Source organism: Carcharodon carcharias, chromosome 22 (genome assembly GCF_017639515.1).
Source record: "Carcharodon carcharias isolate sCarCar2 chromosome 22, sCarCar2.pri, whole genome shotgun sequence".
In the NCBI taxonomy this organism is placed as follows: Eukaryota; Metazoa; Chordata; class Chondrichthyes; order Lamniformes; family Lamnidae; genus Carcharodon; species Carcharodon carcharias.
Genome location: NC_054488.1, coordinates 8411223 through 8483311, shown reverse-complemented (window position 1 = coordinate 8483311; position 72089 = coordinate 8411223).

Below are 72089 nucleotides of genomic sequence, written 5' to 3'. Positions count from 1 at the left end.
TGTGTGTGAGTGTGTGTGTGTGTGTGTGTGTACCTCATTTTCTCCTCTTTTTGTTGTGCCCTTAGTGTAATTGGTTTTACAATCAAAATAATACAGCACTGAATGTGAAAGGCAGGTTACTTTGCTACTGCCTATTCTGGACAATAATGTTCTTTGTGAATCATGTTAATAGGAGTTTGTGTGTCTGTGAAGATTAAATCAATGACATGAGCCTCCTCAGGTCCTTTTCGGAACACCCTGCATTACTAATGAAAAATCTATCTGCAAAGCTTAGTGCTCTGCACTGCAGAATGCCATCAGAAGTCACCTCAGTGTCTCTGTATATGTCCCCCTTGCAATCCTGTGCCACTCACCATCCAATTTAGCCTAATTAAAGTGCACAAAAATATGCCTCTTGCACAAGCAAAAGTTGAACTTATTGCTATAACCATATTGAATGGTTCATTGGGGGCCATACTCCTCGTTAATTTTTATGTCCTTATATAATCACATATCTGCACTGGATACGAAAATCTGGGACTGTCAGTGTTTTCCATGTTACAAATTTTCCAACATCCTCTATAGGCTCAGGTCAGGAAATTCATTCAAAGCGCTAATGCAGGCTTGCCATGATTCCCTGGGGGTAGCCACACTGTGAGCTGTTACCTGCCCAGCCCATGCAGCACTCCCCATTGGTTTGGGCACCTGCAGTTGCATCCTTTAGGTGTGCTCAAACACATTGAATTGGTGCTAGTGTGATATCACCCAGCCCAGCCAGCTGATGTGGCACCAGGATTCCGAAAATCGGACCGTGCAGCTCCTGATAACACTTGTGTCGTTGACTCCTTAAAAAGACGAGCGAAGCTGCAAGAAGCCCTGCAGTAGCATTTATTTAAAGGGCCAGGCAACCTGATTGCTGGTATGTAAAACTTATGGAACTTTTTCTATTGGAAAGTGTAGGAAAACACTCTGGAGGGTGGAATTTTATACCCTTGTTGCAGTGGGAGTGGGGCCGGAAAATGCGGCGTGCCGTTCAAAAGTCCAATGACTTCACCAGGACTAGAAAGTCCTGCCGTCATGAGAGGCCGTAAAATCCCACTGGCTGTTTTTGGAGGCATTTTCAAGCTGCATGCCCAGAGGGATGGCAGAGGATATGGCGACCAAGAAAGGCTGCAGCAGGTATGGGGTCAGCAGTGGCCGTTCTTCTAGGTCCGCAGCATGACAGAGGAGATGCAGCAGATGCTGTGGAAAGAACACGTTCTGTGCCGAGTTGGAGTTAGACTCCTCGCTGCACCTCGACAACAAAAAGGGGCTGTCTGGCATCTCCGTCCGCTTGCCCGTTAGGCACTCTCCCGGATGGCAATCCTCATCTGAGTTCTCTAGAACTCACCTGTCACCTCGCCCTCCCAGGGAGCTGGCACACAAACCATTCTTTGTCCCCTGGCCTCCTTGCAGTTCACTTGTGCACGTTGACACAGCACATGCTGATACTAACCCTATGTTAGCTTCCAAGGTAAATGCAGTGCCAATAGCTGAGATGGGGGTCTGTGAGTATTGGATCGAGTGATGGGGCCTCTTCAATAGAATGTTCCTTCCTCTCTCTCTTCATCCTTGGGCTGCTGGTTTGGCAGTTGGCAGCTCCTGGGTATCTGTAAGCAGGAAATCGGAAAGGGGGAAAACGTCGTGAGGGAGAGGGTTGGGGTGGGAAGCAAGAGGTCCATGACCACCCCATCAGCAGCTTGCTCATTATGCTGGAAAGCAGGATGAAGGTAAGTTGGAAATTGGGAAGGGGAATAAGAATAGAAGATGTGTCACCCTCAATGTTCTCGGCAATATTGGCTGCTGCAGGCCCCATCAGGCTGGCCCCGTGATGCTGAGGCCCATCTCCCCAGTAGGCTCAGGAGATGTGAACTTCCTTGTCCACCTCTGCTCCTTCCTGTTGTGTGCAGGAGACAGAGTAAAATGTCTGTAGTTGTGTGGCACTGTGTTTGGCTGTCTGCTTAAATAACTTGGTGTTGAGGAGATGATGGGTGAAGATGCAGTCAATGACCTTGACTATTCACATAAGTTCTTTATGTCTCCAATGGCACTGCCGCTAAGCCCTCACCTCCAGATCCCAGAGTTGGCAACCTGCTCCCATACCCTCTGAGGGTGGTCATTGAAGGCTCTTGGTCTCCTTTAGGACCACAGCTGCTCTTCTTATGCCCACCTGCACCACTAATGTCTCCGGAGCATGTGTCAATCTGGATCTCTCAGTGTGCCCTGGCGTTTGGTTTTCAAGTATTTCTATTGCAGCAATCTTTTATCTATTTTGCCTTTAAGAGGCAGCTGGCATCTAAGAAAAAACAGGCTAGGATAGGTAAGCAATACTGCCAGCATCCCTCTGCCGTGTGCAGAGCTCACTGAGAGGAGGGGAACCAGCACTAGAGCTGAGGGAAATCGTGCTGAAATCATGTAGGTGAGATGAATAGGCATTTTGTCTTGCCAACCTCATTCTGATTGGGTACAGGCTCATGAAAAATCACAGCCACCAGATCTAGGAATTGGGGAGAATGAATTTTGCATCCAATCTATTGTGCCCTGCTTAATTCAGTGGATGCTATCTTGTTATTTAATGTAATAGCTAGTTAGAATTAAATAAGCAGGAGATGTCCATCAAGCTCAGCCTTTTAATACTGATCTGAGCTTATTTAATTAATCAGACACTCAAGAAAGTTTCAGTGAATCAAACATTAGCAAATGCTCTGAAATCTATCGAGATCTCCACAACTGGACTCCCAACCGAGTCAGGAAATGGGAAATTCCACTTTGCAATGTTTAGCTGCTTTGTCCTGCTTCCTTCACAAGGTTAGCTGAGATTTACAGAATCACAGAACTGTTGCAGCACAGAAAGAGGCCATTTGGCCCATCGTGTTTGTGCTGGCTCTCCAAATGGGCAATACACTTCATGCCATTCCCCACCTTCTCCCCATAACCCTGCACATTCTTCCTTTTCAGATAATAATCCAATTCCTTCTTGACCTCAATTGAATCTGCTTCCACCAGACTCTAAGGCAGCATATATTCCAGAACGTAACAACTCGCTGCATAAAAACGTTTCTCCTCATGTCTCCGTTGCCTCTTTTGGCCAATTATCTTAAGTCTGTGCCCTCTTGTTATTGATCCTTCCACCAATGGGAACAGTTTTTCTCCTTTCATTCTGCCCCATCCTCTTATGATTTTGAATATCTCTATCAAATATCATCTCAACCGTCTCTTCTCCAAGGAAAACAGTCCCAAGTTCTTTAATCTATCTACGTAACTGAAGTTCCTCATCTGTGGAACCATTCACGTTAGTCTTTTTCTACACTCTCTTCAATTCCTAATGTGTGGCGCCCAGAATTGGATGCAATACTCCAGTCAAGGCCGAACTAGTGTTTTACACAGGTTTAACATGACTTCCTTGCTCTTGTATTCTAATCCCTTATTTATAAAGCCTAGAATACTGTGCGAGGAAATAGAGACAGTTTAAGTAAGTTATATTTGTATTTGTGTGTGTTAGGAAGTAAAGTTTAAGTTTGATTTGCTTTCTGTATTTGTGTGTTAAGTAAAGGTCAAGTTGAGTTTTAGTTTCACTTTAAAAGGTGTCTGCATTTCTAATGAGTTTTATAACTCCTAAAAAGAAGTTAAGCAAACAAGAGTAGAAAAAACAGGGGCAAGAGGCAGACCACACACACAAAAATTAAAGTAATGCCATTTTGAGTTCAGTTGTGTTGAAGATAGCTGCTAGGAGAGACTGGATACTGAGAGAGGGAACTATAGAGAGAGTAGATTTCCCATAAGAACCAAAAGGTCCAAAGGCCAAAGGGATGAGAAACAGAAACAGGAGAAAGTTCCAAGTAGGCATTCTTGTCAAAGGAAGGATAGGAGCCTGGAAAAGATCCTGTTAAGTGTAGTTAAGAGTGAGGAGCAGGGGAAGGCTAGACCTTTCAAGTTAGAGAGATGAAAGCTACAGGAAGCAGATTTAAAGTGAGAGGCCGGAAGGTCCAAAGAGACAGCTGAAGGTATGGGCTATGGGCTTGTGAAGCAGTGGTATTGTTGACATGGCTGAGATAGAGTGCATGGAAAAATGCTTGAAGGCACTTGGTGACCCTGGGGAGAGGAACATCGCAAGAAGAGTTCGAAACATTGGAGGTGAACCCTTGCAGAAAGCATCTGAGAGAAAGCAACGGTTTGGGAGACAATTCCAAAGCGAGTTCTTGAGAGTAGAGATTGGAAACCCTCATGTGAAACACAGAGTTCAGTGAGACTGATTGGTTCACGGTGTGACAAGCGTCTGGAGGGAGTTGATGAAGGATCCATAGCATCTGTTTGGGGTGGCATCTGTCACTTGGTTTTAGAGTGCAGTGTGTCTGACCACAGGGTGCCAATTGGTTTACATGGACTGTGTACTTACTGTGAACATTAGAGTATATAAAAGTTTTTATACAGAACTGTATATAACTGTAAAGGTATAGTTGTAGGTGAAGGAGTATTTTAATATAGTTCATCTTTTCTTGTTTAATAAATGTTTTATTCTTTTGTTAAAGGTTCATCAGCTGACTCCTGTGACTCTGTTCAGTAGCCACTCTCCACGTATCTAAACAGGAAAATAAAGTTTAGGATCTATCAAGCCCGGTTCCACCCAGGCTTGTCTAGTTGTAACATCAACTGGGATCATAATAACTGTTTGATTTATTAACCATGCCCTCAACCTTTCCTGCCACCATCAATGACTTATCCACATATACACCCAGGTCCCTCTGCTCCTGGACCTCTTTTAGAATCGTACCCTTTATTTTCTATTGCCTTTCTGTGTCCTCCTTGCCAAAATCACTTCATTTCACACTTCTCTATATTGAATTTCATCTGCCACTTGTCCACGCATTCCATCAGCTTGACGTGTCCTTTTGAAGCTCTACACTGTCTTCCTCACAGGTCATTTTGCTTTCATTTTCTGAAAGAGAGTGCTGGCTTCATGGGATAACAGAAAAATTCTCAAATGTGTTCACTTGTTTTCCCTAAAACACAGCATGGCCGTTCATGCTAACTGGGACAACAGCCATTTCACAGAGACTTCTTACATAATTTGTCAGGTGCACATATTAGCCCTCATAAAATGGTTAAAAGTAAAGTGGAAGATCATCTTCTTGTGTCGCTACACCTTCCCTCGCCATTGTCCCATGCAGGCTCTGGCTTGAGATTTGAAGACCTTCAGATCTTCAGGGCTGCTTGACCCGGGCACTCCAGAAGATGTTTCATCACTTGGATGACTCTCCACATTCATCGTCGACAGAATTTATTTGGCTGTATCCCTCCCCCTGCATAAGGGCTTTGCAATGGATGAAACAAACCCCTGGATAAAATGATTGAGACATGGCCAGGTAGGCTTTGTTCCACTGGTTCCTGGTGGGAATGTTTCCTCTGGACCACGAGACAACTCATGTGCCTTTGTCGGTGGGCGTAGGTGTACTGACCAACCAGTAAGGTGGCAGCTAGGGGCTGGACAGTATGTAAGAAGCTGGATCTCAACTTGAGCCTCTTTGAGGCTGAATCTTTCTCGAAGAGAGGATGACGATGATGAGTGGAGGTTAACTCAAAATAATTATATAAAGAAAACCTTGTCTGATAAAACCAGACTGTCTGTGAGAAGTCAAGGTTTAAAACTGCTCCTACTATGGTTACACTGCAAACGGCAATACCGTGTAAATTATATAGTTATCGCTTCATCTAATTTCCATAAAGCACTGGTGACAGATGTACATAATTTATGCCACATAGATACAGTTTTATATTCAGTCGTTACAGACACAATTAGCCATATTTCTAAGTGTACTTTGATTCTCCATCTCATACCTGGCTTGCTTGAGTGGCTTCTCTCTTTGTCAGCAGTTCTCTCTCTGACTGTATTTTACCCCGGTGCTCCACATGCCTACCTTTTCCATATCATATCTTTTAAATTTCCACCGTTGTCTATAATTCTGGCTCTCTTTGGTGGTAGGGTTCTCTGATACGAAAACTCAGACACAGCTCTCAATGACACGGAAACAGAAAATGCTGGACAAACTCAGCGGGCAGAGTTTTCTGCCTGTTCGGTGGGCCCAGACCCCATCGCCGCCCTCGCCCCCCATTTTACGTGGGCTAATTAAGGCCCGTCCAGTGTGAATCGCGGCTCCCGAGGACAGCGGGAGTGGGCGGGCAGTGGTGGGTCTGCAATGACCACCGGGTCCAATGGTGACCCTGGGGCCTGTTTTAAGAAGCTGCTGCAGCCTTTCCAAGGCTGTGAATCACCCAGTGAAAGAACTCCCCAGAGCGCTGCTGGTGAGCAGGCCAGGCTAGAGGGCAGGACGGTGGGGGGGGGGGGAACTATGCCCCTCGTTTTCTGATGGTTGCCTTGCTGCCCTCCTCAGGTGGCAGCACAGTGGGAGGTGTTGGTCCCCCAGGATGGGATGAGGAGACCCCCCCCACATGACCAAACGTGCCTGGGAGGAGGTGCTGAGCTCCCGCGATGTGGTGCGATGCACCTGGATCCAGTGTCGCAAGTGCTTCAGTGACCTGTTGCACTCAGGGAGGGTGAGCACCATGTTGGCATTGGGCACTTAACCCAGCAGGTAGGCTTTCTCCCCTGGCGCCTCCCCCCACAAGTCTGAGTGCAGCAACTTCATTGAATCATTGACAGTATGTGTCCTTCGCTAGGTGGGCCAGCAGATATTGCCCATGCCAAGGTCACCCTGAGAAGGTGGTGAAGAGTTGGATTCTGCCCCTGCAGCATGTGGTACACTGAGACCCACATGACTGTTTTGGGGGCAACCTGGAGGAGCTGCACCTGGGCACAGAGCTGGAACTCCAGGACATGTCAACGTCAGGGTGATGAGATGCTGGGAGGGGAGCTTCAAGGTGGCACTGGCACCGATCGATCTGCTGCCCTCTGCGCTCCATATGCTTGTGCCTCCTTGCTATGGAAGGTTAGACCGTGTGGTGCCTAATGTGATGTAGACAGCGTGTGGCCAAGGGGGTGGCGGGGGGGAGGACAGGCCTAGTATCTTTATGTGAGTGTTTGGCAGCAGCGGGGTGAGGAGGCACTGGAGCCCTGCAATGTCCCACTCTGGTTGGGGTGGGCCGTCCGCGAGGTGAATCCAGGTACAAGTTGCACTAATCAATGCTCTTCTCTCCTTTTCAGGAGAAGAATGTACATAATGCCACCGAGCGGGTGAGGACTGGCGGAGGGCCCGGCACAGTTGGCGATTCTCAGCCACTTCGAGCAGGAGGCCCTAGATCTGGAAAGGCGCCATGCGCCCAGGTCAACCGGTGTCGGTGAGGCTGGGGTACCACGGGCAGGTATGTTTGCCCAGCAGTGAGGTCACCATTGTTCTCCCAACAGCCATGGCAGTGTTGAATGGTCAGTGATTGAAGTTTGCAACATGGCTTGACCATTGTTTATGGAAGGATGAGCACATAATGATCCGGGGGACAGGGATGCACATTGACATTGTCTCCATGTTAACTGATCCAATGTCCTTGTTCTTCCTTTCAGCATCAGCAGAGCAGGGCTGGGAGGAGGGGCAGCAGAGGCCCCCTCTCACACCTGAGGGCCCTGAAGTCTCACCAACATCACGCCATCTCTGCCAGGCAGGCACCAGCGCAGATACTGGCACCTCTGTGGGAATTGGAACATTGCCTAGTGTCCCAGGGCACAGCGGTGAGGGCACTTCACAGTCACTGGAGGAGCTGGCAGAGACAGAGTGTGCCCATGGTGCCAGCAGTCGGAGGACTGCAGAGGACCAGGCACATGCTCAGTCGGTGCCTGATGATGTCCCTCTGGAGTCGTCCGCGATGCAGCAGGTGCAGAATATGCGGCCGGGTGTGCAGGAGCATCTGGAGGAGATACATGAGGCTATGCTTGGCTTGGTGTCCGTGCTGGACCATTACCAATGCAATGAGCCTCGTGGCCAAGTGCCATGCGTCCTCCATGGAGAGTGGTGACTCTCATGGAGAGGCTCCTCCAGGAGACCAATCATGGCTTCCTGGAGATGTGCTCGGACCAGCTGGTCAGTGCCATTGTGGGAGATGGTCTGGACACCTGGTTTCCCAGCTTGGCGCCCATCCATCCAAGGTGAGCAGGGATGTCCGAAGTGACCTCACATTGGCGCAGCAGCTGCCTGGCATCTCTGCGGGCACCTCTCAGGGCGCACCAGATGAGGGCAGCAGCTCTTCTGCCCCTCTCCCAGTGACCATTGCATCCGGTGAGGCTGCAACGACTGGGGAGATGCCAGCTGTGGAACTGGCAGCTCCCTCCCAGGCGGGGCCAGCACAGGCTCCACCGGCCGGAGGACGTCCGCCAAGATCATTGAGGCCAACAGGACAGCAGAGTGAGCAGGCTGGCTCAGATACCACTCCCAGCGAGGGGGCAGCACCAAGACATAGCACCCGGAAACGGAAACTTAAGGCACCTTAGGCACCCCACGGGTTTCTCACTGGTGACCCCACAATGGGGTCTTTATGAGTTGGTGTGATTTTTAACACCTTTGTCATTTTGTTCCATCAAGTTCCTTTGGTTATAATATTAAATTCAGACATGTGACCATGAACGTGCCTCTTTTCTTCGGCAGGTGGATGGTTACCAATAATGTTATGAGTCATTTGTGGGACATTCAGCTTTATTAACAAGGCCCTTAGTTAATGTTCCTAACCAGGCAGATTTTGTGCTTAGGTGTTGAGTATGGAGCCTGCAGCTCAGACTTATCCTGGAGGTCTATTTGTGGTGCGCTATCTGAAGTTTGGTTAGATTAAAGCCTCTCAGGTGTCCCTCCCTCCCTGCAGTATGCCCAGGTCAGCGTCTATCCCCTCAGCATTTCCCTGTGTGTGCTCATCCTCGGACTCACTGCTGGACTCATCGTGTGCAGCCGCAGACACTGTGTCTACATCTTCATCATCCACTATGTCCCCCCTTTTCAGTGCAAGATTGTGGAGAGCGCAGCATGCAACCACTATCACCGAGACACCATCTGGGGGGTACTGGAGTGCGCCCCCTGAGTGGTCCAGGCATTGGAAGCGCATCTTGAGAAGACCGATGGTTCTCTCCACCACAGCCCTTGTGGAGCCCTGGGTCCTATTGTACCGCTGCTCAGCTTCTGTTCTTGGATGGGGAGAGGCGTCATGAGCCACCTTCTGAGGGGATAGCCCTTGTCACCCAGCAGCCATCCATCCAGCCGGGCTGGAGCACTGAAGAGCCCCGGCACCTGGGAGTGTCTGAGGATGTAGGCATCATGGGAGCTGCCTGGGTACCTTGCACAGACTTGTAGAATCAGCATCCTGTGGTCACACACTATCTGCACGTTCATGGAGTGGAAGCCCTTCCTGTTGACGAAGGCACCGGGCTCACCTGCTGGAGACTTGATGGCCACATGTGTAGAGTCTATAGCACCCTGGACACAGGGGAAGCCAGCAATGGCCACGAAGCCTCTGGCTCACTGTGTCTGGCTGGCCTGGTCCCAGCGGAAGTGGATGAAGGTCAATGCACACCTGAACAGAGCGTCTGTGACCTGCTTGACACAAGTGTGGACAGCTGATTGGGAGACACCGCAAAGATCACCCACCAATCCCTGGAATGAGCCAGAGGCGTAGAAGTTGAGGGCAGCTGTGACCTTCAGAGTCGCTGGCATGGGGTGTCCACTCACACAGTTAGTGGAGATCTCAGGGCCTATCATCTGACAGATATAGTTGACTGTCTCCCTTGACAGACGGAGCCTCCTTCGGCACTGCACCTCAGACATATTGAGGTAGCTGCTTTGCCACCTGTAAACCCTGGCAGCAGGATAGTGGCATCTTCTGCGGCCCCTTCCACCTTGGACTACCTCTTGGCCCTGCGCCCCTTGTGCATGCGCCTGTCCTCCCAAAGGTGGCTCCCCTGGAGGCTGAATGTGTAGTCCTGGCCTCATCCCCCTTCTACCCCTCCCTTCCTCCTCAGAGGAGCCTCCAGTGGAGAGTTCAGCTCCCATTCCCAGGCTAAGGGAAGGCTTCCTGAAACCTGCAGGCCTGGAAAAGATTCCTCACTGCAGAATGCTGAGCTGAAGGTTGTGAGTCCAGACCAAGCAGCTGGGATGTGTTTTGAAGTATTGCGGATCACACAGGCAAGTATCAGTAACTTTCTAAATTAAATAGTTGACAGAGCGCACACGCAACCTCACTGAGCCCTGTTATCTTGCCCGTGGCTGAGGTTTATACGAATGTGTCCTACTTGCCTTCCTGTTGTGCCCGTGCGCCAACCTGAAGATTGCACGGGCACCGAAAAATTGCCGTTGATTGGCGCCTCAAGAGCCTTAAATGGCCGGTTAATTAATGGCGGGCGCACATCAGATATCATCGTGCACCCGCCCAACGAAATATCGCGATGGTGTGGGCATACAGTGCCTGCTCCCGCACCCCCCCCTGCCAACGGGAAAATTCTGGCCAGCAAGTCCAACAGCATCTGTGGAGAGAAAGACAGAGTTAACGTTTCAAGTCCATATGACTCTTCTTCCAGAGCTCTCAATGATGCAGACTTCCCTCAGAGCAGAGAATCATCTTCCTAAACCTTCTCCAATCTGAATATTAATTTGATTTCTGTCTTCAGTCCCAGGTCTATATTTATCCCTACATACCATTCTTTAAATTATAACCCCGGCAACAATAATTGGATTAAAATTACTGTTCTAGGAATTCCAATTGGCTTGAGCAGCTGAAACATTGTTGCTTTCGTTCATGTCCAATAGGTTAAAATGAGATGAATTTCCTGAACAATCTATGTTTTAAATAAAAAAATATTTAATGGTCTGCTTCAAATATCACAGTTAATTTTGCCAAAAGGAAAGTTATCTGAATTTGTAATAGTTTTTCCTCACGGATTTTGACATTTTATAACATGCTTATTATAGGCCTAATGATGTAAAACGTGTTTGGTCTCCCTGTCCCATAAAAACATGGATTTATTAAAATAATAAATTTAGTTAAGACCGCCATTCACACACATTTATTAAGTTTACTGATAAAACTGCAGAATTCCACCCTGAGCAAGAATAGACTGCTCCCTTGTTAGGGTCATGAATAGAGGAAGGAAACATTATTTTGGCCCCATTCCAAGGCTTCCCTACAGTATCCTCACTGAGCGCTTCTTTGCCCACAATAGTTCTTGTCCTGTGAGGATTTTAATACATTCAGGTTAATGGTGAATAGCAGAGAAGTACAAGCAGTAACTCAACCAAGTTGTTTCGATGACTTAAGCCACAAGTTGTAACTTGAGGGGTTTATGAGCAGGATAGCAGAGATCTGAGGCTAAATTACAGTCACAGCCTGCTGCCTATGATTCTTTATACTTCACCCTCCCCCCCATACCACACTCCCATCCCACCCCCACCCCAGAAGAAAGGAAAGAGGTTTATTAGTTATTAGTTAGTGCTGGTGCACTGGTAACTATAAAGGTAACAGTGCAAGGATAAGCTTTGAATGATGTAGGGGCAGAAATTTATATAGAATCGCTCGACATAATTCAAGCATTGCAACATTCTTCAGATAATTAAGAAAATAATTGTGTTGGATGTATTACAAAACAATAAATAGTGTTTTAAATACTCCCATCTCACAGACTTGTTAAACCTACTGATTTTATTCAGGACAGAGATGTGATTTAACACGCTGGGTCTACATGCTGTAGGGCAGTTCCAATTATATGTTGCTTGGGGTAATTTTCTAACTTTGCGCTCCTGCTGATGGACCTAGCCATCTAGAGGCAGCAGGTCCAAAATTTAGTTGCTTCAGGTGTGTAATTTTTCTGACTGTTGGTTAGAAAATTAGGCTGTGGTCTAATAATGCAAAAAAGCGTTTGAAAGGGTGACTAACAATGTGTAACATATAATAAAGAGATACAAAAGAGGAGACAGCATTTACTCTTCTATGTGCACATTTAAATTCAACTTTCCAAATCTAATATTTAATTTGTGACTTTTTTTTGCCACTACCCATTCCTGATAAAAATTAAAGGTGCTGCGTTATGATTTATTCTATTAGGCTCAAATTTTTGATCACCTTGCAACAACTAAACTAGGGAAAGCATTAATATCTAACCAAGCATCACAATCCTGTAATAAAAGGTGAAGTGATACAAATCTCCCACGCACACAAATACACACAGTGCATAAAGCCTTTTTCATTCATGCCATTTTTGGGATTGAATCCAAATCTGCTCTTAAAGCAAATTTATCATGAGTTCAGCTAATTCTAATTGCTTCCATCTGACATTCAGATGTGCCATGAAAGAATGTTTTCTCTCAAGAAAAGTGGTTTCCAGAGACAAGCGGCCTTTTTATCAGTAAGACAAACCCAGTGATCTAAAATACGTAATAATGGCCCTGAATTCACTGAGTAAGATTGCTAGTTGGCCACACCTTGATCGTTCAAACATCACACTAGGGCACCTTACAGGAAAATTCCAATGTTGTTCCAGTATCTATACAAAAATAAACACTTGGCAGGTCAGCTTTTACTCCCGGCCAGTTTCAAAGTTGAAAAACACCAAAGGGACAGAAATAGCCAATTAATGAGAATGGGGCAAGCCGGGATTAAAATAGAGGCTCTGTGCTACTTGCTAGGTTCATGTAAAACTTGCAGCCATTGGGGCAGTATGGGAGCTTTTTTTGCTTTTATCTGTGCAAACCTCACTTTATCTCTCAATCAATAGGCTCCTGTTACAAAGATGTGTTTTATGGAATTAATTTGATACCTCATTGGCTGGTTTCACATATTAAATTTTTTTAAAAGGGTCATTTCACTGGAACGACGCTGGCTTAAAATGGCTGCCAATTTGCATCTGCGGTAGCTGTAGTTTATTTCATGGAGAAACAGGGTCTATGGAGCCTCCAACCAGACAATGATTTCCCTGGAGGTGTGAAAAGCTTCCTTCCTATCTCATCAAAATGGAAGAATGAAACGCATAGGAGTTAATTGCTGGAACATTAAAAATTTATCACAGTGGCTAAGAGGAGCTGTGCCAGACATGAGCTGATCAACTTGTTTTTAGAATATACAACTGACATGGAGCGAGGTCATGTGGGTGCTTGAATTTTCAGTTTGACAAGAGTTATTTTAACTGCAAGAGAGAGTGGCTATCTTTCACCCTCTAGGTGTCTCTCTCTCTCTACAATAGTCTAGCTAAGCTTTGAACCTTGTTTTGCTGCATTAAAATTGTGTATTCCTACAGCTGACAGAGTCTCTCTAATAAAATTAAATTTCTACAACAGTGTTTCAGGAGGAATGGGACATAACAGCCACAAATTTAAACCAACGGCTTCAACTGAAGAACCAGCTCTATCAGACACAATCAGTGTCTTTCCTTTGTTTTAACCTGTACTTTAACTTGGCCACATTTAACCTCTGATACTCTGTGAAGTTGTATTTTTTGCTGCATGCTTGGGGATTGAGTATGTGTTTGTGTGTATTATTGGGAGGTAATACTTATTTGTTCATTTTTAACATTTTTACTATTTTTACCTGGGTAGATTTTAGTATAACTGAAGAATACCTGTTCGGCTTAATCTTTACAAACTGCACACAGTCAAGAACATACTGAATAGGCAACACAGCATTCTTTTAAAAATTCAAACCTCTGCTATAACCAAATGGGGAGTGGGGAAAGAGGATAACCAGTCTATCCCTCTTTGCCTCCTTAAAACCTACCTCTTAGTCTAAGTTTTTGGTCACTTCTCCTAATATCTCCTTTTGCAGCTTGGTGTCAATTTTGCTTTTTTGATAAAGATCCTGTGAAATGTCTTGGGATGTTTGACTGCATCAAAGGCACCATGTAAATGAAATTGTCTTTGTCTCACTCCTCCAATGGCTGTGTGAGCTTATAGTGAGTAACTGACCCACTCAGACCAGGATAGTTCCATTCTTGACCTCTGCTTAGCACTAAAAATCTTTTTCTAGAAAGCAGTGCCAACAATGAACAGGAGATCTCAATCTACCAATTCTAATGGTGTTATCGTTAATGTTGAGGAACCAATGTTTTTATTGTAAAAACCAATGGAAGTGTTGGGCTGTGTAAGCCTCCATTCTTCTGACAGTATGAAAATGGGGTCCGATGCATGGGCACACTTTAGATTGGAGGTGTGCAGGGCACCATCTTTGTAAAGAGATTGGCATGTGTGCACACCTAAAGACCACTAGCAGTATGTAGAGCAGGCAGATTGTAAAGCAAATCTGTGTGTTTTGCTGATTTGACACCAGCTCTGCCATTTTCCAACCACACACTCCATCCTAATGTCATGTCTTAACCTCACAACACTGAAGTCCTGCGGCTGGCATGATTGATGAGGGTCTCTGCTAGTTTAGCAGATGATGTTCACACATGGTGATGTGATCCTTAAGCCACAATGTCTTAAAGTAACAAATTTAATGACTGTTTTGAATTATGTGTAAGGAAATGATTTGCTTGAGTGACTGAATAAGGAAATTAAATCTGTGGCTAGAAGATGAGGTGCTTATCCTGACAGGCAATGGGCACTCGGCCATGCAGAAACAGGGAGAACGTGCAAAATCCACACAGACAGACACCTGAGATCAGGATCAAACCCGGGTCCCTGGAGCAGTGAGGCAGCAGCATTGACCACTGCACCACTTATTTATTTTTAATGCTGATTCTATTGGTTCATTAGCTCCTGTGATAAGCATTATGTTGGAGTGTCATTCAAAGTTCAGTTTAATTGATGTCTTGTCCAGGTGCCTTGACTCTGTGAGTTTTGACAATTCTTTATCATCATCAATGTTGGTGGCTGTTCCTTAATTTGAGGATGACATCTACTCAGGGTTGTAAGTTTTTGCCAGGGGTCTTCATGCGCCTGAACAGGCCAATTCTCAACCCAGAGATCTTTGGGCACTTGGGGCAGGGCTGCCCTGGAGGTTGTGGGATCCGAGAACAGGATTTGCTTCCTTTTCTTTCCTTCTCTGCCGCTGCTCTGCCTCATCTTTAAGACATTGTGACTCAAAGCATGATGCTGCTTGATGGACAAGTTGTCACCACTTTGAACAATTGGTAGCAAGCTCCTCCCAGTCACTAATGCCAATGCTGCCGCACTTTAAGGACAGCTCTCCTTGCCAGTTTGTTAGTTCTTAGCGCAATGCTAAACAGTGTGTATTCTAGACTGAAGAAGGATTTGTCATCATCTACCGAGTGTAAGCTCAACTAGAGGGTGAGAAGGACATAGCAACAAAAAGTGATGAAATATGCATAAAACATGGGAAAATATATTAAGGTTACAAATTTGGTCACAAAGTCTTGTGAATCATACTAAAATGGAATTTTAAAAAAATGCATTGCTATAAATGAACGCCTTCATGAAACTGCTTCACATCAATAAGTATGGTGACATCATGCCACAACATGGATGTTATACAACCCCGATATACGATAATCCAGTAGAATGCATAATTGCACATGTGATGTTTCAGCTAAATTCCTGATCTCAATTGTACTGTCAACAGCAAAAGTGAAATGATTGTTTGCAGGGAAGAAAATCATAAAGACTAGTGAATATACACTGCCCACTTGCATCCCTAATCCCTAGCAAGCATCTGATTCCAGTGTAACATCAGCATAGGCTAATGAGCATTCCTTTGTGTGGCTTCCGCATTTGGAAATGTGGGGAAAAAAGACAAAAATAAACAATTAGGTATAACAGCAAGCAGTAACTTGTACCACTGGTGCATCAGAATGTCCAGGCTCACCTGCCCAGTCCCAATGGTTAGAGAGTATTAATACCTCATGATATCATGTCCCCTTCACCAGTTTCTTTGCAAAGCATTTATTCAATGCTCTAGGGCTTGCTGACTCTCAGCTCCATTGATTCCCTAGTCCAGTCCATATGTTCCCCACTCTTGGCGTACTGCAGTTAAACGTAAAATATCTTCTGAGTTTGATGCTATGCCCTCATATTGAACCTGTTACTGTTAAATTAATTGAGTGCTATGGACTAAAGTACCAGCTGAAAACAATAACAGGCACATTTGACCGAAAAGCATAAAATGAAGCATTTCTTTTGAGCAGTTAACGAAACTTTCACTTCAGTACGTCTGTAAGAAAACCCACAACACAGCTTGATTGTTAACCATTTAAAAGATACTGGTAATACTGGATGCAATTCACATTGCAATGGGTCATTAAAATGTTGGCACAAATGCATAACCCTCTCTTTACACATGACTGGGTTATGATGAGATTGACTTGCAGCTAATGCATTTCTTGTTGCTCATCTTCACATTGTCCTTTAAGCATGGTACCACATTAACTAGCATTTATGTATTATTAAAATAAAGATTGCAAATGCCTGGCATGGTAATAAGTTAAATAATCCAGAAGGAAAAATGAAAGCCCAAAATGTCATTAATGGATCGTCATTATAAAATATAGTGAATTGGGTGTAAATGAGTCTGCACAGGTAAATGTCACCACATTTAATACTTACCGCCAGAAAGATAAAAGAGTTGGTGGATAGTTCATTTGTTACTGTTACTCAGACTGACTGGTAGGCTTAATATGTGGGCACCAGTGTTGAACACTGGGGTTGTTTTTTTTTTAGAAAAAAAACAAGAATGTTGAGTTAGGGCATGGAAGGCATACTAGCATCTCCTGTTGCCAAGATACATGCAGGGGAGATCCAAAGACTGCCTCTAATGTGAGAGCAGGTATTCATTAACACTGTGCAGTATTGTACAAGGCTGATGCTTGTGGCCAGAAGGGTTAGTTTCCAAAACAGTATTACACCAGTCTGGAGGGTGTGTGTCACCAATTTATTCTCCCCCTGGATTGGAATTCATGTTGGATCTACTCCAGCACAAATTTAAACCTGTAGTGCAAAGATAGTTTCAACAACTCTTTAAGATAGTTGATCCCAACATTATCAACTCATCTAAGGGTTATTTCTTCATTTGTTCCTTTTCATCTTGAAAGTAAAAATACTTCAGAAAAGCATGAGTTATAAATAGTTTCAAATTTAATGTATTCATCAGGTGGTATCGGTCAGTAGAGAAGAAGAAATCAGCACAGTTCATGGTTGAAGTTGCATCATCACCAAGGGATTACTGGCTTGTAAAATAGGAATCCATTAAATAGCATCATGTGATAGTAAATATGCTACTCAGTCATTTTTTCATTGACAACAATGAAATATCTCCATGCTTTAAATTTTGTTGTGTAATGGTTCTTGTGCAGCGTCTGGTGAAGTTGTGTGGCCCAGGTCCCATGTTTGCTCAGTTTGAAAACTGGCTCTTAGCTCGTCCAGCATAGTGCCACCTGATGTAATCATGATCGAAATGAACAAACTGCTTTTCTAGCTTTGTTCTTCTCTCTCAGTAACTGGGCTTTTTTTGCGTTTCATACAAATCATTATATTAGTGATTTATAAAATTGGAGAATCCAATTCAAGAAGTAAAATAAGCTAAAGGATGCTGTTAATGGCTTGTTTTTTTTTAAAAGCCTGCAGATGTTGAGGCTCCCTCGCTGAGGTGATTTTATTAAGTGGGGAATTTGGCACCAACCTTATACAAAACAGACTCTGGCTTAGAACTGAATCCAGGAGAGTGTGAATCCTGGCACTAGTACAACAGGAAATGATGGTAGCAGGACTTTTTCTCTCTCCTGAAGGTGGTGATTCATGCTGTGCTTCCACAGGGATCCACCACGCTCCAGCGTCTTGCCCAACTAACCAGTAAGATTAGACGGTAAAAATGGCCAGGCTGTTTAAGTTAGAGAGGCTCTGCAGCCAAGTCCGACTTTGTCCCTAACTGTCCTTTGTGCCTTTCAATCAGGTGAGGAGCAATGATTTTGTCTTTCAATCCGTCCCCTAAGGACACTGAAACCAGCTGTCATGTCCCTCCTGTTGCCCTGACCAAGGTCAGTTAACTTGGTTCTGACCTTTTCTCTGCTAAGTTGACTGATTTCTGCCAGAGCGGCAATGGGACACACAGCCATTGGACTTCTCTCTCCATGGGATGAGTTGCAGGAAGGGTGGAAATAAATCAGTGTTCATCAAACTGAACCATATTGAATGATCCTTGCTGGAAGATGTGCAAGTGGAGGTCAGGTGAAGATGGTGATGGGGTTTAGTTATGGTACCACCCCTCCTACCATTGAAATAGAATCATAAAGTATGGAAGAAGGCCATTCTGCCCATCATATCAGTGCCACCTCTTTAGAGCTTTCCAATTACATCCACTAACTTGCACTTTCCCTATGGCCTTGCAATTTGTTTCCTGTTAAAGTATATATTCAATTCTATTTTGAAAGCTGATGTTGAAGCTGTTACCACCTTCCTTTCAGGCCATGTATTCCAGATCACAACAACTTGTTGTGTTAAAAGAAATTATACCCATCTCCCCTCTTTCTATTGCCAATTATTTTAAATCTTTGTCCTATAGTTACTGACAGGTCTCCTGTCAGTAGAAACAGATTCTCCTTTATACTGTATTAAAATCATTCACAATTTTGAACTCTTTGATTATATCTGCCCATAACCTTCTCACGGAAAACAAACTTAGCTTCCCTGGTCTCTCTATTGTTACGACCCACCCCCAGGTGAGGTTCCCCAAAGTTGTTGATCCAGACGAAGCCTCTCAATTTGTCATTGTCTGGCTGGGACACCCCCAAATGGGGAGGAATGAACTGGCTCCCTGAATTTATTTAGCACCCCCCCACCCTTGCAAGAAGGGATAAAATACATGCATATGCAGACATACAGTTTAAATGTAAGAATTTAGCTTGAAGTATGTGGATATATATAATATGTATATATATAAAAGGTATGTGGGACAGTCCTTGACTCATGGGGAGTAGGTGATTGAGTATTGCAGCCGTTGCAATTCGAGATTCCAATAGCATTGACTCCGGTAGATGAATAGTTTGATTTGAGGTTCCAGTGGAATTGACCCTCCAGTAGATGAATAGTTTGATTTGAGGTTCCAGTAGTGTTGAATTTGGCAGAGAGGGAGAGAGATTGGGATAATTGCAAAATGGCAATATGCAGGGGTACTGGGTGTGGCTATTACTTCTGAGTTAAACTTCCAGCACTTGCTTCCTCTCAGAGCACCCGCCAAGCGACAGACACAGGGACAGCTTTTCAGCTCACTTTTAACTCCTTCTTTGCATATTCCAAGTGGGAAGCAAATTCACAAATCTGTCTGGGTGTTGCTCACAGGATTTCTTGATGAGATAATATTCATCTCCCATTATGTCCCATTGTCTATACCAGACAGAGCAATTAGTTTCTGGATGTCTTTAGAAGTATCTTGTCTGGCAACAAGGTGGGGCTCCATTACCTCTTAGGGAATCACCCTGCAGCATTCCAGCCAGTGGCTTGTGTGCATTTAAAAAAAACCTCATAAAAACCTTATTTTTAAAGTGCAATATTTCCAGACGTAATTTGATGCTTTTTCCTTCATTATCATGACACAATATAACTGTGGTCCCTCATCCTGGTACCATTCCTTGGCACCATTTTCCTAGCTGACATCCTTCCTAATGTGTGGTGCACAGAATTGGCTCTCCAATAGATGAATAGTTTGATTTGAGGTTCCAGTAGAATTGACTCTCCAGTAGATGAATAGTTTGATTTGAGGTTCCAGTAGTGTTGAATTTGGCAGAGAGGGAGAGAGATTGGGATAATTGCAAAATGGCAATATGCAGGGGTACTGTGTGTGGCTATTACTTCTGAGTTAAACTTCCAGCACTTGCTGCACCCAGCATGAATTGATGTTTTCTGGAAGAAACAAGTATCACTAATGAGAATATTGGCAGTTGAAAAGGAGGAATAATAGATGCATCATGATATCTTTTTGTTTGACAATTCCAGAGAGCTAATGATGATATTTTCATTAGTGTAAATAGATGCATATGATTATTATAAGGTTGGTCCATAGCACATTACCATGGTGCAACACTCATCCAGCTTTTGGCTCTCCAGATCAAACATCTGTTTCTCCGTGTTATAAAGTGCAAAGGCCTCAATCGAACAGGAATCCTGAGCGCAAAATCATCCAGCTTTGCAGTAGCCTTATACAAGTACCATTATCTTCTAAAATAGAGCCTTCTGTTTTTCCTATGGGACTAAATGATCTCTGGAATGTTAACGCACTGTTTTATATTCACTCTAGGATGTTGCACTTTTATTTGCCAACTGCTAAGTGATAATTCACAAGTGTGTGGTATTATCTCCTAACCCATGTGACTAAATGATAAACACTCAGTAAAAACAACCTTTATGTCACTGGACAGTCGAGAAAATTTCTTAGAGTTCCCAGTTACCAACTAAAAGCAATCCTGAAAAATTATTCTCAACTGAAACTTGCAGTACCAAAGACCTTACAATGCATTGTTATAAGTGCGTAAAATCTTTAGTGCCGCACTGGCTGATTGATCGAGGAATGAAATGCTTTAAATCACAGTAAATAGATTAGGCCTTATTATGCTGCTGATACTTAGTTGAGGTAAAATGCTAGCTTTAGTGAATGCTAGTTGCAGTGAATCAGGATGATCATTTGTGGCTATGGTGGCAGACTCCTTCGCCCAGAGTTTCTTATTTAAACAGAGATTATTGAGAAGCTGTGTAATGCAGTGTAAGAAGCTGGGGAAAGTAAGGACCCAGAAACCTGAATATTTTCATTTGTGTCTCAATCAAATGGTCTTTTCTTTAAGAAATTGACAGTGTCTGTAAATTCAATCGATTCAAAGTGACTTTCTTTTAATAATTGAATCTGAACTGCTGTAAACTTTAAATAATTTACTGACGCTCAGTTTTGTTTAGTGTTAGCTGCAATAGGTTTTTTTGTGTGGCCGTGATAGTGCAGCTGGTTTTAGTTTTTCTCCCACGCTGACAGAGATCAGGCTGACAACCCATTTATGGGCTGAAGGGAAATCCGGCCCCCTGACAGCTGCATCCTATCACCATGAGAACACGGCCTCAGTAGCCTCCTCTGTTAACCCTACTTAGCCTCTTCTGTAGGAGCGCAGTGCAGTCAGAGGGAGGGTGATGGTATGAAGTGATAATGATAGAACATCTGCCATCACTATGCTACATGTCACTGGATGTCTTCTGTCTCTTTTATATCGAAACCCGTGCAATGCTGGTGTTACTGCAGCATACTGTACCACCCCTACCTGTCAACTCACGAGATTCAGAGGAACAGCTTGATGCTGAGAGCAAGCTTTTGAAGACTTTTGGATAAAGTGGGACTAAATTCCATTATATTCAGAGCTGTAATTTATCTGAACAAGGCAGTGGATTAAAATACTTTCATATATACCACCCACAGAAACTTCTCAAAACACAAGATTATCTTGTGAGTTCATATCCATTCACCAACTGATTAAGTAACAGGTAACATGATTCCAAAAATTTGTCCAGAGTTAGGTCAACAAGCACAAGGTGGCACAATTTTCATGAAGGTGTTCGATGGTGTTCAGCAATACATCACTTTTATTCAGGTGTGATAGGAACATTACACAAGAAACACCAAAAAACACACAACTTGTATTTATATAGCGCCTTTATCATAATAAAGCATCCCAAGATGCTTTGCAGGAGCATTATAAAGCAAAATATGACACTGAGCCACATAAGGAGCTCAAATGACCAAATGCTTGGTAAAAGAGGTAGGTTTTAAGGAGTATCTTAAAGGAGGAGAGTGAGATAGAGAGACGGAGAGGCTTAGGGAGGGTATTCCAAAGCTTAGGGTCCAGACACTTGAAAGCACGGCCACCAATGATGGAGCAATTAAAATTGGGACGTTCAAGAGGTTAGAATGAAAGGATTGCAGATATCTCAGACTGCAGGACTGGAGGAGGTTACACAGATAGGGAAGCGTGAGGCCATGAAGAGATTTGAAAACAAGGATAAGAATTTTAAAATCAAGATGTTGCGTGACCAGGAGTCAATGTAGGTCAATGCCAACCAAAGGGCACCACATGGAACATTTGGCTAATCCTAAAGTTCAGAAAAAAATGCCCCTTACCTCCCTCTCAAATTTGCAATCATAATCAGCCTCCCCAGGAAACTGGTTTACACTCTCTGTGTAAAATAAATAAATCTAAACTGCCTGTTCACCTTTTCTGATCCAGAGCCCATATGCTGTTTTGACCCACTCACATTGTGGTGTTCATTTACACATCAGGGAAGGTATTCCAAATCTCTTGTCATAAATACGGCCGCAGTTTAATGGAGAATTAATTCTGCATTTAATGCAGGGGAAGTTATTAGTTAAGGTCACGGTGCGCTTACCGATTTAGGTCACTTTTTCTGGGGATGCTATTTGTTCTTTTTGCTGAGGATTCTGAGTAAACGACATTGCTTTTAAATGGTGAATCCATGATGTATAACAAACGAACTGCCTCAGTAAAGCATTTTTTTGCAGCTGAATTATGGCATTGGTTGCCATAAGATTTCAAATGTTAATTTATAAAGGAATTCCACGTTTCTATGGGCAGGGTTTTCCCCCCGTTGGGGGCAAAGTTGAAGGGCGGGCGCGCACAGGCCCGCTTCCGATCGGCGTCCCCGATTGGGGGGGCGCGGTTCCATTTTACGTGGGCGGGCCAATTAAGGCCTCAATTGGCGGGCACACAGCTGATTTTGCTGGGGCGCGGTGATGTCGGGAGTTCCGCCCGATGTCGTCCTGCGTCATTTTACGCATCGGCGAGCAGGCCCCACCTACTCCTCGCTCGCCGACCGGAAAATCCTGCCCTCTATTTTTTTTTACTTTGTTCCTACTCTTATTTACATGAAATGACCGCCGGGATGTTTTTACTGGACATGATGGGACTGTCTGGCCGTGAACTCAATTTTTGCACGTTTACTTCATTCATGATGAGGTGAGATGGAAGATTCTAGGGTGGATATTTGCCCTCTGTGGGTCAGGGATGTTTTAAACAGGATGCTCTTCCATTTTTATCATCAGGGATTCTCAAATCCGGTCATCACAGAGTTCCGAGGCAGCATGAGTTGTTGCCCATCACTTCATTGCAGACACATTTAAATCCCAGCTTCAATCAACCTTTATGCTTCATCTATTTATTCAGCTTTCCATACCGGTTATCCTTTCTAAATAATAATGAATAAGGACAGAGTATTTTGGGCGGGTGACTTTACCTTATCACGGGACCAAAATATCTCTCAGATACAAGTGAGATTGTCTATTTCATACCTAAGAACAGTAAGAGGCCATTCAGCCCGTTAACCCTCTTCCGCTCTTCAGTTAGATTATGCCTGACCTGCATGTATCTTAACTCCATCCACCTGCCTTGGTTCATTCTACAACCCTCAATCCATTTGCCTAACAAGAATTTATCATTCTCAGTTTTGAAATTGCCAGTTGACCTAACCTCACCAGCTCTTTGGGGGAGAAAGTTCCGGATTTCCACTACCCAGTGTGCCAAGAAATACTTTCTGACAACAGCTGAGCTCTAATTTTAAGGTTTTGCTTTCTTGTTTGAGATTTCCTTCCAAGAGGAAATAATTTTTCTCCACTTATCCTATTAACTCCTTTAATTTCCTTAAACACCTCAACTAGATCACCCCTTAATCTTTTATATTCAAAGGAATACAATCATAGTCTATGGAACCTGTCTTCATGATGTAACCTTTTTAGTCCTGCTGCCACCCTACTGAACCTGATCTCCACCCCTCCAAAGCCGATACATCCTTCCTGGGCAGTGGTGCCGCAGCTGAATACAATTTTCCTGGTGAGGTCTAAATACACCTCTGTATAGCTGTGACATAGGGCAGAATTCTCCCATCCGGGACTAAGCCCCATGGTGGGGGTGGGGACAGGGAGTAATTAACGCTGACAGGAAACCCCATGGAATCTTCTGCCCCCAGCCTCATTAATTTTCCAGCCGGGGGGTTTTGCAATGCTTTTTTGATGGGGCATCCACCCAGCTGTCATATCTGGGTGCCGTTTTTAAAAAGTGCTCCAACGCCCACAATGCTAACACCAGGATGCTGGGAAGGGCTGCGGAGGGGCCAGCGCCCAAGTTTAGTGACAACTCCTCGGCCAGGTCCGGAGAAATATACTTTACTCGGACGATCGGAGGAGGAGGCCCAACAGGGAACCCAACCCTGCATAGGCGCAGGTGGCCAATACCGTATAAGTGCCCAGGGGGCACACACAAGGTCGGCCATACAGTGCTGGAATAGGATGAATGGCCTTATAGACCCTGCCAGAGTAAGTCTCATCAGATGGTCGCATAAACCACAAAGAGACCAATATGCCAGTGTTCATGGGCTTGAGTGACAACAGCATTGTCATTCCTCACAGCCTCACTGTAGTGCACCTACTCTGCGGTGTAGTGACCATTGTGCTTCCTTCATCCTTCGCCAGACATAGACCACTGCATGGGGGGTGTGGGTGGGGGGTGGTTGCAGGGAAACAGGCTTAGGTGCAACCTCCACAGATCAGATGCCTGCCTGAGCCTTCTCCTTTCATGTGGATAAGGTCAGTTCTCTGGAGGGAGTTCGTTCACAACCCTTGGACAGTTCGCACTAGTGATGAGCTGCCGCACAAAAGTGAGCTATCTTACATAGGGGGAGGTATGATAAATGAAGAAAATTGCAATGTTCAAATGCATGCGACATGAAACTCCTCTCAAACCCATGTTCTGTTCTTCATGAGCAGATCAAGATCAATCCCAACCACAGAGAGAGGCAGAAGACAGGAAGGGGTGCCCATATTAGAGATCTCTCACTGAGTTTAATGAGAGGACTTCTGAGCTCGCAGGAGTGGAGTAGGCCATTCCATTGGTGATGGGGAGCTCAGACTTGGGCGTCCGCCTAGTAAGGGTTCATCCTTACTAGAAACCTGAGGGTCAATTATGCTTCAATGTTGACAGCAGCTGATGCCGTCTCTTGCGCTCTCCCCATTCATTTACTGGTGCCTCCAGGATGAGCACTGAGCTGGAGGACTCCCTCTCAGGCTTTAGCACTGGCCTCAGCCCAGAGAGGAGCCAAGAGAAAGAAGGCAAGAGCTGCACACCTGTAGAGGTGTCATAGAAGACACTTGCACCCTCCACCAGCTCAGGAACACACACCTCGGTGGGTATTAGTGTTAGGTTAGAAAGGGCGTCACAATATGGAGGTCACCACACGGACACATGACCGCAGCAGGAGGGGGACTGGGGAAGAGGTCTGAGTCTGATAACAAGCCTCTGGAATCAGCCTTCCAACTCATGAAGGAGAGTCAGCAAGAGGCCGAGTGATATCAGACAGAGGTGTCTGAGGCCCTCAACAGAGTGGCACACAAGTTGGAGGAGTTCATTCGTCTGCTCACTGATGAAATGCTACCCACATGTGTGTGCATTCGGGTCTCTATGGGGAGGATGGCGGATGCCATGGCGATCCTGGTCCAGCAGAATGCCCAGTCGTGACATTTGCACACCACGCTGGACTGGCTTGATTTCCCGCTGGCATCACAGAGACTCAGGTGTGGGGGGCAGATTCTGGTGGGGCCTTCATTTGCATTCCATTAGCGGGATGCAAATCGCTTTCATGTTGGCTTCCAGCGGGATTCCCGACCTGCCTTGATGGGCAGCACGGGAAGATCCCGCTGTCATTTGATGCCGACGTGACCCCCGTTTTTGGACCTCCTGCCGAATTCTCCCCATCCCCAACGCTCAGTTTTTGCTGAAGATGCGTGCAGACCTGCACTCCATCGTGGCAGCCATGGGTGAGTTCCTGAATTGACAAGGTGAGAGAGTGATGGGGCACCTCAACCTCCCTCCATGTCCCCCTTCCCCTCAAATAGTCAGTCCAGGGTCCTTGGGCACCCAAAGAGAGGAGGAGCGGCAGCTGGACACCCCTTGGTCCTCCATTCAGGATGCTCAGAGGTTGCCTGCACCCTCTGACCCCATTTGCCTATGACCCCTTCAATATCATCCTCTGTCACTGCAGAGGGAGCAGCTGGCCTACAGGAGGACTGCCAAAGGAAGCTGGGGCCCTCTAGGCCTTGGCTGTCCAGAGGATAACTGCCGAAGTCATTAAAGGCAACAGGGCAAATGAATCAGCAGGCTGTCTCCACCCCCAATGCGGATGTCAAGGCAACACCAAGAAAAAGTGGTAGGCCAAGAAAAATCAGGAAATCTTGATCACAACTGCTGGCACAGGTGAACACATAATTGTCACAATCTAGGAGTGTATCTCCATGATCCTACACTAACAGCCCTTGCAGCCCCTTCACCTGACACTGTTGAACCCTTACCCTCCCACCTTACCGGCTCCCTCTTCCTCCTGTAACCTTAACCATACCCTGCTAAAACATCCATCTTGAGTTTGCTCCCCAGGAGTCAAGTACTGACTCCATCCACCCTTCCCTGTGAACATGTTCATCTGGACACACCACCTCCCCCCCACCACCCACTTCTGACCTGGCCATTTGGTGTGCTTCAGACCTTGGCATTCCACAGCAACGCCCCTCCCCCCCACCCCTCCCCCCAACTCTCTGCCGCCCACCAGTACCTCCTGCTGCCTTCCACACCACAGCTTGAGGACCCCGCCCCCCATGGCGGAGGCCCTGGAAGATGGTCTGAAGCCTCAGCGAAGTCCCTGGAAGTCAGACGCCTCAGTGAAGTCGAAGCTGCTGCGTGGAGACCTCCCACCTTCTGAAAGCTGCTTTGCCGAGGACCCATGTGGATGAAGCTCCACCCACCATGCGCTGCACGTGCTCCTCCAGGGTCCGGTAGCTGTAGTCCTCCATCATCCTCTTCCTGTCGGATGCCTGCGAGCTGAGCAAGGCCCTAAAGGTATAGTCCTGACTTTTGCACACCACGTTGGTCCAGGTGTGTTCTGGACCGGCGTGATTTCCTGCTGGTGTCACGGTGAATAAGGCGCGGAGTGAAGATTCCGGCCAGGCCTTCATTTGCATCCCATTAGCGGGACGCAAATCATATTCACGTTGGCCTCCAGTGAGATTCCCAATCCGCATGGTGGGCAGCATCAGAAGACCTCGCTGTCATTTGACGCTGGCGTGAATCCCATTTTTGGACCCCCTGCTGAATTCCCGTCAATGCCCCCTCCCTCCATCGATCCCAGCGGCAGGGGCCTGGGAGAATTCTGCCCATTATGTCCACCCCTTTATATTCCAGCCCCGTATGATAAACATCAACATTCAGTTCACATTTTTAAGTGTTGTTGTACCTGTATGCTAGCTTTCAGTGTTTCCTTTATTTGAACTCCTAAACCCCTTTGCTCATCCACAATTCCTAGCATCCCAGTGCAATTGTGGACTTCGGGCCTCGGCTAATCATGGGCTAGATTAGGACACTGGCTAAAGTCTTTTAATTTAGGGCTCTTAAAGCTGCTGCAGAGAGGTAGCTGTCCTTGTACGATTATGGGTTGGATCCATATCTCAGTCCTTGGGGTGAAAGGACAGTGCACTAATCCAATACAGTGCATTACTGAAGTTCCACTCAAGGTAAATTATTTTTTACTACAAGAGAAATATCCTAAGGTCGGGCTCTTTTCTTGGCAAAGTGGGCTTATGTTTCATATAAACCAAGGACATCTCTGCCCCAGTCTGGGCTGGGTTGACTGACTTTCGACAGAGTGATAGGTGCTACATGAGACCCCAAGTACCTGCAGATTAGAGAGAGGAAAATCACTGAGTTTCCAATCTTTATCAAAGAAGTGATGGCTTGCCCTTTACAGAAAATGTGCTTATTCATTCAGGTGAAGTTGGATTGTATGTAAACTGAGCAGCCATTAATAGCAAATGTTTCTACTTTACATGGTATGCAGCACTCTCCAAACCAGCTGCAAGTTTCTTCCAACATATTAAAGTTTCATGGAAAACAATCATGCCCACACTGTGCTAAATAGGGTGAGAGTAATTAGACATGTCTGGAATTCCAGGAACCTTTGAGATTCCTGGAGGGCTGCATTAGCAAATGTATCTTGAAATTAATTAATTATTCATATGCAAAAGACTCAAACTCTTTGCTCTCTTAAGAACTTTCACAGTGTGGTTAAATACCAATATGATGAAGAGACGGAATGGAATTTGACAGTTGCTGCAATCAAATGTGTTTCTTCACTGAATTAACTCTTTTTCACCTCAGTGTGATAGTAGCATTTATCATTATACAGTGAAATACTTTCATATGCAGGGACCCATTCTCTGCAAACAAAAGGAATTCATTCAAGCTTTGTGCTTTTGTTGAAATACCCGGGAGCTCGGGGAGCCTATGGTTCACTGTTCCTTTCTCCATAGCAACACTTCAGCCAATCACGACTTGCCAACCTATCAATATCCTTTTCTCCTGTAGTATAAATTGTTGGGATTGTTTGAAATTTGGCATTCTTGAATTTGTCCTGTTGGGTGCAAGTTGAAAAGCTTCAGCAACATGCCTCTCTCTTCAGTAAGATTCAAGTGGCATTTATATTCGTCAGTGCTCAAAAGAAGAGTTGTTGATTGGAGATGCATGATATCGTGTAAATAACAGCTTATAAGTGTATGAAGAGTAGGCTCTTGTATTCTATCCGTCACCACTTGGCTATGTGAGTTCTAACTATGGCCTGAATCTTTGGCTTGGCGAGTGGGGGTGGGGCCCACTTGCTGAGGCGTAAAATGACGTGGGGTGATGTCGGGCTTGTGTCCCGATGTTACCGCGTGTTAGTTAGATTTTCAGTTCGGCAGGCGTGCACCGGAGTCGGCTGCGCACCCACCAAACTGTCAAAGGCCTACTAAGGCCATTTAAATATCAATTAAACTAATAAACTGAGCTACCCTTAAGGTTGTCGGGCAGGCGAAGAGCCCAGGCGGCCTCTGCATTTTTCATGGAACCTTATCCACAGGTGGGATGAGGTTTCATGAAGAGTTTATAAATTAAATTAATTTTTTTCATTAATGTTCATTGACATGCCCCAGCTCATGGAAAGAATATTCCCACCATTGCGGGGGGAATAGCAGGAGCAGACGCGGGTGGGCGCGCCTCTGATTGGCGCCCCCAATTGGGGGCACGCCGCCATTTAAATGGTTGGGCCTACTAAGGCCCGCCCAGCGTGACGTCCACCAGGAAGCGCTATGCGCTCTCAGTGCGGTGGTGGGGGGGGGTGTTAGTGGGGGGGGGATTCCCTCAGCCGAGAGTGCGCTCTTGCATGCAGGTGCATGGAAGAGCCACTCATCTCCCTGAGGCTAAGTGCTGCCTCAGGGAGATCGACTCTACTTTCAAAAGTATTAAGAATAGAGACAAAAAATTCCCTGACATGTCCCATCATGTGACATGTCCATAATTTTTTTAAAAAAACTTTAATTAAATTTTTTTAAAACCCTACATGAAACTTCATCTCGCCCGTGGCTGAGGTTTCATGTTTTTCCTAATTCCCGCCAGGGTTCCCGGCCGACCCTCCAACCTTAGGGTCGGACGGGCAGGTCCATTAATTACTTTAATGACTCTGTCAAAGGCCCCAATTGGCCATTGACCAGTTGGCGGGTGCACAGCTGATTCTGCTGTGCCCCCGCCTACTGGAAAATTTAAATGGGGCGGGATAAGGTAGGGAGTTCCGCCTGACATCACCGCGCGTCATTTTATGCATCGGCAAGTGGGCCCCCCACCCCCCCACCCCCCCCCCCCGCCCCCCCACTGCTCGCCAATGGGAAAATCCTGCCCTTCATTTCACTTATGGGTTCAAAATGCAATTTTTAAAAAATTTCTTCAGCAACACTATCTTGATGGTACCAACCAAAGAAAAAACCTTATACATTGGCTGGGTTTTATGGCTCCCCACCCTGCCGAGTGTATTTTCAGTTGGGATGGGGATAGGGGGGAGGTGGTGGACACGTAAAATATGTCAGTAGCTAGTCCACCGCCTTCCCATTCACGGTCAACCTGGTCCCCATAATATGGGGTGTGTGGGTAAGGTGTCCACATTAGGCTGTCCAGCCTTAGGGCTATTGAAGCCCTTCAGTGGTCAATGCTGTTGATGTGATGTACATGGACTCCCAGAAGGTATTTGACACCGTGCCGCTCAGCAGACTTGTGAACAAAGTGATAGCTCATGGAACAAAAGGGACATTAGCAACATGGATTTGAAATCAGGTGAATGACAGGGCACAGCATGTTAGTGGATGTTTTTCGGGTTGGAGGAAGGTTTGTGGTGGAGGTCTCCGGGGTCAGTGTTTGTATACATGACACAATTTCCAAATTTGCAGTTGAAATGAATCTTGGAAACATTGTGAAATGTGAAGAGGGTAGTATAGAACTTCAAAAGGACAAAAGACAAGTTGGTGGACAGTTGGCAGTTGAAGTTCAATGCAGAGAAATGTGAAGTGATTCAGTTTGGTAGGAAGAACATTGAGAGATAATTTAAAATAAAGGGTACAACTCCAAAGGGAATGCAGGAGGACAGGCACCTGTATGTACATATGCATAAGTCATTGAAGTTGCAGGACACGTTGAGAGAGTGGTTAATAAAGCATACAATATCCTAGGCTTTTTTAATAGGGTCATGGAGTACAAGAGCAAGGAGGTTATGTTGAACTTGTATAAGACATTAGTTCAAGTCTCAAGCCTGAAGTATTATGTCCAGTTATGGGCACTACTCTTTAGGTAGAATGTGAAGGCATCGGAGAGAGTGCTGAAAAGACTCATGAGAATGATTCCAGGGATGAGGAACTTCAATTATGAAGATACATTTGAGAAGTTAGGACTGTTTTCCTTGGAGAAAAAAACGTTGAGAGGAGATTTGAAAGAGGTATTCAAAATCATCAAGGGTCTGGACAGATAAATAGAGACAAATTGTTCCCACTCATGGAAAAAATCAAGAACGAGAGGGCACAGATTTAAAGTAATTGGCAAAAGAAGCAAAAGTGATATGAGAAAACACTCTTTCACACAGAGAGTGATGCACTGTCTGAGATTGTAGTGGAGGCAGGTTCAACTGAAGCATTCAAAAGGGAATTAGATTGTTATCTGGAAAGGAAGAATGTGCAGGGTTATGAGGAGAAGGCAGGAGAAAGGCATTAAGTGAATTGCTCATTTGGAGAGCTAGTACAGACACGATGGGCCAAATGGCCTCTTTCTGCACTGTAAAAATTCTGTGATTCTGTGAAAATGCTGGGCAGTGCCAGAGAGATGAGAGTGAGAACTCCATTTATTTTAATACAACTGGATGCAGGTTGGAAGGAAGGGGGTACAACCTTTGGGGGTGGGGTGCCTTGTGCGCATTGGGGTCACCCCCCCTGCCCCCCCTCCCAAAATGGTTACCCTCCCCTTTGTGCCTCACCACCTGGCCACCTAAGCTTGTGTCCATAACCCACTTGTGCCTCACCAACCCCCCCTACCGCAACCACCACCCCTCCATCACCCCACCACCACCCCCCCGGCCATCAGGTGCCTGAACCCTGTCCCCTCAAAAGCCTGGGAATGACCTCATTCCTGCTATCACCGGATCTCCTCCGTGGAGATGCTTTCAGTCCCAGCAGCGCCCGCTACTCAGTCCTGGTGCTGCCGGGACTGCGAGAGCTGCCAGCCAATCAGATTGGCCAGAAGCCCTCGAGGGCAGGACTCCCTCCCAATGAGAGGCAGAAATCCTGCCCTCACCTCGTTTAAGTCTTCAGGACTGAGCTACGGCTGGCTGCGGAGAGACCTTGGTTAAAACCGGTCGGCTTGGTGCCAACTTTATCCCCAGTTGTGGGGTGGTGTGTGCATGGCGCTCCCCACCTCACCCCTCTCGCACCCCCTGTAAAATTCTGCTTGACTGAAAAGTTAGTTTTGAATGTTAATGGACATGTCAATTATTACTTTTTGTTTTCCAATGCTCTACCCAATTTGATGCACCAATTCAGGGATCTAGTGATGAACCTCTGTAATTTTCCTCGATCACCAAGAATATTTGTATCCTGACCACATGCTGCATTCTACTTGCTGAAGGGCTTGGAAAGGGACAGCATAACAAGTCTGCAAAATATCTGAGGGATTTAAAGATTTTTTTTCAAATATGTGAGTTTTTTTTTGTTAAAGGCATTTTTATGATTTCATTACCAATATCTACAGTAGACATGGGCAAACCACAACTTAGTTATAAACAGCAGCAGGATAGCAACAATTCTTATCTTCTCTATTAAAGCAGAGTTACAAAATAAACAACATCAGATAAAGCCTGTGTTGTGTTCCTGTCTGAACTGTGCTTCTTATCTGGCTCTGGCAGAGCTATTGCCTTATGAGTTGGCTCTGAGACCTGAGGTTTTAATACTTGGAAAACGTGCACTGCAGGATACCTTCCAATGGTTACTGGCAGTTTATCATTTTAGCACAACCTTTGAACCTGACAACACATAAACAACAAAAGCATAAGACTGCCATATTTAATCCTGCTCGTTAAGTCATGTGAATATAAAAGTGCAGCAAAGACCATGAATAGTATCGCAGAATCTCAGAATTTTAAAGGCACAGAAGGAGGCCATTTGGCCCATCATGCCTGCACTGGCTCTTCAAATGAGAATTATGACCTAGTGCCATTGCCCTGTACCCCTGCACATTGTTTCTATTCAAATAATCATCTCATGCCCTCTTGAATGCCTCGATTGAACCTGCCTCCACCACACTTCCAGGCAGTGCATTCCAGACCCGAACCACTCGTTGTGTGAAAATGTTTTTTCTCACGTCACATTTGCTTCTTTTGCAAACCACTTTAAATCTGTGCCCTCTTGTTCTTGATCCTTTTACCAGTGGGAACAGCTTCTCCCTATCTACTCTGTCCAGCCCCCTCATGATTTTGAGCATTTCTATCAAGTATTCTTGTAGCCTTCTTCTCTCCAAGGAGAACAGTCCCAACCTCTCCAACCTATCCTCATAGCTGAAGTTTCTTATCCCTGGAACCACACTTGTAAACCTCTTCTGCACTCTCTCCAAGGTGTTCATATCCTTCCTATAATGTGGTGCCCAGAACTGTACACAATACTCCAGCTGAGGTCTAACGAGTAGTGTCTTATATATAGTGAGACTTGTTTGCATAGTTTATGTTGTAATGTATAATAATTTGGGGACTTCAGTATATTTTTTCCCCCTCAGTGACTGAATAATATAAATACAGATGTGGCAGTTTGGCACACAGCCACCTCTCTGTGCTCAGGAGATTCAATAAGCAACCGCTGTCTTAATTATACTGCATTGTGTCACAGCACATTAGATATGCAAATTAGCCATAACTTCATAGTCATTGAGTTCATAAATAAGGACATATTAATTGATGTGTTTGTTTTGAATGGCAGCCGTGACTCCAGGCACGAGGAGCAGAGGATGATTTCAGGGCAGGGTCAGTGTGAAACTGACTGCAAGGCTGGGAATGCCGTGGGACCGGAAACTCCTGTCCGAAGTCAATGGACCTTTGGCCGGTCCATCAGTTTCCCGGAACAAAAACAGAAACAGAAATACCTGGAAAAACTCAGCAGGCCTGGCAGCATCGGCGGAGGAGAGCACTGTTGACGTTTCGAGTTCTGTAGAGGGGTCATGAGGACTCAAAACGTCAGCTGTGCTCTTCTCCGCCGATGCTGCCAGACCTGCTGAGTTTTTCCAGGTATTTCTGTTTCTGTTTGTGTTTTGGATTTCCAGCATCCGCAGTTTTTTGCTTTTGCATCAGTTTTCCGGTCCCACACCCGTGACAGACACTGCAGAGAAGACCTTTTGTACCACAACCAAGGCAAACTCCAATGTGAAAGCTTAAACTTCAAGCACCCCGTGATTATTGATTACCCCCAAACTGTTTCCAACCATTAAGATAAAAGCAAAATACTGTGGATGCTGGAAATCTGAACAAAAGCAAAAATACCTGGAAAAACTCAGCAGGTCTGACAGCATCTGTGGAGAGGAACACAGTCAACGCTTCGAGTCAAAGCATTGACTGTATCCCTCTCGGCAGATGCTGTCAGACCTGCTGAGTTTTTCCAGGTATTTTTGCTTTTGTTGCCAAACCATTGTTTGTTTGGACGCGGAATTACTGTTGACCTTAAACTACCTGCATTTGCTGCCCCCTGTCACCACCTCATTTTGTAAAGCTGTGAATTTTAGCCTGTGTCTTCTTTGACCCCTGATAATCAGTCACCCAACATTGCAAGTGAATAACGTGGATTTGATCAGTATTATGGACCGGCAAGCACATTTTCCACATTGACTTGGATGATTTGTGTCAAAGCTGTATGCTGCAGATCACAGCAGGACCTGTTTGCTCTGATAAGCCTGAGCCAGTTAGTTTCAAAAGAAACATTTCAGTGGGGCTAGTGCAGTTCTAACATGCTGGTGCTGTGAGCATCAAAGCTTCCTTCAGATGAACCAAAGAGATATTTGGAGGAATTAGTTACGTATCAATAAAAGAAAACAAAATAGAAACATTAAAGTATATCAGAACATTTCTAATCCTTAATTGTTATTTCTGATAGTTAATGAATTAAGTTAGATTTCATGCCATTTTATAATAAAATTATTGGAAATTTATGGTTTTAAACATTTCATAACATTCTAAAATATTTGATATACATTTCTGAAACTTAATAGCCACTTCACTAAGTTCATGCAGCTTCAGTCATTTCTTAATTCCTCACACCTGGAGTGTTCAATTAATACCCGTGGGCCACATCCAACTCTTGAAACCCTCAAAACTCAGGCTCTGTTTCTGCTTGCATTTTTTTACCCCATTAGGGTTTCACCCTTTTGACGTTTGTGAGCCTGGACACCTTGGGAAGGTTGTTATTATTCTCTCGCTGATGAATGGATCTCCTAAATCTAAACTCCAAGACCTGTGCTTATTGGCAACATGAGTTATAAGTTCATGAATGAGGACATGGATTTGAACCATATGTAACCCACTGCTTGTATTTTACATATATATAGATTTTATATACACTGATGGAACTCTTGGCCTCAAAGGATATAGCAAATAGTCATTTGGTAGTACAGAACTTGAATATTGCTGAAAAAGAGACATGTCAAAGCTTTTCATCTTGCACTCATCAGGACACTTGGCAAGAATATCAGTATAAGAGGAAAACAGTTACTTATACTGTATGAGAAGAGAGTGCTGATTGTTTGATAAGTAGACTCTGATTGGTAGAGGTGCTGCCATGAAGAATGCACCAATTAATTGTGACTGACAGTTAACTGCCAGCATTGTTTGAAATTTAAACCAAACAGCTTGACCCTGATAAAGGCAAAATACTGTGGATGCTGGAAATTTGAAACAAAAACAAAAAATGCTGGAAAAACTCAGCAGGTCTGACAGCATCTATGGAGAGAAAGACAGAGTTAATGTTTCGAGCCCATATGACTCTTCTTCAGAGCTCTGAAGAAGATTCATATGGACTTGGAATGTTAACTCTATCTTTCTCTCCACAGATGCTGTCAGACCTGCTGAGCTTGACCCTGATCCTCATTGCCCTGAGGAATGAGTCAGCGAATGGCTGTCAATTATTTTGTTTTACTGAAACAGGCGCAATGTGTGTACATGATCTTTCTGTCTGCAAATAACAGGGTCTTGTGTATTAATATATGTAGCTTCCAGTACACATAAATGGGCCACATTGCGAGCCCAACTGACAATCTTAAATTGGTTGTCAGTGTAATTCTTAGCACACTGAAGATTATATAGCAACCGTTGTCCAATCACAGAATCACATCTAATGTTGGACACCGTGTTTTGAGTTTTGCAAGTTTTGATATTTCCCCTTATGTTGGTATTTTTGCAAAGTGTCCTGATGAGTGCAAAATGAAAAACTTCGACATGTCCGTTTTCTCAGCTATACAGTAAACATTACCCCCCTCCTCCCACAACACATGTAAAAATCAAAAAAAGAGTAAATATGAGGTAATTACAAATACAATAAATATGACTGACATCAAGGCATATAAACAATTTTTTAAAATCACATATGCACCAAAATGGACTTATGCTCTCAAATTTCTCCAACACAGAGGGTTTCCTTACACTATGGCTGGCTCTGTTGTAGATTAATTGATAGAGTTTGATTGCCATCATTAGTCAACAGCTTAATAATCAATAATTCAATAACCATTATCACATGCTATTACAAGGATGATCAAAAGCGAGCTAAATGGACCTTGGTCCTACCTCATCTAGCAATTCCTCTAGTCATTTGTACAATCCTTAAAGGACCAGTAAACTTTCATTTTTGTTCCAGGAATGCACCTTCACCCAATTGTAGGCTGAGGTGAACGTCCATTGATATCCATTCATTACTGATGTGCATTATTTGATCTCCTGTGGTACTACTGATGGAGCTAAAGGCTTCTAAAGATACAGTATATATTAACCACCCCACCTTACCCCACACAACACATGTAAGAACCAAAAAAAAGAGTAAATCTGAATTAATTACCAATACAATAAATATAATTGACACCAAGGCATATAAACATTTTAAAAATATAATCGCCAAATATAAAGGCTGTTAACCTTTGGCCACTCGATGTTTCAGAGGCTGCCAGTCACTTCCTGCTCAAATGAAGACATAAGAACAGAAATAGGCCATTCAGCCCTTTGAGCCTGTTCTTCCATTTAATTCGGTCATGTCTGACCTGCACTACAATCCCATCTACCTGTACTTGATTTATATTCCTTGATACAAGCAATAAACAAAAATTAACCATTCGCCATCTTGAAAGGCTTCACAGTGTTTGGAGGAGACAGATCCAGCTTTCTACTACCCTTTGTGTGAAGAAGTGCTTCCCGGTTTCACTCCTAAAATGGCTTAGCCCTGTTTTCAAAATAATGCAAATCATGTTCAGGATTGGGAAATAGTTTCTCTTCACCCACCCTATCAAACCCTTTTATCGTTTTAAATCTCTAAATTAGACCACCTCAATCAGCATTGCTCAAGGGATAACCATAGAGACCAAAGACATGGCACAGAAAAGGGCCATTCAGCCCACCATGTCTGCTTCGGCCGAGAAAACTAGCCAGCTATTCTAATCCCACATTCCAGCACCCGGTCCGTAGCCTTACCGGTTACGATACATCTGGTGTAGATCCAGGTACCTTTTAAATGAGCGGAGGGCTTCTGCACCAACCACCAATCCAGGCAGTGAATTCCAGACAACCACCACCCTCTGGGTGAAAAAGTTTTTCCTAACATCCCTTCTAATCCTTCTACACTCTCATTTTATGCCTGGCTGAGGTATAACTTAACCCATTAACCCCTGGTCTCATTCTGGTGAATTTGCAAGGATAACTCTCCAAGACCAATATATTTTCTGAAATCCAGAACTGAACATTGTACTCCAGGTGAGCTCTGACCAAGGCTCTGTAATTCCAAAACGTAACTCTGTCTATCCACTCTAGCAAATTTTAAAGGCATTTTTCTATCTAATTTTCCATATTAACAGCAGTTCAATGGTAAAATTAATGTGGTTACTTATTCAAGTTACAATTTAAAATTATTATAATTAAGTTCAAATTTCTGGGACTCTAGCCATATTTAAACATGGGCAAATTAATAATAAAAAAGCTGCATTCTTGAATTCAGGGTCATTCTCAAATTTACAAAGGCCACCGATTCTCAGTTATTTTCTTTCTAACAATTTAAGGCATTGCCCTTCGTTTTGAGTGGAAATGGATCAGTTTAGCCTCATGCAACGGTGAAAGGGCGCCATCAGTTTTGTTTGAAACTGACAAGGATAACTGCAAATTAGAAGCCAGTGTTTTATGATTTCGGAAACTGACATTCTCTATCGAAGTTGAGCAAAGCAACATGAAACATGAGATATGAGCAAGAAAAAATTAACATAACTGGGAGAGAAAATCTGGTTTATGGAGCATTCATACACAGGAAGATAATGAATGTGCAGGCACTGTATCATTTAGGGAACCTGCTGCTCTATTTAAAAAATGCTTTACTGGGTGCTATTGATAATTCTTTTCTGATACAGCGCATGGAAAGAGAGAAAAAAAATCAAGTAAGTGACCCTTTTTATCACGTTTCTAAGTTAAGAAGATTTATAGCAGACTATCCAGTTCTGGCTTTGAACTTTTCAGTATCTCTGCTCTAAGCTGATAAAAAGAGTAATATTAAATATGTTCAAATATGATTAGTGCCTGCCTGCAAAATATCATTCGCTTATCTTCTGCAAACAGCTGACAATGAAATTTCAAGGGATCCACTTTATTTTTGGCAGTTTCCAGACTGAGAGCAAGAAATTGAGTAGAAGATTGGCGAAACATTCGGAAGTCTTTGTTCCAGCCTTTGAGGTTTTCTAAGAGTTTTTGGCTCGTGGAAGGTTATGTTCTGAATGGAATAAGTTTTGTGACTATAAGCTACATGCACCTGTTCCAGACACAATCTCTGAAGATGATTCATTTCCATGGAAATAACACTGGAACTTCAAAGGGTGAAAACTAATCATCCTGGAACTTATGAATACCATGGAGGTTCTTAATAATGGCGCACATTTTTTTACACTCCCCATCTTTTAAAATTGTATGCAGCAGCCTTTGGTTTTAAGGCTGGGATGATGTAGCCTGGATAGCAAGCATTACAGAACTGGGAATAAGGCAACTTGTTAGCAAAGATTCTAAATGTGTCAGTGTTTACAGTATTGGGGTGGTGGGGGGTGGGGGGGCACAGTGGAACAACTTTTATTTATTGAATGCTGTATATTGTTGTACAAATCTATTAGTTTGAAACTTTTCCACAATAGGGGCCATGGGCTGGCGAGAGTATATAACATTGTTGTTGGAGTGCAGCTTTGTCACCTATTTGTAACAGAGCTGATCTGCAGACAACTTTCTAAGTGCAAACATTAGGGCCAAGACTTTTCCCTTGTCAGGCAGGCTTGGAGGGGGTGGGGCAGGAGTCAGGAGTGATCGGGAAGCCGACTGCTGCCCGCAGTCGGGGCTAGACCCCGATTGCAGGCTGGTGGGCCAATTAAGGCCCATTCAGTGTGAAACACGTGCGGCAGCGCTCAGTGTAGCCTGTGTGGGGGGGGGGGGAGGAGGGCGGGGGCGCAAGTTCGCGCACTGGAAAAGCTCCCTGAGGCACAGAGCTGCCTCAGGGAGATGAAGAGCTTTGAACATTAAAAATAAAGGTTTTTAAAATATTATAAAACATGTCCCCTCATGTAACTCTGTCACATGAGCAGGGACACATTATTAATGAATTGTTAACATTTTTATTTTACTTTTTATTGGCTTTTGGAAACCACATCCCTCCCGTGGATGAGGTTCCCTTAAAGATGCAAAGGCCGCTTGGCCTTTTCGCCTGCCCTGCCCATCAACTTTCAATCATAACTTTAATGCTCTTAATAGCTCTTTTAATTGTCGGCAGGTGTGCGGATGACTCCTATGCATGCCTGCCGACTGAAATATTGCGTGAATACACGATGACATCGGGACGCTCGCCTGATGTCATTACGTGTCATTTTACACTCGGTCGGATCGGGTGCCAGCCCAATGATCATTATATTCTGGCCTAGGTTTATTTACAATCCAGCCAGCAGCAACCACACTTGTGCTTTCAACTCCATCTCTATCTCTGCACTGCCTGTGGAAGTAACCTGTGCTGCTAACACATTGGTTTACACAGATCATGAGATCTTACATCACAGGACTATTCTTAAGGGTACAGTCCAACATTTAACAAAACCATAATTACTGCATTCCTCCCCCTTTAACTTTGCTGTCCGTATTGTATTTACAAGTATATTTATCTCATGACATTATAATATTTACACAGGTCATGAAATTTACAAGTTCAGACTTTCAGGTGGTTTCTTAGTTTGTGTGGAACGTCGCAGCTCCACGACTTCAGATTCTTTTTCAGAGAACATCAGGTATCTCGGTGAGCACTTGCAGTTCAGTGTCTTCCGCTCTGTTAGAGACATCAGACATGTCAGTCCTTGGTTGAACAACTTCAAGAGGAAACACCAGTTCGATAATGGTTACAGATGGAACCATATCTTGCTGTGGTATCTCTCTTTTTCTTAAGAGGTCCACATGTTTATGGATGATCCAGCCCTCCACTTCCACGTGGTACGATAATGGTCCAGTCACTGAACTTACTTTGCCCGGTAACCACTTCGGTCCTCCACCGAAATTCTTTACATCTACTGCTTCTCCAACAGTAAACTGTTTCTCACGACTATGCAAGTCATGCACAGCTTTTTGGTTTCCTTGACTCTTCTCCACCTTCCCCTCCAAATTTGGAAATATTAGGCTCAGTCTTGTCCTAAGACAATGTCTCAACAACAATTCTGCAGGTGCTGCTCCTGTTGTCAAGTGGGGGTCGTTTTGTAGTGAACAGGAAAGTGTACAAGCTTGTTCTCCAATGAATCACCTGTTAACTTCTTCATGCCTGCCTTAAAAGTTTGAACTGCCCTTTCTGCCAGTCTGTTTGATGATGGATGGTATGGTGCCGTCTTCACATGGATGATACCATTGAGGCTGATAAATCGTTGGAACTCAGCACTCATGAATGCATTGCTGTTATCGGATATGACTACATCTGGTAGTGTGTGGATGGCGAAACTCTGGCAAAGTTTCTCTATTGGAGCACCCGACGTTGGTGACTTCACCTCATAAACATCTAACCACTTGGAATGGCATCTATAATCAATAGAAACATGGTTCCAAGGAAGGGTCCAATGTAGCTGATATGTAACCATGCCCAGGCCACTCCCATGGGTGCAATGGAGCTGCCATTGGCAACTTTTGCAGCTGCTGACATTGTACACTGTGCTTTATCACATTTTCAATATCACCATCCATCCCCAGCCACCATAGGTAGCTGTGCGCTATGGTTTTCATTCAGGAGATCCTTGGACGGGCACTGTGTAGTTCAACTAAAAGTGGCTCCCTTCCCTTTGGAGGAACTATTACCCATGCACCCTACAATAGAATACCATCTTGACTGCTCACCTAGTGCCTTTGATTGAAGAATGGTTTCATTTCATCAGAGGCTGGGTCCTGGGACCCACCACGTAACACTTGGTCTCACACTTGAGATAGGATTGGGTCCTGACTCATCCAGTCTCAGATCTGTCTGGCACATACTGGTGAGGAATCTAGAAAATTTAAAAGTAAAACAGGTTCCTGTGGAACTGGGACATGTTCGTCATTCTCTTGTAAGGGCAGTTGATTCAGGTCATCGGCATTTGCGATGTGAATGCCAAGTCTATGTACAAAGGTGTATTCATAAGCCACCAAAATTAAGGCCCATCGTTGTATTCTTGCTGAGGCTATGGGGTGTATAGCCTTTTCCTTGCTAAACAAACCCAAAAGTGGTTTATGTTCTGGTACAATTGTGAAATATCAGCCGTGCATGTATTGGTGAATTTTTTTTACACCAATAATGATCGCTAGACCTTCCTTTTCAATCTGAGACTATCCTTTCTCAGCTGTGATAAGTGTCCTGGATACATAGCCTATTGGCCGCTCTGTGCCATCATCCATTCTATGAGATAACACCGCTCCCACTCCATAGGAAAATGCACCAAGTTTTTTGCCTGGTCATAACGCACTAACTGTTTGGATGAATATAACAGCTGTTAGCCAAATGTTCCTTTTCAGTGAATCTGGTTATCAGCACATTGTCTAAGTAGACTACAACCTGGGGTGGTCCCTGCAGTAAGCTCTCCATTGTTCTCTGAAAGATGACACAGGCTGAGGAAACACCGATAGACATATTGCTGCAACCCATTGTGGGTATTACTTGTGACAAATTCCCAGGAGGCGTCATCCAGCTCTAATTGCTGATATGTCTGACTCATGTCAAGCTTTGTATATGTTGTCCCTCCTGTTAGTTTAGCATATTTCGATTTTTGAATGGGGTGCCTGTCCAGTTTGGCTGCTCTGTTGACCGTTAGTTTATAGTCCCCACAAATTCGGATGCCATGGTCTGGTTTAAGGACAGGGAATGTGGGTGCTGCCCTTCCTGACAATTGAACCGCTTTTATGACACCCAAACTCTCTAGCCAGTTCAACTCAGCATCAACCTTCTCTCTCTATGTATGGCACCGGTCTTGCTTTCATGAAGCGAGGGGTTGTTTCTGGATCCGTGTAAATCTTGGCTTGCAGGCCTTGGATTTTTCCCAGTTCGTCCTTGAAGACGGTGGCATACTCTGTAAGCAGCTCTGGTAGCCCACTTTCTCTCAACTGGAAGATTTCGGACCAATTTAATTTAATCTCCTTTAACCAATCTTAACCAAGAAGGCTTGGCCCTTCACCTACTACCACCATCACGTGTGCCGATTGGTTTCTATAATAGACAGTTACTCTGTTGATACATTTTACTTGGATTTCTTTGCTTGTGTACGTTTTCAGCTTAGCAGATGTTTGTTCCAAATTTAATTGATGTTCACCATTATTTAAATATCTGGAAGTGTGTTCTCCAATTACAGTAATGGAAGCTCCCGTGTCTACCTCCATTTTTAGTGGTTTACTATTCACTCGTACTGTAACAAAGTTTGGTTCTGTCTTCTCAACTTTCATGTTAAACAATGAATAAATGTCAGAATTTGTTGGTTCAGGCTCTTCTACACTCTAGATTTCCTTCTTCTGTTGTTTGCAAGCCTCTTTAAATCTCTCTTTGCACTGTTTCATTACGTGTCCACTTCTGTGACAAAAGTAACAATCTACTTTTTTAAACTGCCAACTGCTAAAAGACTGATTGTTTCTGCATCGATTAAAGTTGTTCTTCGATTTAGCTGCTGAATTATTTCTTCTTATTCTTCGGTTAGCAGGGCTGTTTCCCGCTTTGCAGCGGAGTCTCACTTTCTCGCGCCAATTTCAGCTGAGTGTTCCTGCCTGATTTGGAGTAGTACGTTATTTTGCACCCCTTGTATTGCTCATGAATCTCTTACAGCACTTGCCATGGCCAGCGCTATTTCTAATGCCTTCTTAAAATCCAGATTCACTTCAGCCAGCAACCTTCTCTGAACAGTGTCTTCTTGTTCACCACACACTAAACGATCTCCGAGCGTGTCGTTCAGAGTCTCACTGAACCCACAATGTTCTGTTAGTTGCATCAAATTTGCCACCGAACTTCTGTGAACCTGGGGCACTGGGTGCCATCAAACTTCCAATCAACCCATAGGTTTTGCTCCCACAAGTACTCAAGAGGATCACTCGCCTCTTCTCTTCCCCCGTGATTTTATTCGCTTGAAAGAAGAAGGTGAGGCATTCTATATACTGAGACCAATCGCCTGTTGCTGGCTCAAAAGGATCGATTCTACTAAACTGTGGCACTTTGGATGAGTATATCTTCTGTTATTTTAAACAGACATTGATACTCACAATTGCTGGGTGAGGTACAGTACTGATTCCAATTTATCTTGATTTATCCTGATTTATCCTGTCACCAGTTTGCTGTAGTGTGGCCTTGTCACCTGTTTGTAATAGAGTTGATCTGCAGACAACTTTATAAGTGAAAACGTTAGGTTTATTTACAATACAGCCAGCAGCAACTACATGTGTGCTTTCAACTCCATCTCTATCTCTACACTGTCTATGGAGGTAACTGCACTGCTAACACATTGGTTTACACAGATCATGAGATCTTACATCATAGGACTGTTCTTAAAGGTACAGTCCAACATTTAACAAAACCATAATTACTCCAATTGTCAAAGTTTATCTCAGCATCAAATCATCCATTTTAAATGTTTTCATCAAAATTCTGCTACAGGGAAGTTATTTTTCAGGTTGCTATGTATCACAATATCCAATAATGTCTTTGGACTGTTTTGCTGTTTGGAATCTCTGGTGAAATTGTAATCAAATGCTAAAATGATGCATTTCTGAATTCATTAGAAATAAAACCTTTTCCTTTCACGACCTCCTGATGTTCAAAAGTGCTTTGCAGCTAACGAAGGACTTTCAGAGTGGTCACTGTTGTAATGTAGAGAATGCAATAGCAAATCTATGCATAGCAAGCTGCCACAAACCGAGATGATAACCAGATCACCTCTTTCAGATATAAAAACAGAAAATGCTGTAAAAGCTCAGCAGGTCTGGCAGCATCTGTGAAGAGAGAAACAGAGCAAACAGAGATTTCTCCACAGATGCTTCCAGACCTGCTGAGTTTTCACAGCATTACCTGCTTTTATTTCAGATTCCGGAGCCCACAGTATTTTGCTTTTATTTCACCTGTTTCAGATGTTGGCTGAGGGATAATGTTGGCCAATGACACCGGCATTAAGTTCTATGCTCCTCTTCAAGTAATGTCCTGGGATCTTTTACATCTACCCGAGAAGCAGACAGGGCCTGGATTTACTGTCCCATCTGAACAATGATACCTCCCTCTGCACTGAAGTGTCAGCCTAGAAACAGGGGTCTGCAACATATAGTTCCAAAGCCGCAAGAGGCTCATTAAGAGCTGGTGAGGGTCCAGATCTTGATCAATCAAATGCATTTTGATGGTAATTAAATGGCTTGTTTCATTTTTTAAACTTTTATTAATATTGAGACTTTCTCACAACTATATTCAATTCACAGCTTTTTGTAAAAACGTTTAAAATATTATTGAAATGTGCTTCTGCCCTGTTTTTCATTATCATTGGCATTAAGTAACAGCATTCTAGTTCTTAAGGTATTGTATTTTTGACTACATTTTAAAATGACCCATCTTGTTATTAAGGTTGCTGACTATTGGCCTAGATCATGCGCTTACCTTTTTGGAATGAGATTTTAACCCACTGCCTTTAGACTCAGAATGAGAGATTGGTCACTGACCAAGGCTGACACATAACATGTTCAATGTTAAAAATCAAATGGGCGAGGGAAAGCATTTGTTTATGGGGTGCATGAAAATGGACAGCATTCGGTAAAGCTCACCGTCACACAGAAAATCTCCACATAAACACAGCGTAGATTCTCCAGAATGATACTGGAGGTAAAAGGGTTAAGTTATTAGGGCAGGCTGTGAAGATTTATATTCCCTTGTAGATTAAAAAGGATTATCAAATTGATGTGTTTCAGGTGAGTTTTAGTTAATAGGGCAAACAAAAAGAAACTATTTCCTCTTGTTGGGGAATTATAACCTTAAAATTAGAGTTATCTTGTTCGGGGATGATATCACAAAGCAATTATTCTCACGAGGGCTAGTGGGGATCAAGAGCTCTCTCTCCTAAAATGCGACTGAGGGTAGGTCAATTGAAAATTTCAAAACTGTGACTAATAGATTTTTGTTAAGCAAGTTATTAAGGGATTAAGGTTGGCAGATTGGGGTTGTGGGAGGTGGGGGGTAGAGGGGGTGGGAGCGATAAAGAGGGATGACGGAGAGGCATATTAGTAAGATTGACAATGGGTGCAATATCTGGCTGAGAGCACTGGTGTCTATACTGATCACCACTTGAAAACTGGAAGCCCCTACTGGATTTCCAAATCGGCCAGTAAAACTGCCAATTTATTAGTCGCATCCATTAAAATCCAGTTGAAACCAGTTGAGCACTAATTGGTGCCAGTTCAAATCAGTTCAGGCTTCAACTGGTCCGAACTGTTTTTTCCCTTCTGGGTTTGGGTGCAAATGGACCATGATTTAATTGAATGACATACCTTACTGGAGGAGCTGAATGGCCTACCGCACTTCCTATGTTCCTCTGTGTCTAAATAACTGTACTAATCAGCTTTAGGTGGGGTAATCAGGTGCTCTATGCCATTTTCGTGGCTGCTTGTGTTGCTACTGGCAGTTCTTAATCCTGCTCACAATGGTACAAACCAGAAGGTCATCATTTCCTGTGAGATTTAGGCTGTTGTCATGTTAAAAAAAAACCTGGTAGGATTTGGGAGAAGTTTTGCTTGTACCACATTGTTGAAATGTTTTATCCTAAATTCTTACAAAGAGCTGGTGGGAACGTTTTTCATCAAGTGGATAATCCCACACAGCCAGTTGGGGGAGGAGCCTGAGAAGCAAAGGAGACCTGTGCAGCTGCTGAAAGGACTAAGCAAAGGGAGGGAGATATTCTTGGACGAATCCTTCCCCACCCACCAGATGTGCTCAGCCAGCATTGCATCGCCAGGCAGAAGTGCACCGGGAGGCTGCGATTCTCTAGGGTGTCAGTGATTTCAACACCCACATCAAGATCTGTCGCATTTTGCACTTCATTGGCTGTTGCACTAACGTCCTTATAACTCACAATTTCTTTGCTGCCATAGGGTATATTAAGTAACACCAGTCAGTCAGCAGTTCACACTTGCATTAAGCAGTTGACTGATGCCATGTTGCTCAAGCATACAATTTTCATCATTTTCACCATAGACAACCTATGAGGAGGAGTGAGCTGGCTCCCCTCTATTCAGACTCCTTGGTTGGTCACAATAAAGGGTTTTTAATTTCTTTTCCCCATGCATGCATTTTCTTACTATATATGCAGTGAGCAATAAGGAGCCAATCATGAGGTTTCCTTGAGTCAAAGAAAGAGTAAGTTTATTAGCTACTAAACCTGAGGGAAAACTATAATAAAAGATGTGACTTTACACGCACATGGGTATCGGATATCGGAAGGAAGGCAAGTTAGAGCTCAAATAAAAAATTAAAAGAATATACGGGTAAGTCCTTTGCTTCTCCTTGAGGCATAGATTGTTCAATGTTGTGGCCATTTTAAGTTAGCTGGTTCCTTGGATGCAGTCAAATGTAGAAGATGTTTCAATTCTTACATAATCTCGGTTTGTTGGTGGATATTGGTGGGCCGATTTCTTGAACCGGCTGCTGCTTTTATTCCAGGAGAGAGAAACAGAGAGAGAGAGATAGAGAGAGAGAGACATGTTCCTTACTGCTCCATTAGCAGCTTCTCCAGACTCCTCTACTCCTGCTTGGCAAACTCAGTTCCTAAAGCCCTGCTGTATATTCCAAAGGAATTTGATTCCCATGTATGCTGTACTATTGTGTAAGTAACAATTTTACAAAGAACAAGTTACCACAGTTTGATATTTCATCTCAGAAACTTTTGACAAATTTCAAGAAAGTAGAAACCAACAGGAGATGGAGTTCTTTCATCCTCCACAGTGGGGTTTGAGTGCCTGTTGGTTGTATATCCTGGCTGGCTAGCAGTTCCCCATTGTCTTAATAGTTGATTAAATCCAGCACTTTGCTTTTTTAATATCTTCCTTAGTTGGTGTTGTGTTTCGACATCTGTAGATGACCGGAACTGTCTCTCTTTCATTACATTCCTTTGGGGCAGGGGTGTGGGGTGGGGAGGGGGTGGGGGGGGGTGGTGGGGAGGTGGGGTGGCTGCGGGCGGGGGGGGACTCTTGTTTGCTTTTCTCACCTACACCTTGGAAAGTGGCCTCACATTTTAAAGCAGTTTTTGTGCTGTCTCATTTCAAATTACAACATTTCCAGTCAGTTGAAGGTTTTAAAAATCACTTTTCAAAAATAAGAAGTGGTAACTTCATGACAGCCTACTGCAACAAGATGGGTCTCTGAGATTCACACAAATTGCAGACCACCCACTCCACCTCCCGCCCCCCCCCCCCAACCCCCCCCACCCCGCCAAAGTCCAGAGCCTTATTGACAAAACAAAGTCCCGTGTAATGCTGGTTTGCTGGATGCTGTATAACTGTGCATATCCTTTATCAGGCTGAAAGTTGAAGAGCAGTCTATTTGTAATTTTTATAACCCATGTCACTTGTGGGCTCCTTCAGGTTACCCTGCCATCATCAATTACAAGGGCTTCCACTTAATATGTAACTAGCGGGTTAATGCCTGTGGATATCATGCATATCTGTACCTGCTTTCATGGTGGATGCCATTTTGCGACAATACTTCAGAGAGAATCTAACCATCGCCCCTTGACATTCAATGGCATAACCATCACTGAATCCCCCACTATCAACATCCTGGGGGTTACCATTGACCAGAAACTGAACTGGACTAGCCATACAAAGAGTGTGGCTACAACAGCAGGTCAGAGGCTGGGAATCCTGGGGCAAGTAACTCACTTCTGACCCCCCCCAAAGTGTGTCCACCATCCACAAGGCACAAGTCAGGAGTGTGATGGAATACTCCCCACTTGCTTGGGTGAGTGCAGCTCCCACAACACTCAAGAAGCTTGATAGCATCCAGGACAAAGCAGCCCGTTTGATTGGCACCACATCCACAAACATTCACTTCGTCCACCACCGATGCACAGTAGCAGCAGTGTGTACCATCTACAAGATGCACTGCAGGAATTCACCAAGGCTCATTAGACAGCACCTTCCAAACCCATAACCACTACCATCTGGAAGGGCAAAGGCAGCAGATAGATGGGAACATCATCACCTGGAATTTCCCCTCCATATCACTCACCATCCTGACTTGGAAATACATCGCTGTTCCTTTACTGCCGCAGGGTCACAATCCTGGAACTCCCTTCCTAATGGTACTGTGGGTGTACGTACACTAGATGGACTGCAGCAGTTCAAGAAAGCAGCTCATCACCACCTTCTCAAGGGCAACTAGGGATGGACAATAAATGCTGGTCCAGCCAGTGAAGCCAATATCTTCTTGCCTCAAGTGGGACAGATGCTGGCAGCTTGGGGATGTGTCTTACCCTCTGCACACTTAGCTCACGAATTCTCAGAGCAATGCACGCTCAGCATTACAGTCAGTTAGAGTCCCAATAGAACAGATTATTGAAGCCCTTGAGCAACTGGACAGGCCTGGTAGAATGCTCCACAGCAGCCAACAGTGACCCTGGCGATTTGCTGTACACATACACACTTCTTCAAGCTGAAGGATTTTAATGCAAATGCTCTAACCTGTCTTTTCCCTTCATTGATGCTGACTTGTATGCTGTGTCTTTCTAGCATATTCTCTTTTTACTTCAGGCTCCCACTATTGCCAGCTTTTTCTCCTTATTTTACTGTTAAACCAAGATCTTAACCTGGTGAACATTGAAGAAACCATGGTACCATTTGAAGAACAAACGGGGATAACATTCCTCCATAAACCAATGCCAGTGAGCAGGTCATTAATCTTGATGCTGCTTGTGGGTTTTCACTGTCACACTTGCTTACATAACTGCTGCTCCACTCAAATGTAATTCACTACACATGAAGATCTTTGAGAGACATGATGAGGTGCTTTCTGAATACAAGTCTTACTGTCTCGGCCCCTTCCCTGTGGGGAACTGGTTGGCCTCTATTTAACCTGATGGCATGATGAATCACAGCAAGGCCCCACAGCTACTTCTCTTTCGATATTTTAAGTTAACAAAAGAGAAGGAGACTTGCAGATTATACTCAAATTTCTACCCTTCACAGTCATAAAACAATGTAAGGTGCAACAATTGGCCTCAGTGCCCAAGTGTAGGGAAGAAGAGAAAATATGACCGGGGTCACATTGCTGATTGCTACTGGAATTGACTGTTTGCCTATTGGGTGAAGGTGGGATCAGATTTGTCTGCAATGTGGCTCACATGTTAATAGCCTCCCGACATTCACTGTCTGAGTTCATGCCTGAAGAATGACCAATTAGGTTAGATACCAAAGGGTGTCTGACTCCTTTGGAACTGTAGCCGGTAATGTGTGTGGTTGTCCTGGAAAGGATGGGGGAAATAAACATATGAAATATACTTGGGTTTCCTTTTTAAATTACACTATTTAATGACGTGCTGACTGATTAATATGTTATGTATTTATAATATCAAGATGGATCAACGTTACTGTAGAGGGAAGAAAACTGAAAAGAAATCCGCAGTCGCTTCAGACTTTTGCTACCTTTGGAGCTCCTAGGGACTGTGTTGTACATCGCCTGAGCCGCATATTATGAAAGGTTTGGGGGGGGTATAATGCCCGAGAGAATTAGAAGTTGCATTATGTACAGCAATGTGGTGCTGCTGTACTCGCCTTTGAATGGAATGCCTGGTGTTCCTTAATCCGAACAGATTTGTTGAAAGAAAGGAAACACTTTTAAAGGGAAATTTGACCCAAGTTGAAAGCATGATTGAACTCAAAGTCCACAAATGGTTATTACTGTATCAGTTCTTTGTGTCTGGCTGGCTCTGTGTGTGGTGTTGCTGTACAGTACTGCCACCAAGATTGCAGTCAAGGCTACCTGTTTTTTAATTACTTTCTACGAATTTCTGTGCTCATCGCATCCAGGAATATTGGCACTATCCGTTGGAAGATTCTTGCATTTATGCCAACAGTGTCCATGCCAAGCACACCCAGGTCGGATTGACATGAAGTGTAAAGCTTCCTTTGCACTGCCCCAACCAAACTGCTCTCACCTTAACCTCACAATAGCTCTCCATTTCTCACTCCAGTGAAATGACCATTGGTTTGGCAAATCCACCAAATCCAACTTCTGTGAAATGGCTGGTTATCATTGTGGTGAGTTGCTAGCATGGATTCACATTCATCAGCAACTATGGCAAAGACTGCCCAGGTCCTCATCCTACAGCAACTTTACAGAATAGGTGATATCACCACCATGGGTGGGATGAGATCCTTGGTGAAAGGTCAACATGCAAACTCAACTGTTGCCATTGAGTTACTGCTCTTCTCTTCCCATCTCCTTTGGCAATCCCATGACTGCCCCCCAGTCTTTTTCAAATAATCAACATAGGAACATAGGAAATAAAAGCAGGAGGAGGTCATTCAGCCGGTCAAACTTGCTCCGCCTTTCAAACAGATTATGGTTGGTTATCTACCTGTCCACCATTTTTCCGGATTATCTCCACATCCCTGGATGTTATTGGCGTTTTAACTACTGTTTCAGATGTGGCGAAGAAAACGAAGGTAGAACTGCCAGTCTTTGATCGCACTAGCCAAATTTGTGACTCCTTGATCATTTAACTTCAGTGTGCCAGCTGACTCTTGTCCTTTCAGCCCACAGGTCACATTCCCAGGGTGAGTTTTATATTTTATAAGCTAGTCCCTGCATCCATTATATGACCAGTGTTTAGTTTTGATTAACAATTGATGAAAAGTCCTTATTTTTATGCCAGTTGGGTTATTTAGTTGGACCTTCAAATACATTGGTATCAGTAATAGTTAATTAACAATCTTAAAATGTATGAAGCGTAGCCAGCAAAATGTGTTGTCACTCTTTGCTCCATTTTTGCTCTCCTTTTCTATGATTTTAAATTATCTCCAGGAAGATTAGTGAGCTAGTTAATCTCAGGACTCCAATAAAAATCAAGATTGTCTACATTTCCTGATACCTGCTACTTCATATTTGGTCCAATATATTCGCCACCTGTTCCCTCCGTTCACCAGAGGTGTAATTGCTACAATCTGCTGAAGGCATATGTCTGCTGTAGAGATCAGTTATCTTGCGTTCAGATCCCACATGACCTTTCTTTCCGTCCCCAGCTCGTAAATAGGTTATATGAGTCCACTGGATTCAGATATCTGGCTCTGCATGACATTCACCAGTCTTTACAACATAGAAGCATGTCTACTGCAGATTCTAGAAGCAGTTTTCTTTTGATGCCCATTGTAGATGAACTGTACAGTGTTGCCGTATTCTCTTCAACCTCGGTGGAGACCACTGCAATGCTAGTTGCTTTCCAACCAAGGCCTGTGAAGCTGACATATTCTTCACCAAACGAAAACTAACACGAGTTCAATTAACTACAGATTAGTGAAGGAATGTAAAATCGACAACAAAATATGATAGCTCTCCTGGAGTGCCTCACTATCCATCAGGCGGCTCTTGCTGTAACGTTACTGAGAAAGTTCTTTACCCCACATTTAATAATTTCACTACATTGCAAAACCCCACCATGTCATTTATGCATGAGCTTAGTAACAACATGCATTTATATTTTGCCTTTAGTGTAGGAAATGTCCCAAAGTGCAACATACAAGGATAACTGAACAAAAATGGAAACGAAGGTAAGCCACATGATAACTCAGATGTTTAAATGCTTGTTAAAATCCCCCAGAGAGAAAGCTGCTAGTTGCTATTTAGCATGGAGTTAAGAAATTTAAGCCAAATGCATCACATTTGTGGGTGCTGGTAATTGGCATTATTAGCATCAATATGTAGCATGTTAAAATAATAACAATCATCATAATCTAAAATCTTCAACTGAGCACAAAATTATTTTGTATGGGGGTGTGTGTAAAAAAAGTATCTATTAATTTTGTGTGAATTTGAAGCTCAAAGGGGGCCATTCCTAATACTTCTGCTTACTTATCACTTCCAATAATTACCTGTCAAATGAAATTTAACGAGAGTAAATACAAGGCGCTGTAAATTAGAAGTTAAAACAGGTGCTCCTGTACTTCATGAATGAGATAGAACTGAAATTCCCATGGTAACAATAAACAAAAGCAAATAGGTTTACATTGCCAAATCAGTTGAGTTCAGGTCCCCAGCTTTCTTTGGTGAGGCAGCACATGAGGTACTGTGTTTAGTTCTGGTCTTCACATTGTAGGTGGTAATCCATGCAGGTCTCTGTCAAGGAGCGTTTTGTGGTTGATTTCTAGTGTGAAGAGAGACATAATGGAAGGCAAACTGATAAGATAATGCTATTGAGTCTGAGATTAGTCTGAGAGTATCTTTGCTAGAGGTATATACAGTAAGTTCAGGAATTCCTCCCCCAAACCTCTCCAACGCTTGCCCTTCCTTTTCGATCCTTCTTAAAACATACCTCTTAGTCCGCTTCTGAAATATCTTCCCCTCAGCTCATTGTCAATGTTTTTCTGATTACCCTCCTATAAAGAGCCTTAAATGCACCAGATAGCTGCAAGTTATTGTTGTCAAGAACAAAACCAATAGGTCTCTGGTTCAGAGCTGTAAAAAACAAGCTTTGGACAGCCTTCATGAAGTAACCGACAGCTGATCTGATTGCCAAAAAGCCGTTTGCAATCAGGATAATTGCCTCATTTAAGGAACAGTTTGATGCACTGATTGAAGGACAGTCAAGGTCGTGTTTTGGAGGGATGTGATTGAATGAGCTCAATCTGACCCTTTTTCATCTGACCCTTCAGTTAGTGATATTGAAGAAGAGGTTTTCCTTCGGGAAAGGAGCTGATCTAGATGAGCTGTGACCATTATTGCCCCCTCATACTATTGATACAAGTAGCATAAGGGTGTATTTTCACATCACATACACTGTCATATCCCGTATCCGAACAAACTGTCCACCTCTTCCCATTTGAAATCTGTTATGGCATTCAGTTCATTTCTCTCGTGAAGTAGGTTTTAAAAAAGTTGAAGGTCTTGGGGAACATCACATGCCAATCTCTACATGCATGAAAAACTGAATGAAACTACTTTAATAGAACTCACTTGATATGAAACTATTCTCATGCTTAACAAAAACAGAAATACCTGGAAAATCTCAGCAGGTCTAGCAGCATCGCTGGAGAAGAGCAAAGTTGACGTTTCGAGTCCTCATGACCCTTCAACGGAACATGAGGTCATGAGGACTTGAAACGTCAACTGTGCTCTTCTCCACCGATGCTGCCAGACCTGCTGAGTTTTTCCAGGTAATTCTGTTTTTGTTTTGGATTTCCAGCATCCGCAGTTTTTCTGTTTTTATTCCCATGCTTAGCCTTCCTGGTGTCTCTAAATCAAGCAGAGATTACTTGTGCATTTTGAGGGGAACTATATGTTCAGCAACTTTGACAATGTGAGGAACCCAGCATCAAACATGGAATAATTTATAGATGGAATTAAATATAACAAATTTCTACACTGCCAATTTGTAATTAAGTTGGTCACGTTGGATCCAGTCAATAAAATGAAGACAAGTAAAATTGAAAGAAGATTGCCTTCATGAGAAATTGGCATTTTTTTTTGTGTACAAGTATCTGACCATTCTGAAAATCAGTTACAGCAATGTTATCCTGATGAAACTGATGGCTGGCTCTTCTCACTCTGCACCATGATCCACTATCTTTTTGATGTCACTGCTAACAAAATGGTTATGTCATCCTTTCTCACATAGTAGCCTTGATGTTAAACCCACACACAATGGGTGGGAGAGAGTCGGTGGGCTGGGAGCTGAACTTTGTTAAATTAGGGAAAGTCTGCAAATCCACTGTTGCCATTTTCATGGAGGCAGATGGTCTGATGTGGGAGTGTGCTTTCTTGGAGAGAGCATATTTAAGTTAGGCTCTTGTTGTGCAATGGGGGAACCTGAGTTAAATTAAACAGCTGTTGCACAGGTTTCCCATGGTTCAGGAAACCTGGCAGCAAAAGGGAGGGGGGAGGTATTAGCTTCAGAAGGTAACTGCCTTTGACAGCACTCCTAATGGGCCAGGAGAGTAAGTCTTAACCTCCTCTTTGATGCTCTCTTCCTCCCCACCTCACCCCCTGAACCAACCCCTGATCTTTCACTCTATCCCCACCCCCAATTGCTTGAGACCACCTGAAGGATCTCTAGCTGTGCCCTCTTTCCACTGGTGGCAGGAAACGGAAGAAACAAATGGTAATAAAATCCTGGGGTTAAATTTGGCAGAACCTCTGCATTTCCAGCCTTGTCAGATTTTCCCTGGAGCACCACCTGCCTACCCACTATATTCCCACCCACCCACTCCACCATCCCGTAAATATTGAGGCCAGTGAGTTTGTGATCTGTCAGACAAATACACTGGCAAGATTCCATGTGGAGATTGGTGTTGGCCAAAGGGTCATACATGGGAACGTGACTACAGGCCCCCTTTTCATAGCTTGTGGTGATTAGTTAATCCAGTTGCCCTGACAGAGTAGGAACAGAACATTTGACTAGCCTTTGGCAAGGAATAGTGTGTGACTTAAGGGAACCAAATAGAAAACATGTAAGCGATTAAAATGAATGATGTACAATAAAAATGAATAACATGGATTACTTAGTGTGATGTCTACTGGAAAAAAATATGCAATATTTATTTTTGTGTACCATCAGCGGTCATCCAGAACTGAGCTGGCCAACATTCTCAAGGCCAAAATGAGCTGAAGAATTTTCTTCTAATTCTTTGGCTCCCACAGGACCCACTCTGATGGTTGCCTTACCACGGTGAAGTTGTAAGGGTCTTCAGAAGGCCTCAAAGAGACATTTCACAGCTAAGAGTTCATTGGGATAAAACATCTGGTCCTTACACATCCCAAGATGAATTGGCATCCCACTTTCTCTCTCTTTTTCTACGGGGAACGATCTGACCTAAGCTCAGTATGTCCGCTAATAGAGTGATTTAGGCCCAAAACAACCAGAGGGTCTCTGAGGCCAACCCATGTGTTAGTGCAATGTAACAGAGCATACTATAGCATCAGCCCATTGTCCAATACCCACCCCATACAGGTTTTACAATTGTAAAAATAGAGCAAATATAAATTAACACAGGGCTTTTATTTTGTAAACTGTACCTGACAGTATCATTTTGAAATGTATTTGTGAAGGAGACATTCTGCTATGATCGCATGCAGAATATGGATATTTTTAAGCCATCAGCTGGACTTTGCAAACCTTCTACTCCAGCTCGGTGGCAGATTTCTTGAGACCATCACTGTTCCGTTACTGATTGTAATTCTTTTTGTTTCCTCCAGCGCAACAGTGAGTGTGCTTCTGAAGTATGTCATTGAGCGTAAAGTGCTCTGGGATGTTCTGAGCTTATGAAAGGCACTATACGAATACAAGCTTTTCTATATGTAGCAGAACCAGTTCTCACAGGGCCATTCCACGAGCATGGCTAACATTTCTGCTTCTTTACACTTGACTAAACTCATAGGGGTTGACAGTGATGGCGAATGGCTGCTGGGCGCCGCATCCTTGAACAGATTCAACATTTGCAAGTGAAGTTAGCTACAATATTACGCTTCCTAGCTTAACCCACAACAACATTCACTGTACCGTTTTTCCCTGCTAAGGTTCACATGATATGTCAATGTTGGGTACCATGCAGGGAAAACACATCTGCAACAACTGTTCTGTCAATCCCTGGGGAAACAGCACTTTTATACTGTGCACATGATGAATGACTGAGAAATTTCAATCCACCGTGACAGCTCTGCAGAAGAAGTCTTTTAAGATAATCTCTATAAACATTACTTCTCATGTAGAATTAACTTTAGTGAAGCCTTGAATCTATTACAATTTACCCCATTCATCTCTTGTAGCAGAACTTTCTCCATGTGACCCCTTTACCAATGATCTGACCATGTTTCAGGAATGAAAGCAGTGATCTGTCAGTTTCCTTACATAAAGGAATGCATTTGAATGGCATGGCCCCTCTATGTACATAACAGGTTAGAATCACAGTGTCTGCATCAAATCAGAGCTCCTTTAAAAAAAGAAGCACAAAGATAAAGGACATAGGGACACAGGATACAGGACTGTGCCGGCTCAAGGTGGAATTCAAACTCGTGTTTCTGATTTGGGAAGCTTGGTTGGGATTAATGAAACTTCACTCACCCCTCAATCTGAGTTGCACCACCAGCTGTTTTTTTTTTACATTGTTAACATTATCTTTAGTTTTCTCTTCATCCTGCCAGCCATGTCCTAGTCTGGTAAGTCACTGTTGTATCGTACCACAGGCGGGGCCGACGACAGTCCTTGTGAATGTCAATTCTTCATCTTCATTGTGGAGATTTGTGTTCCTTTAAGGCAACTGCTCCAAAGGTTGAAGCCTAAATGAGGAGAAAGGGCAGGGGGTAAATTCAATCACGTTACTGCATTGGAAATACCAAAATACATTTTAGATGCATTTGCGGTTGCTGATGTGTCCATTCATTTGCAGCAGTTGAGATTGACTGAATAGTTCATGAGCAAGATATAGGTCAGAGTCACAAATAGGGATGAAAAGTCAGCATCCATACGGGGAAAGTTCCTTTCAGATCACATCCATTTCTTCATCAAGTGGTAGTTGTATTGTTGGTAATGCCTTCTCCATGTCCCTCCCCTACTACCTATTGCAGTGAGAACACCACGAGAAGGGTTTGCTTCCTCTGACCTCTCCCGGGAGGAGGTCATGGACCATGTATCCTCAAACCTATTAACAGGCACACCTCATCCTTTTATGTTTGCTCTGATTTTATAACTCATAGTCCACGAGCTACCTCGGTTTAGTTTATCCTCCAGTTATTATTATTTCAGCATCTTTGTGGAGCTTCTGGTATTTATGAGCTTTTTCATCTGTGAAAGACTCACTTTTTGTGTGTTTAATGCATTGAGAGCAGGTCTTTGGCTGGATCCTTCGCAAAATCTCAAACATTGTACCTAAGAGCTGAATTGCAAAAAAAAAAATTAAATTTGGATTCCCACATAAAGCATTGTGCAATTGTACCCGATCTGCGCTATACCAATGACTGAAATCCCAGAAACATGGGATAAACACTGGTTTATGATTTTTACCTTAGGTTTCCCCTGACCTTTCAATAAAGTTATGTGGCAAATTCTACCGCTTAAATGTTGCTGATTGGGAGTGGAAAACGCATGAATATTCATGCCTAGAACTCTTTGGTGCTGAGAGTTGCGACATGATTTTGTGTTTTAGGTCAAGGTCCTGATATCGGGACCAGATGTGGATCCAGACCCCGCTCTGAGCCGGGAGTAGTAACCTGAGGTCGATTTTCTCTGGATCAGTCAATTAATTGCCAGAGAGCAGTGGATGGGCTCTCGAAGCTGGAGCGGCCAATAGGAGGGCCTCTAGCATGGAAGGAGCTGCAGCCTGACAAAGCAGGTAAGGGAGAGAGAGAGGCCTTTCCATCTTGAGGGCCCTCTCAGTACATTTCAATCTTCACAGAAAAATGACCATAGCTGATGGGCCACCATTCTGGAGCAAAACCACTCCATGGGGCAGCCTGCAGGTGGGGCAGTGGGCTTCAACAACAGTCCATCAGTGGCTGGCCACTTCCAGGTGGTTGCCATACTCCTAAGGCCTCTAATCATTGGCCTATTAATTACCTCCACCAGCTACGCCCCGCTTGCGGTGAGTCTATGTTCTGCCCTCGATCTAGTCAAGCAGGAAGATGGCTCCTGGATGAGATGATGTTGGGAAACTCGCATGCTGACCTGTGGCATGAAATTCAGCCTTTGCCCGCTTCTGTTCCTGCCCCCATATCAGGGTGCAATTCTTACTCTTTCATTCGGAAGTGACAGTAAGAACTCAGTACTGCCAGGCCAGAATCAATCCTGTAGCCAAAGCTGTACCATGTCCATTGAGTCTAGAATTTATGATCAGCATTATGTTAACACTAAATGTAATGTAAAGGTGTTGCCATCAGCTTTATAATAATGTCAGCTGGAAATTCTAGACTATAGCTATTATAACTTAAAAACAATCGAAACAGAGCAGTTAATCACTTATCACATTGTTTTGCTACAGGAAGCTTTTATTTTTCAGGTGTAACACTAAATAACACCATGAATTAGTAATAGGAATTTGGAGACTGATAGTTAGTTGAGTTCAGCCTTGAAAGAGGATGTGTTTTAAAATGGATGGTAGCAGTGTTTACTTTTCAGGCTTGGAGCTTCTCAATCATTTCATTTTTCTAAGTGCTGTAAGGGTAACTAGTTAATCAAAGGTCAGAGCTAAAAGTTTAATTTCTAACAATGATTTTTAACCTTGAAAGATCTGCGCAGCATAAACAAATCTGACATTTAATCATAATAAAATCTTTACTGTAAAAAAGGGGTATTCCAACTCCATCTGCTGGTTATAATTTTATATTCCTGAATTGGTAATGCTGCTTTCAATCATAAAGTTGTGGCTGATGTGATATATATGTGGTATATCCTTTATGTTTTATCATCTATCTAGTCACTGAGCAACTTTGCATACAATGTATGTAAGTCTAAGACAAATAAAGCTTTGCAATTTGTCTGCTTGTTCCAGTTCTAATATTGGCATGGCCAGTTCTAATACCTTCATGTTTAGTTAAAGGTAACATGTCGGCTTGGCACAGGCGGCAACACTTACACCTCTGAATTAGGCAGTTATGGGTTAAAGTTTCACTTGAGTGATGCATTGTTCTCTGGATGATACATTGTCATTTCAAATGTGTAAGCTGGCTGTTAGCAACCCAATGGCACGACACAGAGGAAAGAAGGGGGTTCTTTTTGTGATCTGACTAACGTTTCTCCCTCAACCCACATACCAAGAACAGATTAAATGATCATTCAGCCAGCTGCTATTAATGGGGTCTTGCTGTAATCTGGTCGTCTACTGACTTACCTACACGACGGTGACTGCACTAAAGTAGTTCATGTCACCGGGAGCTTCCTGGAAATGAGGAGGAGGTGGGGTAAAAGATTCCATGGTACTCTTTTGAAGAAGAGCAGAGGAGTTATCCCCAGTGACGTGGCCAATATATATCCCTCAATCAACATCACAAAATCTAGCTTATCTGTTCATTTTCTCATTGCTGTTTGTGGGAGCTTGCTGTGCATAAATTGGCACTGTGTTTTCTAAATTATAACAGTGACTACATTTTAAAATTGGCTGTAAGGTGCTTTGGGTTATCTGGTGTTCATAACAGGCACTACATAAATGCAATATTTACCTTTCTTTCACGTTCACTGTGACTGATTGGGAGAATCCCGGATCGGTAAAGTATTTTGTGATGTTTTAGAACCGTGCACAAATTTACTATATGCATTCAGATCTCTCTTTTAATTGTTTTTCACCACAGACTTGATGGGCCAAAAGTTGTTAGTGGTTTCAGTAATATAAGAGTTTGGTACAAACAGAGTTACTGTGGTTTGAGTACAGTGCTGCCTACACAGTGATGTAAGAAGGCACATGACCTAGACCTAGGGTCAGTATAGTGCTGGCAAGAGATGTGACAAGGGATGGAGATAGCTCCATACCTGTATCCTTTACTGTATAGTTGTTGTAGTCTGAGCGTAAAAATGAATCTTTCATACACATTTGTGGTATAAATGCGAATAATGTGAATATGTAATTAACATTAGGTTCCGTATGAAAATGTGGTGAATATTCTAGAAGTAAACAAATATGCTGAAGTTATAATGTTGTGGGCTGCAGATCAGGGCAGGGCAGTGTACAATACCCCCTGACCTCAAATTCAGACTAGACTGATGGGATAAAAGTGTCCTCTCTCTTTCTCTCTGCCAGTTGTCATTCTTAATTGAAGTGAATTTGACAGTCTTTATATTGAGCGAATCACAAACCCACCTGTAAGTTTGTATAAATGGGCTATAATTTGGCAATCTTGTTCAAGCCGTTATGATGTCTGGTGCCATTGGAGCGACAGCACAGTGGGCTAAGAATTACACCATGGGGTTGGCAATATTATGGTGGCCATTCAATGTGCTGAAGAGCACCCAGTAACACTCCAGAGGCTAACGATGAACCTGAGGCACTCTGTAGAGTGTGGAAAGCATGTAGTGGACTGAGAGCATACAGGTTGTGCACTAGTTATTTCCCCACTACCCCTGCCCCTACTGCCCCTACTGTCCCCCTCTCTCTCTCTCTCCACCCCGTCCCCTCCCTCCCCGCTGGCTCCAACTCACCAACTTGTATCAGTTAAATTAGGTCTCTTCCCTACGTGTGGCTAAAGCATCTCAGCAGTGTGTGAATACACAGTTCTCAATCAGAATGACTGCTGAAGGAAAGAAAAATTGGGCATCTATGTCTGATATTCCCTGGTGTCCAGGGGTAATGGTTCCTCCTGTGCTAGGTCACCCCCTCCCCTACAGCAGGGAGGTGGCCAGCACAAAATGGGCAGCCAGCAGCCCTTAAGAGTTTCCAGTATCTGTTAAAATGATCTTCCAAGGTTGTCATACCAGATGGGTCCAGATCACTATCATACTGTATAAACCGTACCGTTGAGTTTGGCCAATTCATATTGTGTAGAAGCAGTCTTTGTCCAAATGCAGCAAGACCTGGACAATATCCAGGCTTGGGCTGACAAGTGGCAAGTAACATTCGTGCCACACAAGTGTCAGGCAATGTCCATCTCCAACAAGAGAGAATCCAACCATCGCCCCTTGATGTTCAATGGCATTACCATCACTGAATCCCCCACTATCAACATCATGGGAGCTACCATTGACCAGAAACAGCACTGAACTAGCCATATAAATACAGTGGCTACAACAGCAGGTCAGAGGCTAGGAATCCTGCAGTGGGTAACTCACTTCCTGAGTCCCCAAAGCCTATCTACAAGGCACAAGTCAGGAGTGTGATGGAATATTCCCCACTTGCCTGGATGAGTGCAGCTCCCACAACACTCAAGAAGTTCGACACCATCCAGGACAAAGCAGCCCACATGATTGGCAACACATCCACAGACATGCACTCCCTCCAACACTGACACATAGCAGAAGCAGTGTGTACCATCTACAAGATGCACTGAAGGAATTCACCAAGGCTCCTTCGACAGCAGCTTTTAAATCCATGTCCGCTACCATCTAAAAGGACAATGGCAGCAGATACATAAGAACACCACCACCTGGAAGTTCCCCTCCAAGTCACTCACCTTCCTGACCTGGAAATATATTGTTATTTCTTCACTGTTGCTGGGTCAAAATCCTAGAACTCTCTTCCTAACAGCACTGTGGGTGTACCTACACCACATGGACTGCAGCGGTTCAAGAAGGCAGCTCACCACCACCTTCTCAAGGGCAACTAGGGATGGGCAATAAATGCTGGCCCAGCCAACGAAGCCCACATCCCATGAATGAATTAAAAAAATATTCAGGGACAGACTGTATCCTCACCAGCAGTGGGGGGGATGTCATTCCAGATTTCCACTACCTTTTGCAGTTGAGAATCACACAAAGAATAGAGTGGATGGGTCAGTAGCCGAAAGCACAAGTAGAATTCATAACCATTACAAACTAACCTGAAGACTTTTTTTGAAGCCTGGGAATAATGCCCACAATAGCATTTTCTACCCACTTGCAGGAGGTGGCATCAAGCCCACCATTTCCCTTCTGGCAGTTAAGGTCTAGTAATACAGTACAGCAGTGGCTTTACCCTTCTAATCATGTCAAAAGACCTCTCCTTTTTATTCTGAATGGAATGGAGGTCCCTTCTACCAATACTATACCGTGTGAATCCATGCAGAATAATGTATGTAGCTAAGCATGTGCAAACTGATTAGTTAAGTCAGTTCACTGGAGAAAAAAAGTGCCAGTCATTGTCTGCAGATGATTTCTTTAGAGCAATGAGCTCACTTGTGATGTACATCAGTATTGAAATGGCAATGTTCCAACATAAAAATGGGAGGCATTTGAATTTCTAATCACCTGGGGCAAGTACTTGTTTGAGCTCAGTGAATATAGAATTATATAGGATCAGAGCTACAAAGTGCCACAATAGTTTTGCAATATTGGATTAAACAATCTGTCATTTTCCTTGATGAATAAGTGTTTACATATCTGAAATTTTTTCCTCAAAGTGCCTGAAAACATTCTTTCATCATCTCATTAAAACACCAAAAGGCCTTTGAATATTCATAGCAAGAGGTCACAACAAGAAACTGCCAGAATTTTGAGTTTCAGCCCTGAGCAGCTGTGCTGGAAATGTCACTATGGATGTCGTTTTCATAATGTTTTCTTTAAGATTGGGGGAAAAAAAGCATTAAAAAAAATTACATGTTACTCTTTATATCTTTTCACATATTCTTACTCTAGTCTTTATCTTGATTGCTGTCGTTTAATGTTTCTGCCTGTGTGTGTTCATCCCCCTATCTCTCATTCTATGATGTGAAAAACTTTACATTATCAGCTCTTATGCCTATAACTCTTTCAATTCCTCCTTTTATATAAATCTGTATTTATTTCTGTGTCTTCTTTTATTCTAGTGGTGGGCGGGGGGGCTAAATTGGTATTGATCAAAAGGGGGATCGTGATGTGTGATTGGCTGTTCCCATTGATCGCAATACAGGAAACATGCTTCAAGCTGCCTGCAGATTTCTATGAACTCTAGGTCCAGCCTGTGCTGACTGTACTGGTCATTGGCTGGATGCATCAGCAGGGAACCAAGGTTGTGAGCAACCAGCACCACTTATGGCTAACCTATATTGCTTAACCTAGCTGCACCACTTAAAGTGGAGATACTCGGTGGCTAGAGCAGTTGGTGGGAGTCGTATTGGAACCCAGAACAAAAAAACAAAAACTGGGAAATAAAAGTACTGGTCCAAACTGTTTTGTCCTTCTGGGAAGTGAATATGACCTAGGAAAGAGTGAGGAATGACAAAACACAGGAGAGGGTGTGCTCCATGGCTATTGGATACTGTACTGGAGGTCTTAGTGGAGGAGGTGGAAAGGTGGAAAGATGTTCTGTAACTACGGATGGGAAGGAGTCCTACACACAGTCAAAAGGCAGTGAGAGCATATGGGAAGTCAATGCCAGGACTCAAACCCTGAGTGAAGTGCTTAATTGTTAAATAGTTCTGTGTCTAATAATGTGAGTCTGTGTACTATTGATGCTCACTGTGCTTGATTAGTTAAGCCTGGGAGTGGATTCAGAGTAAAGTAAACAAAGCTGCTAGAAAGAGCTAGAAACAAAAACAAAAATAGCTGAAAAAGCTCAGCATGTCTGATAGCATCTGTGGAGAGGAACACAGTTAATTGATTCCGCATGACTCTTCATCAGAACTATGGAAATAGAGAAATGATGAAAAGTCATGCGGCTTTGAAACGTCAACTGTGTTCCTCTCTGCAGATGCTGTCAGACCTGCTGAGTTTTTCCAGCTATTTTTGTTTTTGTTTCAGATTTCCAGCATCTGCAGTATTTTGCTTTTAAGAAAGAGCTAGAAGTTGAGAGCTGTAAGCATGGAGTAGACATGTTAAAGCATTGGACAAAACTCTTATAAGTAAAGTTCCCACACAAGTAGAAACTGATGCGTCATCTCTGCATATCTCTGATGCATTTAAAATATACAACATTGAAAACCTAGATATACTGCAGCAAGAAGTTCAATAACCTCATCCAAGTGGTCAAGGTCAGTGAATGCATCTTTAAATGCCAATCTGACCAATTGTTCCAGTTGCTTCAACCACTGTTCAAATCACCACTCCTCCATTACTCACCTACCAACAATTTCTTTCAAGCAGTTCACATCTAACATTCATAGCTCTCCCTCACCCTCACACTCATAGCACCTTTGCAAGCTTCATACCCATAACTTACAGCATGCGCGCATCATCAGCTAATCAATCATGGTGCAACATCAGCCAAACGTATTGCATGTTACTCACTGACAAATTTCTCCCCTCTCTAGCAGGAGCAGGTGGTGTACAACCAGGGGAAACTGGGACTAACTGAGGTAGACCGGCATAGCTCCATCTCCTAGCCCTCAAGGATGAGATGATGTTGCCCATTACTGGCACCCCTCATTGCCGGAGCCATGGTCAGCAGTGGACCAGAAACCACTGAAGTTGACAGTATCCTTATATGTAATCCTCCTTCACACCCACTTCACCCTGATCCCACAATCTCTTCTGATTTACAAGCTGCAAATGGTATAAGCACATACCTCTTACTTTTTGCCTCTTCTTGCACTGCAACCTTCCATCTTCCTTTCTGATACCCAAGAGGTGTGGCCTGGCCAAGCACTCTCAAGAAGAAGCTGATGATGAAGGCACAAAACCATCACCTGTATTCACACTGGCAGCTACCTGCTCACATATTGACAGTACACATATCCTAAAGAATATCCAAAAGAATAGAATGATGTGCAATGGTGAGACACTTAGCATGAGTGGCCTACAGCCAGGGCAGGGAGCCAGGATAGCACAGGTGCCACCTTGCCAGAGGGTGAGGTCACAGATGGATTCCAGTGCAGAGGATTCAGGTGAAGACTCTGGCTGTGCAGCCTACAGAATAACATTGATGGGCATGTGCAACAAAATTCCTGGTGCAAGCTAGGAAGCCAGCCAGAAAGACTACGTTCAGTGTGAAGGTGCATGGTGGAATTCAGAACCAACTTGGAACAGAGCTTAGTATAGAGTTTTGAGCCCATCCTTTCCTGTGTTGGTGTGAGGGCCAACTCCATCAGTACACTTGTGGACCCAACCATGATGCAGCAACTGATTAGTGATGCCACAGTTTCCACTGCAGCACCAGCAGCAGTCACTCACCACCTGAGTGCTGTATTGGGAGCTCAGACTACTGTCATCATCACTGTGGATCACCATGTGCAAAGGGGCTTTGAGGGTATCACAGCAGTCCAACAACCTATTCTCCAATTCATTTCTATGATCACTGAAGTGACACCCAGGGGACAGTTGTATTGCCCCCATGGAGCATAACCCTATCTCAGGGTGGTCATCCTCCCACTCCAGCCAATCCAACAGTGCCCTTGCTGTTGCTTGTCAGCCAGTCAGCCCAGAGTGTGCCACACATACTGAAATGGTGAAGGCTATTGCCAGTGCTTCTATGTCCCCAGGTTGCTTGAGGTCATCCTGCAAAGATACCTGCAGCTTTCTCCACTAACAGTCAAAGTCTTCCAGCAGCCTCTGGGGTAGTAAAGGAGCACTGACAGGCAAAGGCATTCAGATGTCAGGCCTGGAGAGTTGTACAAGGGTGGTTAGTTGACTTATGTAGGGAATATGGCATGATTTCACATATATTTGGTTTGGAATATTTACTTTTTAAGTGGTTTTTATTTTTGCATTGTGGCCAAGTGGACAGTGTGATGATCAGTGATCAGTAATTTGTGGAACTTTTGTTGGATTGAGAATTGCAGCTACTGGTATCAGATTTGGATGAGTTCTTCATGGACAGTTTCATGATAATAGTTGATTGTGGTAGCGGACCCCAGTATTAGATACTATATGGTACTGGGAGTTGAAGGGCAGATAGCACATGTTGGAGCCTGTCTTGATAGAATTCAGTTAATGCAGATATGTGTTCATGTTAGGAAAATGTGTTATCAGTAAAGTTAGCTCAGCTGCAATATCAATGGCCTGTGTGCATCATTGAAACAAAAAAACAAGACGGAAAGCCCAGACAGAAAGGGGCCATCTATAAGTTTCCTCTTCCTTCTCCTCCTCTTCCTCATTCTCACCTGCTCACTGGATAGCTGGTGGAAAGGGCTGCCTCCTCATGATTTACATCACAATCACTAGGGAAGTGGGACGGAGTAAACTGATGGAGCTGCAGGCTGACAAGTCCCTGGGTCCTGATGGACTTCATCCTAGGGCCTTCAAAGACATGACTAATGAGGTTGTAGATACAGTGGTGTTAATTTTCCAGAATTTGCTAGATTCTGGAATGTTTCTTTTGATATAAAGATTCTGGAACAATTCCAGCAGACTTGAAAGTAGCAAATATAATCTCCTCTATTCAAGAAGGGAGGGAGGCAGAAAACAGGAAACTATAGGCCAGTTCGCTTGACGTCTGTCATGGAGAAGGTGTTAGAATTGATCATTAAGGAGGTTATACTAGGCATTTAGAAAAACACAAGGTGATATGGAAGAGTTAGCATGTTTTTGTGAAAGGGAACTCATGTTTAACCAATCTATTGGAGTTCTTTGAAGGAGTAGCATGCGTTGTGGATAAAGGGGAACCTGTAGACATGTTGTACTTGGATTTCCAGAAGGCATTTGATAAAGTGCCACATCAAAGGTTATTGCAGAAAATAAAAGCCCATGGTTTAGGGGTAACATATTAGTGGTGGTCAATGAGACCACATCTCGATTATTGTGTGCAGTTTTTATCTCCTTATTTAGGGAAGGATGTAAATGCATTGGAGGTAGTTCAGAGGAAGTTCACTAGATTGATACTAGATGAGTTGTCTTATGAGGAAAGGTGAGACAAGCTGGGCTTGTTTCCTCTGGAGTTTAGAAGAGTGAGGGGTGACTTGATTGAAGTGTATAAGAACCTGAATGGTCTTGACAAGGTGGACATGGAAAGGATGTTTTCTCTTGTAGGTGAATCCAGAACTGGGTGGGGGGGGGGAGGGGGAGGGGGAGGTGGGGGGGAGGGTGTGGTGGGGAGGGAAGGGAGGGGGTGCGGTGGGGGGGGCACTGTTTTAAAATTAGGGGTTGCCGTTTTAGGACAGAGATGGGGAGGATTTTTTTTCCCTCAGAGGGTTGTGCGACTTTGGAACTCTACCTCAGAAGTTGGTGGAAGCGGGATGGTGGAGGTCGATTCTTGTTAAGCAAAGGAATCAAAGGTTATCAGGGTAAAGGAATTTGAAAGCCATATAGATCAGTCATGATCTTATTGACTGATAGAGCAGGCACGAGAGGCTGAACGCCCTACTTCTGCTCCTATTCTGTATGTTCTTATGATGTTGAGGTTGTGCAGCACATAGCAGACCACCAGGAATCCCATTCGGCCAGCTACTGAAGCACTTTGGCAGACTGGTCCGGGCAGAGGAAGAACTGTTTCAGTGGCCTGACTTATCACAATTCGCTTTGCAGAATGAATCTCATTGTATATATGCTGCTCACATGTCAGTGAGATATAGGCCAGAGTCAGCAGTCATGATAGCCCTCCAGCAGACAGGCCTGCCACCCAGTAGCCAGTTTTTGGTTTGCCATGGTGGCTGAATCCTCATGTTGCTAGGATTACAGATTTCCCCCTGGTGCCAGCTGTCATTGGTTCCATGCACGTCGCTTTGGGGGCTCTCCATAACAACTCTGCCATAGACTGGAATCGAAGGGGATTCTGCTCCCTCAACATCCAGCTGCTGATCACAGGTCAGTGCAGCCTGCGCAGTGGCCCACCCCAGAATGAAGGCTGGAGCCAGGATACTGGGCATTAACCTGCATGATTCACTTTGCACAGTCAAACACCAGCTGGAAATGAAAAGGGGTGGGATCCCTTTAAGATCTGGTATACAGCAGAGTTGACCTGCAGCATCATCGAAAGGAGACCCATGTGTCAGTATCCATGTTTGGATGTTATAAGTGCCTGAGAGTTACAAAATGGTGATGGTGGCATGCATGCGCACACTTGAGTGCCATGTGTACTTGCAATCAATGGCACCCTGCACCACAGGGAAGCCTGAAATCCTTATCAAGCTGTGTGCTTACTCCACTCTTGGAACAAAATGAAATTCAATCAGCTCCCTTTGTGCAAAGAACCTCATAACTTCCCTTATGCAACAGTGGATGGCAAACTGAGAGATGTTACAATTATTTCCAGAAGGAGCCTAGAAGGAGGAGGAAAAATAGAAGTTTATTATCACAGTAACCTTTACAGCCACTGGCAATACTGTCCTTCCCCTGCATTGAGGTTGCTGTTGTGGCTGCAGCAGGTATTAGATTTAAATGAGGGCCTTCTTACAGAAACAGAGACATCTCGCACACTCTTCCTCACTGATATTCAGGCAGGAGAATTGATCGCGGTGGGGACATGGTCACCAGCTGCAGTCCTTCTCCCCCCATCTCCTTTTCCCTCTTCCAGCATCTTGTTCTGCTCTGGCTAACCTCTGCTCATTCTCCAAGAGGTATGCCTAATAGCGCACCCATGTGAGGGAGCAACTGGTTTGTACAGAAGCATTGAAGTCAGCAAAAATTTGTTCAGCTCCTGCTACACCATTCACTGTAGATTTTTGTAAAGTGAAATAGAAAGAACAAAGCACTTGTAGAGAATCAACAACCAGAAGAAATTAACCAGCGACTAATCTGTAATCTGTAACGAGTTGATGCTCCCTTTAAATAGCACTGGGAAGGGCGGGTGTGGTGGAGGTGATGTCCCTTCCTGCTGCTCTGTGGGGTGATAAGAGAATGCATTGAGCTCCAAACTACAATGCTAGCAACAAACCAGTGTGCAACAAGTTGAACTGCTGATGCCGCATATTTCCAGCAGATGTTCACTGCACATGAGCAACACCTCGACCAGTATGGCATCTGACTTGATTCATCCCACAAATGTGCATCCCCACACTGATTGGCATTTTGGAGTCCTCAGGTCACTTACAGCACCCACAAATGTGAGCAGGTGCGTCCATTTTCCCAGCCTAAATCTCTATAGTTCTTCCTCTGTCTCTTTTAATATGTTGGATATCCTATGTGCTTCTCACAAAATGTATTTTCTTATCTCCCCGTGTCTGTTTTTTACTGTCAAGGGAACCCGGAGAGTGACTTGAACTTATGCGAATGGTGCAAAATTGGCAACATTGGGTCAGCCACCCCATTATACACCACTCTCCATTTCCCTTTGCAGCCTTTTCAGTACAACAGCACGTGCATATTAACCATTGCTGTCTATCTCAGGCGTCCCTACTGCCAGGATACTTGCCGAAACATTTTAAACACATTTGACGTGAGGTTTCCCTCTGTAGTCTTTCACTATTTTCACGAGGGGTGCACAATGACTGCAGTCGATGGTCACATTAATTTGAAAAGTTTAATAGATTTTCCTTAAATGACATGGAGGTTAAGGTCTGTGTGAGGTTGTTCCTGTCCTTAATTTTATAGCTCTTCTGGGTTTTTGTTGGTTTTTATAGAGAGAGGAGGATATTAGCACTTATTAAGCTGAGGGGTATTTATGTTTAAGAATCGATAATACTTTTCCCTTGTAAGCAATTACTGCAGGTGTCGCATGTTGCCTGATTGACCATTGAACAGCAGAGCACACAGTAAAACTTTGACTGCTTTCCTGCCAGGGTGGTGTGTTTCATTGCTGCTGGTGCCCATGGAGGTGAGAATAAGAAGCATTATAAAACCAGTAACAAACAAAAAGATTGCAGAGTCAGATGACAGTTTTGGCATGACTATGAGTTTTCCACACCATGAAAAAAGAATTTATTAGTATTAATGCCTGGCAACTCTTTAGCACCCACTGCTAAATTGTAGCAATTAAGGGTGGGTTAATGACTCTTGATTTTTTTTTTTCAATGGTTGCAATAGACTCCGCAGTGACAGATCAGACATCAATAGTGGATGAGGGACTGAGGGCATGGTTGCTAAATTTCTGCTGAAACAACGGTAGGCAGGAAAGTAAGTTATCAAGAGGACATAAGGAGGCTACAAAGGGATATAGATAGGATAAGTGACTGCGCAAAGATCTGGCAAATGGAATATAATGTGAAACTGTCCAATTTGGAAGGTAGAATAAAAAAGAAGCATTTAGAGATTGCAGAGTTCTGAGATGCTGAGGGATCTGGGTGTCCTATTGCATGAATTGCAAAAGGTTAGTATGCAGATACGGGAAGTAATTAGGAAAGCTAATAAAATGTTATACTTTATTGTGAGAAAAATTGAATACAAAAGTAGAGAGGTTATACTTCAATTATACATTGGTGAGACCACATCTGGAGTACTGTGTACAGTATTGGTCTCTTTATTTAAGGAAAGATATAAATGCATTGGAAGCAGTTCAGAGAAGGTTTACTAGACTAATACCTGGAATGGGCGGGTTGTCTTATGAGAAAAGGTTGGACAAACTGGACTTATTTCCATTGGAGTTTAGAAGAGCGAGGGGTGACTTGATTGAAGTATATAAGATCCTGAACGGTCTTGAAAAGGTAGATGTGGGAAGGATATTCAAATGGCACCTGTGCAGAGCTTTGTCAATGTCTGCAGCCCAGGACTGCCACAGGTGAGAAAGATGGCACCAAAAGGGAAGAAGAGAGCTGAATTCAGTGATGCTTTCCTGAAATGCCTACTGGATACAGTCGAGGCCCGCTGTGATGTCCCCTACCCCTGTGATGGCCGGAGGAGGTCCACCAACCTCACCACTCTGGCTTAGCAGATGGTAGCAGCGGTGGTCAGTGCCAACACAGCACAGCAGAGGTCAGCCATCCAGTGCAGAAAGAGGATGAATTATCTCATCCATGCTGCTAAGGTAAGTCAACCATCTCATCACTCACAAATCACACACTCACCAGTCCATCACACGTTCACTGGCATCCCACACACTGCCAGCTCAAAGAACATCACCACTCTCTTTCTCTCACATACCCTCAATTCTTCACCTGACCTCATACCCTCTGCATTTCACATCCTCATCCTGTCCATGGCTACACTCACCACCCATAAATGGCAGGCACCTTATCATCTGCTTTGGCACACGTCCTGCTCACACTCTCCATCTGTCTTCTTGCAGGCAAGTTCGCACACAATCAAAGGGAGAGGTCTCAGACTGAAATCAAGGTCCTCGCTCCCTAGGAGAATCGAGCCATTGAGCTGGCCGGAGAGCACATGGACCGGGGCCTGTGCCAATGGTGAGGTGGGCAGTGCACACCCAAGTGAGGATCCTGCACCAGCTCATCCCTCAGACAAACATACTGTGAGTGCTTTGTCCTGTTTTAGAGTCGCCTGCCATTCACTAATTATCCCTCCTTTCTTTCATAGGCACCTCTGGAAAGTGCCCGAGGACACCCACAAGCCAGGCCCTCAGTTCCAGCACTGACAACACCTCGGATGAGGAACCGGAGGAGAGCACCATAGAAGACCCATCACAGCCCCCACCCACATCCTCCAACATTGCAGAGACACACACCTCCAGAGTAGCCTCAGGGTCACGATCTGGTGAGCACAGCATACAATCTGATCCATAAAAGCTGGAGGCAGGGATGCCTGGGATTCTGGGCACTCAAGGCACTGTTGGAGGCCAGGAATCTGCGGAGTCTGAGTCAGATGACGAGCCTGCGAACTCGGTCCTATGTCAATTGACGGAGCTGCAGTGACAATCATGGGAACATCAGCAGCACCAGGTTGTGCAGCGCACAGCAAGCCACGATGATCTGTGAAACCCTCTGGGGAATGTATTGGGGTGCTCCACCAGATCTATCCAGGCATCGGAATCGCATCTTTAGGATCCCTATGGTGTGTTCCACCAGTGTTTGTGTAGTGGCTTGAGCCTCGTTGTACCTTCTCTCTGCAGGAGTCTGAGGCCACTGCACGAGCCTCATCAGCCATGTCCTTTGCAGATACCCTGTGTCACTGAGGGCCCTACCCTAGATCCTGTGTGGTCCCTCGAAGGTGTCTGGGATCTCCGATATACTCAAGATGTATGAGTCGTGGTCGCTTCCTTGGGTACCTGGCACAAACCTGCATTATAAGTTTTTTATGGACGCAGACCAACTGCACATTGAGCGAGTGGTAGCCTTTCCTGTTTGTGGAAAGTTGGAGTGCCTGTTGCCAGGGAGCTTTTACAGCCACGAGTGCAGTTGGCACCCTGCACCCATGGGAATATGGAAATCTCTGCAAAGCCCAGTGCTCTGGTGTCCTGGCTTGCTTGATCTCTGTTGAAGTTGACGTAATTGTGGGCCTTGGTAAAAAAGGGCGTCTGTCACCTCATGTC